The sequence below is a fragment of the Falco rusticolus genome, chromosome 1 (genome assembly GCF_015220075.1).
Source record: "Falco rusticolus isolate bFalRus1 chromosome 1, bFalRus1.pri, whole genome shotgun sequence".
NCBI lineage: Eukaryota > Metazoa > Chordata > Aves > Falconiformes > Falconidae > Falco > Falco rusticolus.
The window spans coordinates 44547710-44619798 of record NC_051187.1 but is presented as its reverse complement, the minus strand read 5'-3'; the positions used below and the strand labels follow the sequence as shown (position 1 = coordinate 44619798).

The following is a 72089-nucleotide window of genomic DNA, read 5'->3' as shown; positions in this document are numbered from 1 at the left end:
ACAGGCAAAGCATCTGCCAGCAGCATTGGAGTTGTCACCAAAGGACCGCAGTAAAAATCTTTAAACAAAGTGTATAAGGTAAGTCACAGGGGGAAAGTTCATGGGGTGGGAGCTTTAGGAGTTTATGTGCAAACTAAGAAGGGCCCATGTGAAGTGCAAATGAGTTTATAATACCCAGGGCAAGAGTACTCTTCTGTTCATGCATGCTAAGGTTGTAGTATATGAACTCCAGTTTGATCCAATTCTCCGATTTGATCCCACATACGTATACTGGATGGCTTTGGGCCCCAAAGGCATGCCCAGGCACAGCTACTGGAGGCAGCACAAACTCACCTCTCATTAGGTTTGTGTCCTGGGTGCTGCCTGTTGATGCAGAGTTGCCCTGCTGACTGAGCTGGGCACCCAAACAGAAGGGTGTCACTTGCTTCTTAGTCAGGAGCAGAGTCCATCATTCCCACATGATGGCATACAGCTTCAAGGAGGAACGAGAAGCCCTTTGGGGAAAATCTGTAGATTTTTAGCTCAGGAGGCTGTTTTGGAATAATATGACACAGAAGTGGTGTAAGCACAGACATGCCTCGGGGTTTTGTCATCTTAGAGTTAAATCAGAGAGGCAGATGAACACAAACTGGTTCCAAAGAGAAGGGTGAGGTTAGCTGTGGAGGGCAGAGCTGCTGGAGCAGTTTGTGTCCTGGTTTATAGTACTTTTTGTTATAGGGGGATGGAGCTGGAGTTTTCTGGGCTCTGGAGAAAAATTGGCAGGGCAGTTCAGAAGCAAATAATGTGCATAGTTGTCCTTACATCCCCAAAGCAGCTAAAACAGGGACAGTATGAAACAAAGAATTTTTAGAAAGAAAATACTGAGTGGGAAAAGGAGCAGATAAAAACAATGGATAATGGGGAAGCTGAGAGAGGTATGGAATATATGAAGATGGAAATTGTCTGAGAGGATGTAAAAAGAAGCAGAGACAAAAAGAAACTGAAAACAGAGATGTTTAAGGGCTACCTTTCCAGACAGCATTAAAAAAGATTTTTGAATTAATGGCTGAAATTATTTGCTGCAGAGAGAGTTATCTGGAGGAATATGTTTTACTACTGTTTATAATTTTGTATGACAGCCATATGAGTTCTTTCATGATTAATTAAATCACTGCACGCTTTAGTGGCACAGTAAGTTGTGAAATGAGGAGCATCTCCTAGTCCTGGCCTGGCATCTTGATACAGTTAGCATTTTGGAAATTAATATTAAAAACCAATTGAAATGTTCTCTCGGGAGATAATAGGAATAAATTATAGATGATCATACCTTTTAATACCTCCAATATTTTTCAATACCTTTGCCAAAAGCACCTATTAAAAGATTGGTGTATCTCCCTATTCTTTACAAAGCTAAGAAATTTGGAGCTCAAATATTTTGTTGGAGACTTAATTGCCACATTTTTAATTGGTTTGAAATAATATTTTAATCAATAAAATGAACTGAGGATAGCTCGCTTTCTGGCACTGGAGCTATCTATCTAATTTGTCAGTAAAAAATGATTCATACTGAAGTATTATATTATGCCTTAAAACTGTGAATCAAAACAGCTATCTAACATTGCAGACCTATGCCAAATTCTTTGAAACAAGTATGTATTTAGCTTTGTGTATGTAAATAAACTGGTGGACTTGTCCATTGGTGATATTAGGCATGTTCATAAGTCTGTGCAGATTTGGAGTTTAATCATTTCCCAGTTTTTGTCTTTGAGTTTAAGCTTGTTGTCTAGACAATACAAGTTCAGACAGCTCTAAATTGCTATAATCTTCTTACATTTATTTGACAAATATCTGAAGCAAACATTTTGAGAAAAAAATTTAAAAAGCTCCTTCTTAAGACTCTGCACTTCAAAGCAAATAATTAATGTTTTAACACAAAACCCAGAAAAAATTATGTATCTCATATCTTCCATTTTTAAAGCTCTGCAAAATGAGCTGTAAGGAACAATTTGCAAATGCTAGGTTTGTGTCTTTCAAATGCTTTATGCTTATGTTGACCTCATGCATATGAGTGTTTCTACAAATATGTGTAGAGTCAAGGTCATTGGTGAGAATGAAAAACTATTGGGCACTCTAGTGTCTGTGTAGTTGTTTCCTCAAAGCAGCTCCATGTTGTATGACCTTTTGCATAATGCCAGTACTGAAAGAGTTGTTTGCTTTGTTTTGAATACTAAAATGGTGTAGAAGTTTTCAAAATACCTTGTTGATTGACAAGGGAAAATTGTATCCTGTAAGCTAGGTGGATTTGCCTGGATCAGACTGGTAGTTATTTAAATCCATGTTTAATTCTAAAAAAACAACCAAACAAAACAACCAACCGACCAAACAAACAAAAAAACCCCCACAAACCCCCAAAAACAAGAAAACCTTGAAACTCAAACACACATTTTAAAAAAAAAACACAAACCCCAAAAAAACCACCACCAGTTAAATGCGTGGGTGAGATAGTATAAATGTTTTAAGTACTATTACGGAATACCCTTTTTGATAAACTGGGAACTACTTTTCATCATACATGGCACTATTGCATTTGGACTCCAGATGTTAAAAGTGCCATTTTTAAAAATGTCAGGTGAAATAGAAGCACAGCTTTGAAACTACTATGTGAAACTCTTACTTTGCTTCATACATGAAACTACTTTCCTGCCCACTAAAACTCAGCCAAACAAATATGTGAGCTTCAGATTGTTTTCAAAATTGTGTATCCACAAGTTATTGGATAGATAATTTTGCATAATTTCAATTAAGTAAGCTGGATAGCCAAAGCCTTTTTAGTCCATTTATGAGTCAAGCAGAAGCAGATACACAGAAGCAATTAATTTTGACAACAAACCCTAAGCCTTTTATCTCTGTGTTCTGCAATGCGTTCCAAGTACTAAACAGCTCAAATACAGAAATGTCAAGTAGCGAGTCTAGTTTGAAATACAAATATGAAGTTTGACTTGCCTTAAGCGGTTTGGCAGTGGATAACATGATGTGCAAATAGTTTCTCAGTAACAAATATATTCAAATGTGGTTTTTCATCATATGCACAATACATTTTTCATAGCAGTACATTTTGAAGGTATGCTCTGATCCTGCATGCCATGTGATAGATATATGGGCACCTTTTACCTGTCATTCAGTTAAATGTTTGTACATCTTGAACTCTTGCTTCCACAATGTCAGATGTCTCTACAGACATTCTTGAAGGAAAAGTAGTTCAGTTTTATGGTTAAAATGGGCAATGTTTTCCTGCTCCCCTGCTCACCCCACTTTAAGCAAGGAACATGTTAACTCTGAATTGCTGTCTGTAGTTCTCTAGCTCCATTTCCAAATGAGGAAACCTTTGGGGGTTTTTTTGTTTGTTTTTTGGGTTTGTTTTTTTTTTTCATTGCTTCTAATCCTTTTGACACTCTCCCTTTGGAGACAATCACAGAATGTTTTGGTGGATTTGATTGTTGTACATTCAGAGTTATTACATTGGCATTTTTTCCCTTGTGTGATGTCTGTACCCTTCCTTGCTTAATATTTTCTCTTGAACTTAGTGCAATCTTTGAAGCATAACTGTGAATCATCATGGTTAACAATGACTTGAGAGTATGCCATAATGTGAATTCTGACTTAAACAGAGAAAATGTTTATCTGCAGCAAACTTTTTTAGGAGAATGTCTATATGTTAAGACATAGCAAGCTTCTTTCTTAAGTAGATGATGGCACCATCTCTACAAAGTAACCTCTTAAAGCAGCAAAGGTCTATAACAAAGGCTAGTGAGACACAAACATTAAGGCCGCTTGGAAATCTAATCCTTTCTCTGTTTTGTTTTGGTTTGTTGTTTTTTTTGCTGTAGTTGATAGGAGAATCACGTAACATGATCATAGATGGGTTTGTGCATCTGTTGGCTTTTCTCAGCTTTTCAATGAATGAGATACCTTTATTTTAATCAGTTAGGTTCCTTATAGTCACTTTTGAAACCTTGACACCAGTGTAACTTTTTCTTCACTTATAAATTCATTCATTCCTTGTGAGATGAGGAATGTGTTTCCACAGAAGGTATTTCCAGAACAGAGTGAAAGAGCATTCCTCTGGTTAAAGAAAAGGTAGCAAAGAGGTGCCAGTTCGACTTCATGATGTCCCCCATAGTTGTCCAGGGGTTCTCTCACTCCTTACTTTCGTTTTATGCTCCTGCACAGATGCAGAATTTAAATCCCTATTTTCGCAAAAGAAGAGTTTTCTTCCAAAGCTCTGATATTGCTGAAGAATCACTAAGCTGCCACTGTCTCCCTGTAGATTTACCTTGAAGGTTACTTGGATGTTGCATGTTCAGGGACACAAAACTTGCTTTTTGTTATTTTTGTCAGTTGTAAAATAACTGTCAATATACACACAGAGTATTTAAGTCTCTCTCAGAAAGCACTGCCAGGTAAGAAAGTGCCTTTTGGCATGAAAAGTGCTGTATGCATCTCTAGGAATAGTTCAGCAGTGAAGTTACAGAACTCTTCAGATTTATTCAGCAACAACAAAGTTTACTTCTTCATACAGACTGTTTGCTTTCTTAAGAGTCTTATTTCTTGATTGCTTCATATTGCAAATGAGTAATTTTCAATATGAAGCTTGCTAGTCATTTACATCCTTGATGTTTTCCCATGATTTACTGACTAAATTACAGCTGAAGACTTTCAGTGTACATGACAAAGCTGTAGCCTTCAGCAAAAAGTTTCAACTCTGAATTTGTCAAGTAAGAGAAAACAACTTTGACACATTTAGACCCCCCTGACTTTTTATGGATGCAAATGAGCAAACACTCAACAGTCTGATGTAAAAGACTGCAGAGGGGAGCACTTGATAGGTCTCAGTTGTCAGTTTAGCCAAGGCACTTCTGGAATGAACAGAAGGAATGACAAAGCCATTTGCAGACATCTGCAACTCCAGTTTCCAAATTAGAGGACATACAGCAACTCTACAGATCGTCTTTGTGCTGGTGGAAGGAACACAGGAATTCATGCAGAAAACTACTAAACAGGAAAAGAGCAAACAGCCTAGCCAGGCCACATGGGATGGTAACAACCCATTCAGGATAATGTCTACTATGAAACAAAAACAAATTTTCTACATAAATTCCATAATACCCTATCAAGCCTTTACCTGCTGCTATCAAAAAACAGTTTCACCATTTCATAGTAATTAAAGGACAAATTATAGAATAAAAAAATGGCTTTTTCATTAGAACTAAAAGACGAATTATAGAATAATAATTAAAAAAGAACGGCTTTTTATCCTCTTCAAGGTACAAACTGGTATTCATATTAAGGTTTAAATCTGCCTATGTGGCAATCTAAATACAAAATCATGACAGAATTTGTGTCTGGCACCAAGTGAATTTCAAGGAGGACCACAACTGTCATGGTTTAACACCAGCTGGTAATCCAGTGCCACAGAACAGCTTGCTCACTCCTCCCTCACTCAGAGGGACAGAAGGGAGAATCAGAAAGGAATGTAAAACTTGAGGGTTTAGATAGGAACAATTTAATAGCTGAAATAAAATAAAAAATGAAAAAATAATAATAACAATAACAGTTATAATGAAAAACAGGGAGAGGAATGAAATCCAAAGGGAAGGGAAGAAAGAACAAGTGCTGCACAATACAGTTGCTCACCACCCACTGGTTGATGCCAAGCCAGCCCATGAGCAGTGACTGGCCCACTCCAGCAAACGCTCCCCGCCCCACCCCACCCCACCCCCCACCCTGCCCGTTTATATACAGAGTGTGACATCCCATGGTATGGAATACCTCTTTGGCTAGTTCAGGTCAGCTGATGTGACTGTGTCCCCTCCCAGTTCCTTGTGCCCCTGCAGCCTTCTCGCTGGTCAGGCCTGAAAAACTAAAAAGTACTTGATTTAGTTTAAACAGCATTCAGCAACAACCAAAGACATCAGTGTGCTATCAACATTGTTCTCACATAGCCAAAACACAGCACTGTGCCAGCTACTGAGAAGAAAATTAACTGTATCCCAATTGAAACCAGAACAGTATCTACTCTTTATTCCATGCCATTTACGTCATGATACATTTTCAAATACATAATCACCTCTCCTATCCTTTAACATAAATACATAGATACCATTCCCTTAGTCTATGAACCATTCCTCTGAAGTCTGTTGAGTCCATTTAGTCCATGATGTTGAGCTCTATCTGTTGTAACAGTTTTTCTAGGTGGGCAAGATGGTACAAGGTGTTGGATTGTTGCATGTTGAAGCTAGCTCTGATTCCATTATGGCTGCACTGATCTGGTTTCACCAAAGTCATTCTTCATTGATATGGAAGTTTGAAAAGGAGTCAGGTTCAGATCTTCAAATCCAAAGTGGTAGAGAGATGGGCGTCACAAGATGCCCGGTACTAATAGGCATATAGAAATGACAATATACAATACTATGTGACAATTAACATCACAGAACTCAATTCATTGGCTATTTTCACTTAAAATCAAACCCCCTTGAGGCACACGTTGAACTTCCGCATCTTCCTACATAGGCCAGGTCCTTGAGCAAAAGCAATGCCACAAATGGTTTTGCCTTTCCCTGAAGCAGGAATTGACCCAGGCTGTTTTGCCAAGCATATTTTTAAGGTGCTTTAATGCTTTCTACAGTATGTAAAAGCTTTGGTTGGGCAGGAGCAGCTAGGCTGGCAGATCCTCTGCTGTTGACTTACCAGGTTGCCTTGGTTAAATGTATATCCCAACGTCTGGAAGTTCTACCACCCATTACTTTCAGTGTAGTCTTTAACAGTCTTGTTACATCATTCAGTTTTCCCAGAGGCTGATGACAGGGAATGTGATCTGTCCACTCAGTGCCATGCTCTTTGGCCCGAGTGTCTATGAGATAGTTTCAGAAATTCTGTTTTCTGATTGAATTCTTTCTGGGCCACAAGACTTGTCTTTCAAGGTCTAGGATATTGTTTTGGGCTGTGGTATGGGGCGCAGGATATGTTTCCAGCCATTCAGTGGTTGCTTCCACCATTGTAAGCTCATGGCATTTGCTTTGGTGCGTCTGTTGGGAGTGTGATATAGTCAGTCTGCCAAGCCTCCAAATATTTATACTTTAGACATCGTCCTCCGTACCAAAGAGGCTTTAACTGCTTGGCTTGCTAAATTGCAGCACATGATTCACATTCATGAATTACCTGTGCAATAGTGTCCGTAGTTAAGTCCACCCCTCAATCTTGGGCCCATATATCTATATGTTGCATCTCTTCTTTGATGGCCTGAAGTGTCATGGACCCACCAAACTATAAATAATTCACCTTTAAGTTGCTAATCCAAATTTACCTGAGCCACTTCAATCTTGATTGTTTTATCTACCTGCTGGTTGTTTAGATAATCTTCAGTGGCCCGACTCTTGGGTACATCAGCATCTACATGACATACCTTTTCAACCAGGTTCTCCATCTGGGCAGCAGTATCTTGCCATAATGCAGCAGTGCAGATGGGTTTACCTCTGCGTTGCCAATTATTCTGCTTCAGAAAGCCTCTAGTCCTGTAAACGGAGATCACCAAGGTATTTTACCCTCAGGCCCCAAGTCTAGGAACCAATAACCTGGGATGTGCTCTGGCATACATCAACCCAGGTTCAGTTGTATTTAAATGACACCAAATAAAGTCATAATAACATCTGACTGTGCTAACTCAACTAATTTTAAAATAGCTTAAATAATAGGACTGGATGAAATGTTTACCATTGTTACCATGTGTACATCGGGAACACTATGCAAAACGGTCACTACTTTTGACAGTGGTTTAACAGCAGAGAAAGACACTAGTGTTTACAACAAAGCTGCCTCCCAGACAAAGGCCATGGCGTTAGCATTCGATAAAGAAAGTACCATGGATTCATTTAGGCAGACAGTAAGAGGTTGAGATGGGCATAGGTCAAAAGAGAAAATGGTACAGATGTGTGGTGTGCTGGAAGTGAGGACTTACTGTACAATTGTAACTCCTGTTGTGCCAAGTGCTCCTATTATTGCTATTGAATGCAGTGTGGTGGTGAGGCGGAAATCTATGCAAATGTGAGAGAAGGGCATTTGTTCAGAAATTTAGCTCCTAAAATGAAAGTCTCAGAGACCTCCCAGGAGCATTTGGGCCACACAAAGCTGATGTTTCATATTTACATCACAAGCTGTTTCACCCTGAGTTTTCTGTGTTGTTTTTAATGAAGAGAACAGACAAAGGCAGCACTGTAAGTCAAATTCCCCTGAAGACAATGTAACTAGGCCAGCTGACGTACTGAGGCCTTGCTGAATAGAGACAAGTGCTGTTCATTCCCCCTGCTGCACTAAAAGCTGTGTCAAATACCTAAAAGCTTTGTAATGCCCATGCAGTCTTAATTTAGCTCACTTCTGTGCATGCACTGTGCATGTATATTTGTGTTTGATGTGACAGAAACCTCAGAAGTTCCAGCCCCTGGAAGACACCATCTACTTCATTTGCAAACTGTGGTTAGTTTTCTCTGAAATCTCATAACTCCATGAAATTTGGTGTAATTTCAAAGAAATAACTAGAACCACTTTCTTCATACAAACTTCTCCATCTGATCCTGCCTGCAAAATATGCAGTACGTGGTCCTAACTCTAAAGCTAGTAGACCCCTTCCATGGAAAGTGGGAGCAAATGGGGAGAACTTGAGCACAGGCTGCTGAGGGTCTCCTGTCTGCATGCATGTGTATGTGTGCATATGTGCATTTCTATTTCAGCTGTTCAGAACTGGTTAATGAGTTTTCTCAGCTACCAGACAGGATTACCATCCCAGGACTAAAGCTGCTGATTCAGTTCTGTCAGGAACAGAATGTGTTATTGAGACTTACCAGAGAAAATGCAGTGGAGTAAGCAAGGAGTGCAGCCCACTGAGTTCACTCTAATCATTTGCTTAAAAGTACCTATTGTAGAAATATAAATGTACTTTCAGGTCTCCTGGGTTGTAGTTACATTCCTAAAGGGGAGAATTGTGTTCCTATTATGTTTTCCAGCAGCCTTCTTCAAGAACAGTCAATTCAGAGCAGGAATTCTGAAGCTAACTCCTTAGTTCAAAGTGTGCAGCTCTCAGAGGGCCCATGGCAACACCTGGCATATCCTTAGCTGTTCAATAGGTACGGACATGAGCAAGATGCCTGTTTACAATTGCGTTAGGTTTGGTATGAAATATACTGTGATCCTGAACGCTGAACTCTAGCTTTCATGGTCTGGCTTGTGCCAAGACATGTGATTACAAGTCCCTAGCTGACCCTAGGTCTGCATGGAGAAGTTTTGCTGAGAGCTACAGAATCTGGTATAAATGCCTTGGTTAGAACATAAGCAATGAAAGACAGTGAATATAACCAGTGTAAATGGAAAAAGTGATTTGGTGCTGTGGCACTGAACTGAAAGTGTGGCACAGAGATGAATCAGTACTAAAATTCCATGTATCTGTTTATGTACATAATATTACATAGAGGATATACTTTACCAACATTCCTGGAAGCAATGAGCAAGGGATTTAAACTGTAAAAGGGATCTATTCAAAAGGTATATACAAAATAGAAAAAAAGAAAGTTTCTCCTAAAGGCCTTGTAGCAGAGCTATAAATACAAATAACAGCAAAAAAATATAAATACAAATAACAGCAAACGGTTATATGAATTTTAGAATCTAGAGTCTTGCTCTGGTGTGCCATAACCAAGCAACTTTAAACACTGGGTTGTTCCCCCCTTCCCCCTTCTTTCTATATATCATAGAATAGTTTGTGTTGGAAGGGACCTTTAAAGGTCTAGACTTGTTACTGTTATTAAGAATTGCAAATTTTTTTAGAAAATGTAGGTACCTTTTTTATTTTTTTTCATACATAAGTGATCTATCAAGTTTACTGGGTTTCACAACATACCCTAAAGCTCCACTCTTTTTGTGTAAGCTACTAGTTATTTCCATTTTCATCAAGGTCTATTTTATAATCTTTGCTAATAGTCTCACAATTTTCTTCATTACCAGACTTTATTTGATATCATAGGGCTTGTGTTCAAATAAAGCAATTTAGCAGAGAAAAGCAGCATTATTAACCTCTGACCAATGTGTAACATTACAGTAACAAAGATATTTGTAGTTGTATTAGTCTAATTTATTTTTACGGTAATGGAATTCTTAATTTTTTTACTGACAGAGGGTAAGACCTATGTCAACATTTAATCTGAGATTTTTTCAAAATTGGGGGATAAATTTAGGCTCTGACATATCTTAGGACATTCCAATTCATACCCAATATTTACAGCTGTCAAAAATATCTCCCTTGGAGTATAACAGGGGGAGCTCCACAGCAGCTGTCAGTATTGCATAGCCTACATGGGCTTGCACAAGGTGACTGTCACCTATGGCTCTGCATGTGTTAAGACTCTGGCCATCGAAATGCATCTCATTTTGTCGGTGACAGCATGGTGTGTCAACAGAAAAACATAAGTATTATGCAGAGACCTTTCTGGGATTGGCATGGATTATATTTTGCACTAATAGGTATCTATAATTTTTAAAGAGATAAATTGCTGGAAATTACTCTTAGCAAAACAACTCAGAGTAGAAAAATAATTAAAGGACAATAATTTGATTAGAATAAGAAAAACTGAGAATTAGATGTTTTCCTTTGACAGAATAATCACTGGGGATTAGAATAATGTGGCACAGCAGTGTGAACTACCATGACTTCCAACAAGGTTGTGATAATTTCCTCTATCACAGTAGAAAAGCACAAGCATGAAATGACAATAGTGTTGAGCAGCAACACTGAAAGACCAGTTATCAAGAACAGCCTGACAAAACAGTGTGATACCTCAAGGGCAATGCACCAGGGGTACCTAGAGGCTCAGATTCTATTCAGAATACTGATTGGCAGCTTAAAATAGAGTATATAGCTATTTTAGCAATTAGGAAGCTTGTTGTGAAAACCTTGTCCTTGACCTCAAAATAAGATGAAATTCAGGAAGATTTTCAAAATTAAATGCTTAGATTAGGAAACTCACCTTCAGAAAGGCAAATCAGTGAAGCAGTAGTTTCACCACAGGTGAAAATTACGGTGGTATTTGCAGATAAATAATTAACATAATCCAGCAATGTCATATTATTGCACAAAAAGCAGATTTTATTCTAAGATGCACTAATAGAGCTGTCATATGAAATATATGTCTGAAAATACTGGGTATTAGGAAATATTCACCTTTTTATAACAACTTGGCCTTTGTTCAGTATTGCAGTTGAGGAACAGTGTCTTCTGGCTTGTGAAAACATTTTTTTTCCCCTCTTGTACAAAGGAAAAAACACTACGTGAAAAAATGTACAGTCACAATAATCTGAAGTTTTCCCAATAGGGAAATAGCTACTTTGTTAGGATATGACCACAGGAGGTCCACTGTATTTGTAAGGATGGACAATGTTTATTATTCAGGCAACAGCACTATTTTCATGAGAGAAGCCATTCTGCTTAACAAGGACTGTACTATAGTTCACAACAGTCACTTTCCCAGAGGGGTACAGAGCAGTGATGTTTTTAATACCATATAGATCATCATCACAATGCATTAAATAGCTAGTGACAGACTGTTTTGTCAATAGAGAGATTATTTGTAAATAGGACACAGGACAGCTGGAAGCTGACTGTTACTGAGTCAGGAATCACAGAACATTTCATAGTGAAAGGAAGAATTAGAGTCCTTGGCACTTAATTTAGTCCTTATTTGTGAATTTCATCCTAAATTGCCTTAAAAATGGAATTTAAAAATCAAATATAGTTGCCAATAGGCATCTCATTTCAAGCTGTAAATAAACTATATCAGAGTAAAACCAACAGGGTTGCAGTTTAGGTGCAGTGAAAAATAGGCCATGATACAGAAAGCCTGAAGTTTAACTTTAAATACTTTCAGATGACACAGAATGTTAATTGAATGAGCGTTTTGCTGCACATAATTGACAGGGCTCTTTCAGCATAATAAAAAGGAAGCATTGGAGACCCCCATGGAATGACCCCCTCAGGAGAACTGACCCAGCTTTTGGAAAATCTCTTTGGGGATTCTTGATAATCAATGGAGAGGAGCCTTTAGGGAATCATTTATCTCCTTTTAGCCACTGACAGTGTAAATGTCATGGATGCTTCACCAAAGTCTACAGCGAGTTATGCTAGTATCTACCAGGCTTTCCTAACAGGACCTAAGCACTGAATGTGGATTGTTTTGCTTTCTCAGTCCTAGGGAGAGTTATATTGCTTGCTTGCTGTTGCTTGCTGGTCAGAACATGATCTTAAACCTTACTTACTGCAAGTAACGACAACATAGCCATTATGACTAGCATCTCCATAAATGACAGTCAGACAAGCCTACTTTTGCATCAGATCAGTTGTCTTTCAACAGACACTCCAGCACTCACAGAATATCTGATATGTCACTACCTACAAAATGTGCATGAGCATTATTAATTATACAGCTAAACAGAAGATACTAGCTGAAGTAAGGGGCAGTGATAAATTAATTGAACTTGAGAGCTGGCTCCCCTCAACAGCTGTGCAACAGACAATGAAATCCCCCCAAAAATCTTATTAATCTTAATCAGGAGTAGGGGACACAGTTTTCATTGTTTTGCTCATTTTGCATGCAGTTGGAAAGGAGAAGGTGACTTCCTGAACAAGAGATTAGATGGAGATGAGATTTCTGACATGCTGTTTGCCCTCTGCATTTAACAGGATTAGGAATCCCAGTGCCTCAGTAGATCTTCTTCATTTTGTGTGTGGTTGCAGTAAACAGTGATGTGAGAAAAGGCTGAGGAATGTTGCAAAAGGAGTGGTTTAAGTCAGGTCGCTTAAAGAATTACCACCAGAGTTTGAGTGAAATACATTTCATACGAGTTTGTGGAAATGTGACTACACAAGATTTGATGGTAAGGTTCACTCTGTTACTTATTATATGGACTAAATGCACACAGATTTTCCTTTTCATAAAAAGTGAATATAGTGGACAGGCAATGATGGAAAATCCAGGTACATGTTTTCTCTAATATCCTAGAGTACCCATAAGATGTTGTAATTCTTTCTTAGATCATGGTATTTGCAATTGTTCTGTTTTTCCTAAGTTATCTGGGGGAATCATTGCATCCATCAAGTACCCAAAACCTTTACTTTACTTGGTCCCTGACACTTTGCAAGTGGGATGTCAACTTCTGCTTCATGTAGTTTCTGTTTTTATTGCTGTTATTGCTTCTCCTACTTCCTTAGGGGACTCTCCTGTAATTAAAATATCCTCTATATATTGGTATACTGTTACATTTGGAGGAAGCGAAACTATGTGTAAATGTTCAGCAAGTGCAGCAGGAGCAACTGTGGGTGAATATTTCTACCCTTGTGGGAGTCTGTTAAAAGTATATTGTACACCTTCCAATATAAAAGCAAATTTCCTTTTATCTTCTTGTAAGGGGACCATGAAAAACATGTTGTTTGCATATAGCGCTGCCATCCACTGGTGTGCAGCTGCTTGTAGTGTGGTTGTCAGGGTTGTAATATTAACTACTGCAGCAGCTAGTGGGGCTGTATTGGTGTTCAAGTGCCAGTAATCAATTTTGAGGCTCCATCTCCCATCTGGTTTTCAGACTGGCCAAACCAGTGAATTTTACAGGGAGTGGATTTTGGAAATAAGTAGTTGTTTTTCTAAGTCAGCTATGCCTTCAGAAATCCCTTTCTGTGCTGCAGCAGAAATCGGGTGTTGTGGTGTACTGGTGAGAGAAATCGGGTGTTGTGGTGTACTGGTGATAGAAATTGGGTGTTGTGGTGTAGTGGTGATTTTCAGAAGAGGGAGTGCAGGTGCTGTGTGGAGTATGCGACTGTAGCCTCCTGATAGCTGTGAGGGTGAGGGTTGGCGTTTGAACTGAGGGACCATACACTGCCATTGGGCAGACACCAGGTTTGGCTGTTCAAAACATCGAAACCTTAAAAGTTCTCATTGTCATCTCTAACTGCAAAGTGAGTAGCTGGCAAGCGCTCCTCGCCCAGGAGTCACAGATTAATTTTGGTGGTTTGACAAATACTGCTCCCTCCATTTACTCCAGTGTCTTCAACTCTGCCATCCAGGTTGCACACCCAGCTTCTCAGCATCCTGTTATAGTAATAATATTGAACTTTGTGCTCCCATATCTATTAGAAATTTCATTAATTTTTCTTGAGGACCAACTGGAATCAAAATATAAAAAAGAGTTACAGTTAAGGGGTGCTTAACCACCCCGCACATGGCTCAGGTCGCTGAGACCTAGTTGGCAGCTCCCAGCCCAGAGAGGGGGGAGAAGTGCACCACCACAAGGGATCCTTGTGGGACTTATGGAGCATGTCAAAAAATAGTTTAGGATTCCTGCCTAATATCCTCATAATGTCCACAAAACACAAGTACCATTTCAGAAGCTGTGCTTATTTCCTATACCCACATGTAATTCTGCTTCTCCTATAGTGTAGGTACTTTACCTCATCTGAAAGGATGGCTCACATATTTAAGGGAAGTTAGTCCCTTAAAAGTATTAACTTCGTAATCTCTACAGAGATTGTGCCAGAGCTACTTTTCTTTTAATTCCTTTTATTAAACTTATGGTTTCTTTAGTGATTGTAAGCACCTAGTACAGCTGGAACAACAAGTACCTAATTGAAAATACACTTCCTGATTAATGATTCTCATTAGCACACCGGAATCTTAAGTGTAGTGTATGCTGAAACCAAGCAAGGTTGTTGTGGTGGGTTTAATTTAAATATGTATTTTAAGTACATATTAAGTACAGCTGTCATAGGGTCTGGTTTCTCTAAGGATTGTGAACTGCATTCCTACAGTTCATTTGTCACAACACTGCCCATGGCTCGTGCCAAACGGATCCCAAGTAATCTATGCTGTGGATCCCAAGTAATCTATGCTGTATGTAACAGACTGCACGGTTGAGGCCATTCCCACTGCAGTAGCCAGTCTACTGCATACAGGTATCACAAATTATTTCGCACTTCGTTCACAGTGTTCTGTCAAAACACTTGTGGTACTGGATTGTTGCTTTTTTAAGCCTCACTTCATTAATTTACCGGTTTTGTTTTTACAAGATTATTATCCTCATAGCTGTAAAGACTGCAAATTCAGTACTACTCAGGATCTGCTGCAGGAACTGGGAGAAAGAACCCTAAAGTATAAAGCAATATATTTATTATTCAGTACAATTATTTTTGATAGGTGTGTACTGGTGACACCTTCAGATGGAATATACACACTCTCTAAAACCAAGTATACTATTTGCATATATTACTAATTCCTAATAGATGTCTGCAAGTTTGACAGAATGAAAGAATCAAGTGTATGTTTAGTTTGGAGTAAATGTAAAATATCTTTATATTCGTTTATACTTCAAACTGAACAGTGAGGCTTTTTTTGGTATTTGATAACAACCAGTAGTAGTTTGTACAGTAGTTTCTACAACCAGTAATGTTTGTAGATTTTTCCAATGCCTTACTCAGTTTTCTCATGAAAGAAGCCATCTGCTTTTGTGAGTGATATTTAGCTCTGTGTCTGCTGAGTGTGTGAAAGGGAGAGTGGAAGAGTCTCTTTTCCCCCTCCTCCCTCCCTCTTCTTTCTCTTCCTCTTTTGTACTGCTTCCCAGCACATCAACATTAGCAGTGGTGTGATGGCAGTCCATACTGGTTACCAAAGGAGGAGTAGTAGAGAGGTTGTGTCAGCACAGGAGCACAAGGATTTAAAACTTATTATGTTTACAATACAGTGGTAACTTCAAGAAAGCTGAAATTACAATGGGAGAAGGAAACAGCACTAAATATGATGGCTTGTCAACAATTTATCTATAAACTACCAATTGGTATGATCCATCTAATAAGATACTTAGCATAACACTCTCTCCCTCACAAATTTATATTATGTACCATCAGTTTTTAAAATTTACACTTTGTCCTTAATAAAAGGTGTGGTATGGCTATACAGCTCAGGAAGGGGGCCTGGGAAGCTGCTTTCTCTCCTGTAGGTCTTCACTGATACAATCTGAAGTAAAGTGTTGTGGGGAAAAGGGAGGCTGCTGTCTCCCAGTTAGGTCTGCCTGCAATGGTGGACATTCTTGCCAAGCTCCTGCACATCCCTTTCCCTAGCCAGACTGTGGCTTTGTTCAGCTTTGCAGCTATTTCATGCTCTGAGGAATGAGACATCAAGCCCATGGAATTGGTGTAAAAGCTATACATCTTATATGAAAAAATAACCCCAAACCTAGTCTTGATTTAACATCTAAGTGTGATGGGTAGTCTACTGTGTATGTTGTTCCGTTGATTAACTGCCTTTACTTTTGACTGTTAAACTGTTTGTATTTTATTTCTAACTTAAATTTGCTAGCTTCAGCTACCTTCTGTTTGATCTTTTTATACCTTTATTATTATTCTGTCTGTAAGTACACTAACCTTCCATTAACTATCTTCCCTTGTATGCACTGATTCATTGTGACCAAGTTATGACCTAAATGTCTTATGGTGAAATATATAAATGAAATCAATTAGTATTTATTGGACATATCACCCAGCAGACCTCAACTTACTTTTCTGAATCCTTTTAATCTTACCAAATCCTTTTGAAATTGGAGACCCCAGAACTGGACACACTAATTCTTTAATGGCTCCTGAAACCTTTCAAAAGTGTAATCTCATGGCTTCCTGATTAGACACCTAACGATCAAGGTTGTCCTTATAGTTTGGATGTGTGTGGTTTCTTAGTTTACAGTTTAAGTCATCCTGGCTTAGGGAAATACACTGCATCTACACTTTGATGTGACAATGTACACACAGTACATGCAGGGATAACCAACCTAGTCTTAGTCTAGGCTGGGTAACAGTGAATCTGTGAAAAGAGTTGCTTCTGCATAACTGTATTTATTTTGCTTTGGAAACCATGATGCAGCAGCTTCATAGTTTTTGGTAATCGAGCTGGGTAGATCATATTTGGCACTTACAATCTTACTTTATTTTGTACTTTATGTTAGAGAACTGCACCAGCTGTTAGAAAGGATATTGCCATCATCTAGTCTTTATGCACCACCAGTGAGGTGCTGGAATACAGTGTCTCTAATTACTCCGGCTCTGTAATTTAAGGGCAGGCAGCTGAAGGATTGTAGAGATGTTTTACCTACACCATAAAATAAGGCAAAAGTGACCATAAAACCTTAATGCTAACTGTAAAAATCACTTTCACAATCACAAAGTTTTAGTATGCACAAAAGAACTCCTCAGAAAGAGCCGAATCTTTCACCAAAGCTTTGACAAAATCAGTTGCTTAAATCAGTCAAACAATTCAATCACCATGTGAACTGTGTGATTACAATAGATGGTTGTCACAGGAACTTGAGCAACTACAAGTAAAGTTTTTTAGCTCTTCCCTTTCTTTAAGTTCACTTTTTTTTTTAATTCACTCGTTTTTGCCTTGTGTCCAATGGGTTTTTTGTCTTAGTATCTGTGCAATGTACAATTCTATTGCGTTTAGTATGAGAGATTTATAGCTGCTATATATGACAGCAAAATAAAAGCTACACAATAAAGCGCATTGGTACAAGGGATTTGGATTTCAAAACTAAATCATCAGTGGAGAGAGAAACATTAAGACCAATTATCTGATTGTTTGTTGATTGCTTATGAAATAGCTCTGGCCAAATCCCTTCTCAGACTCCTTCATCACAAATTCTAATTAGTGAGAAATTTAATGGCCTAATGAGAAAGACAATAAGATTTGGAGATGAAGCTATTAAGGGACATATGCCAGACTTACCTGTCTAACACAATTAATTTTTCCATATTTAAATGTTCTCCCCTCCCTACAATTCTGCTTCTTGGAAAGCTGAGGAAGATATCCATTCTTGACTGAGCTGAATAACTTAGTGACTACTTCCTGATTAAGTCCTGTCAGGCTCTGCAAAGTTTTGCTTATGTTTACATTATCACTTATGGTAAATATTTTGCTTTAAAATTCCAAAACTTGACCTTTGACTTGATGTGTGGGACATACCTGTGAGATATGAACTCAAGCTGGAGAAAGAATTGTGTACAAGTTTTATGCATCTCAATGGAATTTAAATTCCTTGCTCAGCTGTTGATGAGATGTTTTTGCTTTGTTTTGAAAGACAGAACAGAAAATGCCTTAGTTTGGGGTGGGGGGTGGGGGGGTGTTAGCTACTTTTTTTTTTTCTTTTAAATAACTTAGGTCTCCAACATTCAGATATGGGATGCTAGATATGGGGAGATATGCCACCCCTACATCCCAGGGTGAGGCTTTACAGTAAACTGCTATGCTAATATATATATATATAAATTTCCTAACTGCTTCTCTCCAGTTTAAATTCCTTCCATGGGGACTTAATTTTGAGCCATACAGGAATCTAGGGAACATAATTTAGTTTGAGAAACTAGACTATGACTATGTGACTAACAGGCACTTCAATAAGCCAAAATATGCAATAATGTGAACTTTGAGCACTGAGCACCTTGCTTGGCTCCAAATTTCATTTCTCGTTCTTTGAATGGCTATTTAATTATTGATATAAAGCTCAGCAGAGTACCATAGGATAGCTTTTTTCCTCCATGGTCCCACAGAAATTTAGTCCTTTTCTGTTCTATGAAATACTGTTTTCTGGAGCAGGAGAATTTTCTTCCTATTGCTCCTCTAAGTCTTGTAAACTGATGATTCTGAAAGAGTGGTGTTACTGAAAAGTATTCTAGGGAGTATTTTTATTGCATAATACGCTGTTTTCAAAGTTGACAGAAAAAGGAATTGAAATCTTGTGTTTATTGTAGTGATAAAGATAGGCATATAGTCTCTATTATTAATTGTATAGCACTAAACACACCTGGTTTTCAAAAAAAAAAAAAAAGAGCAAGCTAATTCACTTCTTGGGCAGTTGCAATAATTCTCATCAGTTTTACATTTTTTCTCTCTGCTTTCTATTTCTAAAACGAAGCTGAAACCTTGAATTTGACAAAAGTAAGAGAGTTTCATAAAATAGTCTCCTTTTCTAATATACAATGACCCTCAATGACTTAATGGATGTGATATCACTGCAACTTAATAATGCTGTTAAGTAGGTTTTTAATGGAACTGCATAGAACAGTATTACTGCCACAGACTTTGGCTGAAATAACTTCAAATTATGCTGACATTTAATTAATTATGTTATTCTTAGAATATTAAATAATTATGTAATTCAAAATGCTTAATTTATATAGTACTTGAATAAAACAACTCCTTCCCCATCCTTTTCAAACGAAGGGTGCTGCAAATACCAAGCAGCAAGTAAGAAAGATTCAGATATTAAAAAGTGCTGTATTTTGAGATCAAAGGTTTTAAAGCTGAACACCTCAAAAGTTTTCTACAGGGAACTGTAGATAACTTTGTATATGTCTCTTATCGTACTTATTGTCAGGAATAAATCAGATTTTGAGTCTTATATATCAAGAACTGTTAGTGAGTCAATTCTTAGAGATGAAAAAGGTCTTATGTTCTAACTGAGTGTACAAACTTTTGGAATTAAATGACCAAAAGTTTGGGTTTTTTACAAAGGAAAACTTTTAAACCTCGTATAAGCATGCCTCAGCAACTAAAAGTATTGATTTCTGGTTTCCCTCTCCAATTTTATATATGGTATATCTAAGATCAAAAACACTTGGCAAAACCGTCAAGGTCTTGTTGTGGGCTTGCAGCAGATGGGTAAAATCAAAGAGTAAAAGATTTCTCCAACACCACTGTCCACAGTTTACCAGGTCACCCTAGGACAGTCAAAAACTTCAGATATTTAGGTTGTGCTATGTTCAGAAGATAAAAGAGTAATGATTTTTTGCTTAGAGGCAAAGTATTACCTACGTTGGTCAACTGGTATGTTAGCTTTGCAGTTCTGTACACTTGGGTCAGCCTTGCCCCTGTTTTACTTTTGTTGCTCCCAGTTAGCAGCTGCCTAGGTCAGTGCAGATTACACAGGCTGTGCTGCCCTGACGAAGACAATGAAAGGGTTCCTCAGTAAGACAAAGAGTGGAGTAGCCCCCAACTCTATTCAGTATGGTACAAGTACTGGACCCCTTTGCTCACATCAAATAAGCATGCAGATACTGTTTAAAATCCAACTATTGAGCACAGTTGACTTAATGTGTGTTCTTTGAACTTCCTTCACTATCTGCATCACACACCCGTCAGCAAGTAGACAATGGGACTCAGAAGACCTGAAAGCCTGTAGTGGCCTTATATATGTAGGGGTCAAAGAAACTACTGAGCATGTCATGATAAATGTAATAGGTTTCCTTCATAGGAAAATGCAAATGTTTGCATTCTTTGCTAAGGACATTTTACATACTGCTATTTGTTTGTTTGTGACAGCTTACTTGCTTCAAAAGACATTGAAAGGAAACAAGCTGGTCTGAGCAAGGATCATTTCAACAAATAGCCAAACAGAGCCACCGCACTTTTAGCCATGGTTTTCCTGATTGCACAGAGAGTTTGCATGTGAAGGCATTGCTGCCCTTCTAAGGAAACCAGGGGAGACATACTCAGTGACACAGAGTTGGCTGCCTGGGAGACCAGGACCCCTGACCAGCAGGAGAAAAGGCATTAAATGAGGTCTGATTAGCAGGTTAAGATTCCTGACAAGCACGGGTAAGAGTGTATGCGTGTCCATGTCTGTTGCTTTTAATCAATTTATCGAAGAATTAAGCATGCTTTGGCCAAATAAATCAGACTTTACATTTGGTTTATTGCAAACAGGTTTTGCCAGCTGATATTTAAAAGGAAGGACTAGCAGTTAGTTGACTAGCTCATGAGGCCTGCTGGTGTCATGACAATTACTCAGGGAAGTCAGCTGAAGGTGTAACGGGAGATCAGTCTGATCCTTCAACTGCATCTCCAAAGCAAATGGATTTTTAGTATGCATGCTCCAAATGAAGCTTGAAAAAGGCTCAGTACACAACCTGTGAACTGTGCAAGCAGGATGTTACAGCAGCAAATCCTATAAACCTGCTGTGAACACAAAACCAGCTGTCACCACCTCTCCGCATGCTGCATGGGGATAAGATTTGGGCACTCATTTCTACCTGTAGCTCAGGAAACTGCATGTGATTGCACTGCAGCATTTATTGGCATTCGAAACATCCATTTGCAGTTCCCAAAACAGCTTTGAAAGTAGTTAAGAATAACTGTGAATATGGCATGTAAAAGTATTCTGAAAAGACTGATCCTTTTTTATGAACTCTGATCTATGCTACAGCTTAAAGGTAGACCTAGGGGAAAAGACAGCCCAAAGGAAGATAGGTGACACTGTGTGACCCTATGCTCTGAAGTTGTGCAGAATTTTCTTTAGATTTATGGCGGCTCATAGTTATTAGCCCAGTAAGCCCAAACATTGCAAAATGCTTGGAAAATTAACGGATTTGGGATTGAGCATCAGAGACACACAGCAAAAAAAATGTTTCTTCTTTTTTTTTTCTGTAGGAACAAAGGCATTTTGGAAAAAATCAGATTTTGCTTTTCAAAATAAAAGTGAGACATTTTGCAAGTACAGACTAATATAAGAACTACAGACAATATAAGTAATTCTTGTATGTCACTTTTCATTTTCTTTAGTGAAAGCCTATTTAAATTAGTTCACACTTTTTTCTTGTTTTAGCAGCAAATATCAAAAGGGACTTACTATTTTTAAAAAAGGTGAAATATGAAGGCTTCTCTACTTCAAATTAAAATAATTCCTTTTTTAGCTTCTGATTTTTATCTGCTAATAAAAATAAAACTCATACTACTTTTTAATGAAATTGCTTTTAATTTATTAGCAATGTTTCTGCATGTAATTAGTATTGCTGCAACTAGTTGATAGCTCTAAGATATAAGAATTGAATTCTATTCTATTCTATTCTATTAGAGTCAAGTTCTATTTCCTTTCCAGAGGATACAATATAGTCAGGTCAGTTTTATGTCCGGTCATCTTACGTTTAAGTCTGTTAATATTTGTGTGACATGTTGCTGCCTTCTTAATGTCAAAGGTTAGAGTTGTTCAGCTAACCTTCCTGTGGATATTTCAAATTGCAGAATTCAGAAACACTTCATGCAAACTAAAAGAGCCCATAGTCCCATATAAGTTCAACAGAGGAAATAGAAACCCCATGAAAGCGATTCCCTCAGAAAGTCTGAACTTTGCTTACAGAAAAGCCCTGCTTCTACCCCTTTTACGTGTTGTGCTTGGAATAAGCCTCATCGGTTGGAACAGCGTACAGTCTGAATCTAAGTCAAAGCATTCTGAGTTGGCTTGTTATAACCACACATCAATTAACGCCTTAGCTATGCAAACATTTGATGGATAACTTATTGATTTTAATAACGGATGACCAAAGTACACAAATTTATTTAATTATTTTTAAGAATTAGTTCTATTGTTTTGAAGTTAAAACACTAAAAAACCCCACAATACTCTTATTGTATGAATTTGCCAGAGAAAAATCTGTGGAAACAGGTATAATGAAATTATTTGGCTTGTCCTTTGTCCTGAAAGAAACAATGCAGCATTAGTTTTCATGACTGTTCTCTTCTGAATTCACCTGTGCTTAAATGCACCTTGGGGGCTTCTGAGAATGAGCCAATACCCTATTTAATGAAGTAACTGGTGTCTGCACCTAGGCAGAAATTTACCTCTAGGCAGAGTCAGCCAAAGGTCTCTCTACTGTTTAAATGGAATTAAGAGTTTATTCTGACCCTCTGCACTGTGTTAATCTTACCTTGGAAAAAACCTCTACACTGTCTTCACATTTCAGAAGTGGAATATATATTTTACTAAAAGAGCCTAAGGTGAACTCTTCTAAGATTGTATTTCAGGATTTTGATTTCCTTTTCAGATTAAAATAATTGGTGAAGCTAAATGAAAACAATCAGAAAATTCTTTTCTGTCCTGCAAAATATGCATTCAGTTAAATTTAAACAGATCAAAATAGTCATGTGAGTCACGTTTGTCAATATTTAGGAGCAGCTGCTCCATTACATGAGTGTCCAGTGATAACCGCATATAAGAATAGATAACATTGGATAGCAGCTTATTTTCTTTGTTGAATGTTCCTGTATTCACATGTTATAATGAGAAAAATCTTCCTTCATGGGTATATTTATGTCTATCAGATGTCCTTTAAACTGCACAGGAAGGAAAAACCAAAAAAGTCCCTTTTCCAGTCTGTAATAGAGGATTTCAAGTGATGGCTCCTTTCCATGTTGCTGAGACCTGCCAAAGCAACAACTGATGAAGAATGTCAATGGGTATTAATTGCATTTGCATTTGTTTGGTTTGTCTCTGTTTTCTAATACATGAGGGCCTTTGCTTATTGTGTTTAGCAATCCACCAAAAGCTGTGCTGTGGTACAGCTGTTTCAAAGTGCTGCTCTATGCAGCAGAGCTTTTCTTCTGTGGCCAAATGAGCAGGTCATCTTGGCTGTGGCCAACATCATGTTTGGCTGCTTGCTCAGCCCCTGGCTGAGGCATACATTTTCCATTAAGTTCCACTGACAGAACAGAAGGCGTAAACCCCCTTTTTTTCCCCTTCATCCACAGCCTAGCTGATGGCACGATACTGCTCAGTCAGCCATGTACACTCCAGCCTAGCATGGAATTGTCTCAGCTTGATGCCGTTTCTTTGCACTGGTAAATAAAAAGCCACATGGAGCCTGTAGCTTCAAAACCATACTTGTATATCTATAAATACCTTCAAATTCAGTATAAATTATATGTTTTATTTTAAAAAAAAAAGACTTATAAAATGTTCCTATATCTGACAGAAGAGATAATCACTACAGGCAAAATTTTGCATACTTACCTAAATAAAGTTTTAGTGACTTTCAGCAATATTTACAGTGCTACAGAGTAGAACTAGGAGTTAGTTTAGTGGCTTGGTCCAAAACCAATGGATTGCAAAAGCCATGAGCCATTATATATGTTTCACTTAGCCGTAAGGAAACGGGGAGAAAAAATTGGAGGTTAGGTGGTGGAAAGGAAGGAGAATCTGGAAGAAAATTATTTCACCATGAACTATAATAAAAGATTCTTTCGCAAAGCAAATAGTGTTGCTGTTGAAGTAATCTGCACACTTGCATTCAGTATTTATATTTAAGCAAGCTCCTGGAGATAAGCATCCTAAGAGGTAAAGAAATTTGCAAGTGAATAAAACGAAGATTCTTTGTGTCAGGAGCCTGCAACATTAAGGATATTGCAACTTTTTAGCCATCAGAGTAAATTTATTTAGTAAAATGGAGAGCAAGCAAAAGTGAGCATGGGGAAAAAACACCGGAACAACATGGCTTAAAGATTTGTTACTCTTAGAGATGTTGTAACTTTGAAATGTACATACATGAGCATGAGTAAAAAAGAGATGGTAACAGGAACCTTAAAGTGAACTGCAGTGGGTGTAAACATACACTGTAATCGTGACAAGTTCTTTGGTGATTTCAAAGGTAAGTATAAGAAAATAATGTATCTTGTACTTTATGTACTTTATATATGGAATCATTTCACTATGTAACAGATATAATGGGCATCTGGTGTGACAGTGTTTGATAGCAGCTGAAAACAAGATGATACTTGAACTAAAAGGCAAAATAATCAGCTTATCTTGCTGTTTGAGCTTGTAGAAGCATTTTTTATTATGTTATGGACTGAAAATTCTTATTTGCTTGTTTGTTTGGGTTTTTTTCAATGAGAAATAGAGTGTGAAAAAATAGGGTAGAAGCAATGCCAAGTGCACAGACTGTTCAGTTCTTGCAGTCACATCTCATGTGGTTTCCGTGATTAGCTATACTTGCAAAGAATGAAAGGCTACTAAGTGCCACTAGATCATAGCACAAGGTTGGCTGCCAGCTACCATAACACTTTTCAATAAACCAGTACTATTTACTTGTGACACTGTTTTTTGAAATTATTTCTTTGGAATCAGTAGAAAAACAGTGCCTTTAATGGGAGCACGATCAAATCTTACTGCAGTAGTTTTCATGACTAGCCCTGTATGTTTTGTATTTGAGAAGATGGGTGACATTGGGTAGCCTATGAAATGCTGAGACAGTTTGGGTAGACAAGTACCATGTCTCAGACCTGCCCAGTAAGTCATTTCCAGGAAGCACTTCCCCATTGAAATCCTCTAAGAATGAAACTCGAAGTAACCGATTTGGCCCCGTTTTTTGTTTAGCTTGGTGACAGAGCCAGTACCATTAAGACAGAGTATAAACTGGGTTTCTCCACATCCAGCTATGGAGACAAAACAAGTCCAATTTTTATTATTTTTTTTTTTACAGGAATAAAAATTGAAAAACTACACAGAAATAAAAGGGGTCACGGAAACATAAAATGTGTGTAAGGGAGAGGAGAATTAAAGCATTTAACCTTGATAAGGCACAGTTGCTTCTGCGTCTCCCCAGTCTACAAATTGAATGCACCTGCTGTATAACCAATTAAAAAGACAACACTATGTTCTTTTTTTGTTTGTTGTTTTTTTGTTTTTGTTTGTGTTTGGTTTTGTGTTGTTTTTTTTTTTCCTAGATGCCTCCTGGATATTTGTCTTCCTGAAGTTCTGCCATGCCACCTGTTACCCAAATGTTCATTGCCTTTCCCATCCACAACAGAAGGATTGCATTCGGCTATGGAGTAGTAAGCAGTCTCAGTTTTCAAGATGGTAAAAGCAATTGACTTGGTTCAGTCTCTAGAAAAGGTATGACAAAAGCATCTTTGTGCTTTTCATCTTTCTCTGTTAAAGAAATGGGAATCCTCAAACTGCTAGGAATTTGCTCTGTGTTCTGTAAATATTCCAAATGTTTTCTTCTGGTACATCTTGATATCTCATAAGAATAAATCTGTTTTATATACATATATATATAAATGAAGTATAGGTGCATATTCTGGATATGTTTTTTCTTGGATTTGGAAAAACCTTGTTTATTTATTCTTCATTTCTATTTTAATATCAAACAAATTATTTAATTACCTAATTTCATAATGTGTTTTCATTTGCTAAACACTGTGTTCATGATCTATTGCAAGCTTATTGCACAACCTGTCCAGTAGAAAGCCCTATATAGATAGCAACTGTAATGTTATTTAATTTTTATTTTTCTGTGAGATTTTCATTTTGTTAATACGAGTGAGAGTCTTTATTAAAAAAAATCCTGGATGCTTTTTATTCTTTATGGACAACACTGGGTAGTATCTTACAAGTAATTGCTAAGAATAATAAAAATACACAGGGAATTTTCTTCGCCTGAGATCTGCTGAAGTCTGAACAGATTTTGTTTATAATGAATGACATTTTTGTCTTTGTTAGACTGGTAGAACCCAATAGATTTTTGGAAGAGTTGTGTCAGTGTAACAAACTGGAGGATTGTTGGATTGCTTTATTATGTTACTGCAACAAAGATTTCCCTCATCTTTTTATTTTCTAGTTAGCTCTGCTGTTGTATAAATGAACTGCACTTATATAAGAGCCTGGCTGAGAGTCTGAATCAATTTTTTTACAATCATTCCTATGCTACTGCAGAGAAAACCACTCAGGGTGCCCAAATTGAAAACTGCTTATCCACATCTTAAACTGAACAGCACACACAGGGTTATGTGTTAAATATTGTTCCTTGTAAAGCATTAGCAAAACTTTTATGGAAACTGCTTCCTTTTATAGAAAACCAGGAAGATGCACTATTTTAACATTGAAAACTTTTTAAAATGTTACTGTGAAAAATGGCTGTTTCTCAGTCTATATAGTTATATATTCTTGGGCTACACACAAGCTCTTTATAATAACGGTATGTTCAATTCAATAGGTAACCTTCATAACTGGGGTGAGGAATACACACATGAAGAGACATTAAAAATTTCTACTACGTACATTATCATTATTAACTACTTTACATTATTGTTTACTCACGCTCCTTTCTCACAACAGTTCCTGGCATTCAGTAATGTAAAGATGTGATATATTTATTCTTTACTCTTCAGCATAAGGATAATACATCAATGATATTTGTGTTCTGAATGAACTGTTCTAGTTATCCAAATCTTCTATCAAAACGTATAGAGAACCAATATATTTCAATTTCCTGCAGAAAGGTTTCCCTGCATCTGAAGGCTGTTTATTTGGTACCGACTGAGAAATTGCATGTTCATTTGTGTACTTCATCTCAAAACCAAAAAACCTCAGACAGTGCTTCACTCAGTTGCATTCTCTAAACTGATGGCAGTCATCTTCAGTGTGTTTCCTTCCCCAAAAGAAAACAGTCGGTCCAGATGTCCCAGTTTTTGGGGAGGTGAGGCTGGGGTTGACTGCCTTTGAATGTGCGTCTGTCCCCCAGGAGCAGTGTCTAGGGGAATGTCTATTCAGCGGTACATTAAGCTGTGTTGTGTCCATTCACAATGAACAAGCATATTTTGCTGGATGCATTCTGCTTGGTCATTTAGCAGTTATGGACTTAACTGTGCTGGCATTTAAACTGGGAATGATCAAATGAACCTCAACTTTATTAAGGAAAAAAATGCATTTGCTAGATAGTACCTTACTCAATCAAATGCCAAACTGCAATTGAACAGTGTCCCCATTTCAGTCGTGCAATTTTTTCCTAACATGAGTGTATAACACCTATGCAAAATACTTGCTCCATTGTGAGCTTTAGAAAAATACTTGATTTATTTCTTTCTACTTTTTAATCTGATTTAATAGTGGTAATAATAAGGAATGGTAGTATAGATTAAGCAGCCAGATATCTATAATCCATGATTGGTAAAGAGGCCACAAACTGATAAACACTGCCCTGGGTTACTGTAATGCATTTTCAAGGGAATTGCAACAGGCTGTGATTATACTTTGATAATTCGTTTGAGAGAGAATGGTAGTCCTTGGGGCAGGTGTCCTGTCCTCACACTTGTCAGGGAGAGCAGCCTGGAGCCAGCCAGATTTCATTGTTCCTGGGCTAGGACTTCTGTGAGACCTTTTTCACTCTTGGACAATACATTTTCTCCGAGTGGAGGCTGTGGTTTGTTTCAGTTCAGAGTTCACCAGACGATGAGAAGGCAGGTCACAGCCGAACCATGGTGCTTTTATAGCCTGAGCGTGCAAGTATGTGCTTCACTTATGCATATGAGTGCAGTAGTAGGGAAGGTTGTGAGGATGCATTAATGTGGAGGTTTGTTGAATTTACTGGTGGAAGAATATCCCAGACAGAAGGAGCTTGAACAAGTTTATGCTATACTTATCCATATTGTTTCTCTGGAGAAGATCCTAGTGAGAAATCTTGAAGAAGGCAGAAAAAAGCCATTCACATAGTATGGGTGATCAGGAGACTGAGGTCCTGTTACAAAATAGGAAAGAAGCCAAGCTGTTACTATAAATGCATAAAGGTAGGTAATAAAGTAACAAAAGTTGTAATGTTTTGCTTAGTTTCTGCTCCATAAAAATCTGTGGTATACATTTCTTTCTGGACAGTTCTCTTGAAGCTAAAAAGGTACTATATTTTATTTAATGTAAGACAGGACAACAGGATAAGGTCCTTGGGAGTACATTTCAATCCATAAGGTGACCCAGAATACGTGCCCGTCACTTAACTAATTCTTACTATTATAGGAGATCTATACTTTCTGAAAGGTCTTTATGCATGCCTCTAAGATGTAAGCTCCATATCCTTTCAGAGGAGAGTCATAGCAATTCTCTAGCAAAAAAATCTCTAGGAAAAGGTGAAAAATTAACTGAATGGAGGCAGTTTTGATACAGCTTGAAGTGAAATTCTTATCAGCCAGGCTCACAAGGGTGAACTCAGAACTGTCACCATTCACTGTGATTTTCACCACCTCTCACAAAAAATAACCAGGCCCCCAAAAATGGTTACAGAAAGGATGATTGCCAAGAATCATAGAATGCTGTATGAAATTTGCTCATGGAGATGAGAAAGGTTTTTTCCAGAGTATCTGCTGCGCTCCTAAATAATAACTAAGAATAGAAAACTTCATTTGTTTAGGTGAAGCTGAAGTAAAAATGATGGCGAATTGCTGCTGCCATTTTTGCTTTGACAATTAACTGTGTAATAAGGACACCTTCTTGAAACACATCCAGCAAATCTAGACAAAGCTTTACTTGCCAAGGCAGCAACAGTTAGGTCTTAAAAACACAACCATCCAGATCCCTTTGGTTAACAGCAGCAGAAACTATGAATATGCATGACTATTGCATGCAAATATTTACTATATATTCCTCTCATGCACCCCTGCTTTTCATCTCACATGGATGAGTCAGGCTCCTTAAAGTTTTCTTATAGATTATTCTAATTTCTTAATGCAATTCTTGCACTGCTTGTCTGAAGCTATTTGCAATCATGATTGTACTTCTAAAAATGAATAAATGTGTGACAGAAAAAATCAGGCAAAAAATAAACATTAACTAAAGAAAAGTAATGTTTTGAAATTTTCACTGACTAGTGAATTTCACCTTTTGCATTAGCCTACAATACATGTATAAGATTCACATCCAATAGCTACCCTAGGTAACTGTGGGCCTTAAGAGGATCACATAGCAATGACAATTTCCTAGACGAGCTTCTAAGGTTTCTGGGAAGTCGTAAAAATCTTCTGTCAGTAATTTAATCTTGCAAATATATGAGGCAAGGCCTACAAACACCAATCCATGTCACATTTCATGTTAAGGTATGTACCAAAGCTGTTAAAATCTGTAAACTAAGGAAGTCTGAAATCTCATCTGAAGCACAGCCTCGTGAAATTCTGGTTCCAGATATGTTAAAAATGATGCAAAGTTAGCTTTCTTCATTGTACCTGGGCTCGTTCACAGACATAAAAAGATAGAAAAACTTCTTAAGATTGCTTTTAAAAATCTGGAAAAAGCAAATGCAAAGCTAGGACACTAAATTACTATTTTTACCATATATCACTCACTTTACCCATTTCTGAGATAACATTTTTAATTAAATTTCTAAGAGGTGCTTAAGTGGCAGCCTCAGTGACATTATTAATGTGTAGATGGACTTACTTTATCTCTGAAGAATAGGAAATCATGAAGAAATAACTAGAGCTGTAAAAAATAACATTTTCCTGAGCAAATCATAATTCTTCATAGTAAAAGACAAGTTATTTAAACTATGACATCACTAGTTGATACCAACAGTGAAAAAATGACAGAATGAGTGTTAGTAACTATTTTGTTTCTCTTTATCAAAGATGATGACAAAACACATCAACCACATATTATTTCCATGGTTCAGATACAAAATGTTAAGCAATTTATGGGGCAGAAAATTATGCAGTAAGATATTCTTAGAACTGTTGCTTTCTGCCTCCTGTGCTCAAATCTGGTGCCAAGTTTTAGCTTTTAAAAATCAATTAGGCTTGGAAACAGGCGTTACTCATATTGCTCCCATTGCTGTGTAGTTGATTTCTACAAGTTTCTTTTCAAGTAGTGTTGTTTTTACGTCTAGTCTGTTTAATGTTTTTGTTGTGCTTTGTTATGATGGTTCCATGGGTACCTGGCACCTTGATCATACTCCCAGGCTCTCTTCTAAGTTTTCTTTCCAAGCTGTAAGCCCAAAGTGACCTCCTCCACTAGCAGAAATAGTTTCTCATTCTGCATTTACTCCAGGTTGCCAGAAACAAAATTTCTATGAATTATTTTCCTCCCAGTGTTTCCATTTGGGTTTGGCCCCTTGTCTGGGTTAGATGGCAAAGCAGACTAAACAGAACAGCAACATTATGGCAGCATTAAAAACATCTTTTACCTATAGGACTCACTGGTCACTGGTGTCACCGTAGAACATAGTGAGGAAAAGGATGTAATTCACTGGTGTAATTTAAGACAATATGGTAAGGGAAATTCTCATCTCCCAAGAACTGCTATGATTACCACCTGGAATATGCAGCAAGGGTTGCAGTGCTGTTTTAGGGGGGAAAAATCAGCCGTTCTGTGTGGAACTTAGGTTGTTGACTTTTAAGCCCATAAGTAACTCTGTGCATCTGAGGAAGCAAGAGCAGTTCCCAAATAATGCAGAAACAGCAATTAATTTTTTTTTTTTTCTATTCCTCCACAAGATTTGGAAGACTGCTGGAAACCCAAGGGGACCAGAAGTTTTTTATACATTTTAAGCTATTTGGTCACCAACTTCATTATGGTTCAAATAAGACAGAGCTATAATTATAGTAATGTCATACCAGAAATACTTTACTGGCCAGCATGAAAGCAGAAATCCAATCTGTCCACTGCAGATTGCACTTCGCGCTTATTGCAAGTAAATAATTGCTTCCTCTTCTGCACTCTGATTCTTTAACATCCTCTGAGACTCAGCACTTTCCTGTAATTCTTCATTTCCTTGAATGAAGTGACATTCAAATGTAGTGCAGTACAGCATGCATATATGTTGAAGAAGTTGTTGTCAAATTGCTATATTCACCAAGGGAAAATGTCCACCATAAAATTGCTCCACGGGTTACTTTATTTGCAGTATTTCTCCCTCAAAACATAGTGCCCCAAGACATTGAGGCAGCAGGAGTTAATGAAATGTATTTTTCATGCTCTCACTTTTCATTTCAATATATCAAGCAGCTCTTTAAACTGCTAGTCTAAACTATAATGTCTTATTTTAGAAAGCCTTTATAATAATTGTGAATAATTAGAATCCAAAGTGCTTGCTATTTGTAAATGAAAATAAATGCTTAGCCCTTCTTGCAGAAGCCATTTAAAACATTCTTTTTAAAAAGCCATCAATTTTTTTTCATACTACTGGTTTCTTTGATTTTGCTAGAAATAAAGATATTCCCATAATTCCAAATGGTTAAATGCTTGAAACTACTACTGTGGTAGAATAGGTGTTATGCAAAAAGGGTTATGTCTGAGAGAATGAGAGTACAATTTTTCAACTTCACATTTTTTTCTTTCTTGTTAATAGCTGAGCAGAAAAATGAAGGCCCCAGTATAATTCTGTTCAGCCTTTAGCCCCTACTATCCTTAAGCTTACAGGCATTTGTAATGTCTTGGGATGTGAGAAGTGCTAAAGGTCATAGCCAGAAGTATTTTAAAAAATAAAATAAGAAAGGCAATAAAATGCTGAAGTGAAAATAGTCTTTAACAGGAAGGTCACCAGGAGACAAATTACCCATTTCTAGTTAAATAAATGTACGGAGACGTTAAAGAACAGGTCTAAATGTGCTGTAGGCATAGCTGACCAAATAAGCATAGATACTGTCACATCTAGTGGAAGGAGACTTGGCTCTAACTACCACGCTCAGCAATATGCCCGCAAGCAGCGTTATAAAGCTTCCAGCAGCATCGCTGGACACCATTACAGTCCAAGCGCTTGCCCTCTGTCCTTAGGCTCAGTGTGGCGAGTTCTGGACGCAGGCTTTCCCACACAGAGGACTGTGAGGGCCTTCCCAGACTCTCAATTCCTGCTTATTATGGGGCAGTCAAACAACTGACATTGTGACCAAGCACCTTGCTTTTATGAAGTAAAATTTTGAATATCTATATTTGTCTGGATGATTCTAGTAGCCTGTACTAGCACAGTCCTAACAACTCAGAGCTTCTAGCAAAGAGGAAAGAATCACATTGTAGTACTGAGAGCCTGACACGCACTGACCCATGTCTGAGCGAGCCCTTGCGTACAGGTGTGTTATCAGAAGGAAATGCTGAAGGCCGCCTTAATTTCCGAGGTCCTGTCTCACAGTCTTCCTGTGGCTGCATGAGGTATCTGTCATTCAGACTGGGCTACACCCACTCCTGCAAACTATTACCACTTATCAAGGTTACCTTTACAGCATTTTTAATGAAAAATGGTACTACCCGCACTGCAGTGTACAATTTGCTTCTCACCATCTGTACCAGGGGAATCAGTGCGTGAAAAGGACACAGGTCACACTTTTGCTGTTCTCAGTGTCTGACTGTAAACAATCTGGGGATATTCTACTCTTCAGCTTTTTTAAGGTGTGTTTTTTAGCATCATTTCTGTAATTGCCATCTCTGCAAGAAAAACCAGACCATATGTATAGTAATAGGAAGCAATGCCTAAGTGCTTGGTGTTGCCAGAGCACATCAGGCATAGAAAACAAAGGGAACGCTGTGTTACACCTTGTGCATCTGAACAGTGAAAATATATCCTAGGACATATAGGCAAAATCCTTAACCACTCACTAGGGTATTTTGGAATGTTTTTCATTTTTTTTATAGGCTTTTTTCCTCACTTATTTTTCTATTATTCCCAGTTCAAATGTTCCTTTTGAATGCAATCTTATGATACTTTAAACTGACAAGTGAGGATTTTACTTCATTCATTTTTTTAAATTAAGGAGCTTAAAACCACAGATGTTCTAACAGCTACAAATTTATCTGCTCTGGACATAACAATTAAAAATAATTGCAGCACCTTATGCCATTTAACATTTTGTTTATACGTCTAAATAACCCACAACTTTCTTTAGATTGGTAAGTCTCAATATAATGAAATATCACATAAATTTATTTTTATATTAATATAAATATATTTATTTTGAAAAGAGTGGTTTACTGAGACATAAAGAAATACAATATAAAATTATGGAAATGGTTGTAAGCTTTAATGCTAAACTCTTTATTGAGATAAGACTAATGTTACTCAATATATCCCCAAATTGGAGACATATTGTAACAAGCTTCTGGTTTTCACATATCCAACTGTTAGTTACTTTTCAGTTTCACCAGTTTTACATGGGCAGGGTAATTGATACCGACAACCAGGTACTAGTGAGACAGGGTGAATATTTGCCAAACTGTCGGGGACCTTTAGGCCTTTTAGCCTTGAATTCATTAACCAAATAACAACTGCTCATTCTTTTGTAATAATGATTATGGCCTAAATATATGCAAAGCTTTAAATGATCAATTATCAAAATGTCTTTTCAGTAAAACAGTTCTGCAGTCTATTGTGCAAATTTTATGAAAATGGGGTGCTTGGGTGCTGAACTAGTATTTTTTTTTAGCTACTTATCAGTAACATTAAGTAATGTAACTGTGACCTCTCTTTACTGTGCAGCTTTTAAAACCAAATATTCCACATAGGTATGTGAAACCTCTTTATAGCAAGGTATCAGCACAGTCTTCAAAGCTGTATGGGAACTAAATTAAATCATATGTTATTCATTGATAAGGACACCCACCCCACCTCCCACCCCCAATCCCTAAAATAAAATGGCATTTAATTAAGTACAAACCAAACAAAAATAGAGTAATAAACAGAGATAGCTAGCTATGTAATCTTTAAAGGTATGCACAAAATTAATTTTTTAACCTAAAAGCAGTTAATGTTCTGAAATCTAGACTCAAAAACTTGTGAAAGGTAAAAATCTGCATTTCACCTCACTCATATATTCCTCTTGTACAGAGCTACTACCCTGGTGTCATGCAACAAGTTATAAAGGATCGGAAAATAAAAATAAGATTTGCGTTCACAAAGAAAGTATTTTTAAGATATCTAGTGGAAAGCCATAGTGTGCAATAAGAGCATATGCAATTTATATGATACCTACAGGGAAATTGTAACACTACTGTTTTTCATTTTCCAAGTATTTTTGCTTTAGGAAGTTTGTAGTTGACGTGATCAGATCATTTCTGAAGCAGAAATTTTTTTCCAAGAAATAGTGTAAGAAATCTTACAGTACAGGAAAGAGTTACGGAGTAGTGTAGTAATGGTACAGTGGTAGAAATAAAGTTGTCACTGTAAGACTTATGGTTCTAATTTTAGAAGTTAAGGCTTGTATAACCCAAATTAAAATAAGCATTTGTGTCCAGTGCAGCATTAGACATCTAAGTCCTCCAGACCTAGAAAGGTAAAGCAGAATCCCTCTTCAGCAGCTGTTCCTTCAAGATATCTTTCCCTTCAGAATATTGGCTTCCGTGAATCCCCTTGCTCTTCTGCATTACCAGGAGGTTAAACGCTAAAAGCCTAGTTGTGAATTACTGTGGGCATTTCTGTGCCTGTGATTTGATGTGTCAGTGCCCAGTACGGCCATGCCTAAGTTCCACCGGTGACCCTTAGCACTTGCTTCTCGCTTTTGTTGGCTCATTTGTTTGTTCACACAGCTGCACAAAAATAATTCTAAATAAAATATATGGGCATATAATATATATAATGTGGTCTTCAAAACTCTTAAAGTAGCTGCTTATAAAGATTGTCTTAGTTATACTGTTTTCTTTTTAAAAAGGAATTCCCTGGATAGGTAGATAGATTTCAAAGGAGGAAAAAAGAAACCTAAAAACCATGGTAATTTGTAGTTCAATTCTGTTTTCTTAAGATGACAATGTTTTGCTAATGCAAAATAAGGGTGGGTTGGGGTTTTTCTCTAGATGTACCTTACTAAGTGGAGCTGTGAGGTAAAGAGATTTTTATGGGGTGATGAAGATGCACTCTATTTTCACAATGGTCTGACAGTGCTTTAACTAGACATTAAAAGCATACTTGTAGTAAGAAATCACTTCGGCTTTTATCATCCTAGTTATTTTTAAGGCACACAATACTTTAACTCTGCTAGTCTCCATAAAGAAAAGGAAAGAATATTAAGAAAATATATACGCAGCCCCATGAAAATATACAACAAAGACAAAATCAGCAATGCTAAAAATCAAAGTATACCTGGAAAAATTTCCAGCAGTCAGTTCTACAAAAAATGAGAGTTCTCAGTCATTTCTCAGAACTCTAATGCTTTAATTAAAAAAAAGTAGTTCTTTGTAGTAGTTCTTTGTACCATACAACATTTATGCATTATGCTGCTTCACTGGGCTGTTATCATGTACAAGTGCTATTTTGAAAGCATATTTTGATAATGGGCATTTTAAAGAATTTCCAAATCTGTTAAAGATTATGGGTTATAATTATGGTTGGAATTACTTGTGCATATGGAAGTAATTTTTCTGTGTCCTAGTCTCAGACACAGAGACTAGACACTCAGACACAATTTTACACATTCATAGTATGAAAAATGAAGTGAAAATTTTACAAAATAGAATAGCTCAATCCCCCTGCCCATAAATTATTGCCTTCTATATTTTCTATTCATGAAATTTATCACACACAATACATTACGTAGTGTTAAGTTGGGTAATTTTAATCTTTGAAAGTTAGAGGACAGTACAGATTTACATCAGCAAGCACTATATAAATTGCATATAAGTTTGCTTGCAGTTAAGTATTGACCTGATATAATTCAAATATTTTAGCATTGGTTTAGATAAACTGGGTTGAAATCCTGTGAATTTATACTTAAAATGTATTTAAACATGGTTTATACTTATTTAACATACTGGTATTTGTTTTTACAAATTTTAAGAAAACATCTAGAAACCTCAACTTTTATGTTAAATCTGTGTAAAGACTACGACAATGAGAACGCCTAACTGAAATAAGCAGGATGAGAAAGAGTAAGTTCTCCCTTTTGTGTCTGCTATTACTTTTCTGTAGGCAGATTTCTATAATGCAGCAAACTCGAAGTTACCTGGTAGTCAATATAGGTACGTACTTAAAAAAAAATACAATAACGTCCCATGACTGCTTGTAAAACTTTAGACTTGGTAAGGTTTTGGAAAACTGTACAAGTCTAAAATTAATTATTTCTAAAATTTCCTTAAATTAAGACCAATTTCTACCCTTATGGAATGATTTTTTTGCATTCTTGTATTTAAGTTTTGATTTGGGTCTTAATTACTGTTGATAGTTAAGGGGAAATGGCAGCTAAGTTGTTTCACTGTTTCAGCTTTCAGCCAGTGACAGTGTTACACTTAAAAACTCCACATAGAGAACATACTTATGTGTTTGATACCAATTTTTGGTATCGATACTACTAGCAATATACAGTTTTCACTCCTAAGACAGCATTACTATGTATTCCTCCATCTCAGAAATATAGACTGGGTCCAAGACAGACAAATCAATTGGACTGTAATTTAATAAGGACTTCAGGACCTGAACCCATTAAGATTGTTAAAAATGGAAATGTCTCATAACCTTGCTCTGACATTGTAATGACTGAAGCAGCTACACATCACTGTAATCAAACTTTTAAAGTCCTTTTTTCTTCTGTCATTGAATTTTCAACTATCTCATTTCAATGGATGGGACCTGCAGTAGCAATGTCAAGGGATTTTGAATAATGTCCAAATGGTATAATTTAAATGTCAAGAAGTAGGAAATTCAGAACTAATGTTACTATTCCCCCAGACATTTGCCAGCAAATGTCTCATGATAATTACATGACATTCTTCAGAAATCATTGAGGTAAAGAATAGGATCATCTGGTTTCCAGGCTTCTGAGATTTGGGCATATATGTTAGGTAGGAAACTGTTCTTTTGAAAACTTTTTCTATGTGTGTGTTGAAAAGTTACTTTAATACTTCTTTTAATTTAAGATAAATTTTGTTTTCTTTAATCTACAGGTTTGGAGAACACATTCTTTTATTGCTTAAGAGAATGAAATAGTACTTTATAAAGGAAAGATACTAATATAATATCATATCTATTAGAAATATAGGAAGAATGACTGATCACCTGCTTCATCTCTGCAAGAAAAAAGACTTTCTACTTCTGGCAAACTCTCCAATTACGTAAGTGCACGATCTTTATGAAAGGCATTGCTTTCTGAAAGGTGTTAACGATGGCTGGATAATCACCTTAACAACATTCCATTTTAATGTCGGGGGTAGGCAAGAAAACTCAATGCTCATTTTTTTCTGACATCATTTATGACTACACCTAGAAAGATCTATTTTCAAAGAACAGATTTGACAGCTGTTTCCCTTATCACTATCTACAGTTTTGTGCATCCACTTTAATTTATGGTTACTAGTCTCTGTTTCTGGAAGAACATTGCACATGAGCATATTACTAGGAACACACTGCTTTCACATTGCTTTTATCAAATAAACTAAATAATTTGCTAGTATTCTGTGCAAAAAATAGCAACAACTAAACCTGAAAGTTATAAATGTCATTAATGGGAACTGAAGTGAGAATGGCAGGATTTTGGCAGAGATTTAAGACAGCAGAAATGACACGAAAGAATCAAGACTAAATTCTCCCAAGCCTCCCCCATTTTTTTTTCCTAATTAGACACTAGTGAATACTGAAGTAAATTCTCTGCCACTGGTGACTTTTCATCCGTTTCAGGCAAGAAGACTCAACAAGGAGCAACAAATACAGCAGCAGCTGAAGCACACATAACATGATGGAAAAATACAAGCAGGGTGGGAGAATGAATTAAGCAGGCAACAGACCGTCTTCAGTACTGAGTAGCCAACAGGGTTATCCCACTCCTGCTGCTGTACTGCGACACCTTCTTGGTCATGCTTCTGTTTTGGGTTGGCATTGAAGATATAATCCTACTCTACAGCGTATCCTACCTTGGCGCTATTGGGCATCCCAAGAGAATGGACAAATCATTCAGTTCTTAAAGAGGGACAAAATGGAACATATTTACATGTGTAAGTAGCCACCTACAGTATTATTTAAAATTACTTATTAAAAAAATATGATTGCTCCTTGGGAGCTAGGACTAAGGCTACCATGAAATGAGAGGCCAAGGACAGGTATGTCACATTTAAGTGGCTGATGGTCTGGCCAGGCAATCATTTTCCATTTTGAGGGCTCTCATCCAATTTTGTGAAGTTAAAAGGTTGGGTTTTCCCAGTGCATGGGGAAAAAAGCATTCAAAACTTAGGAAGTAGTAGAGAAAGAGAGCTCCATCAATGCGTACTTGTCTGTCATTATGTTCACAGAGGAAACTGAGCATATATGTGCAGGGTATATTCTGTTCAGGAAAGAGATGTCCCAAGAAATACTGCCCTTTCCTCTCTTCCATCCTCCTCATTCCCAGCCCCCTTCACTCTCCTCACTGTGTCATTCTCATGAAACTGTTCTGTTTTGGGGCACTGCAAATCAGAGCACTCAGCTGATCTAAATTAGTATCTTTGATTATTATTTTTTTTAAAACAAGGATCATTTGATTTACATTTTATAGCACAATTCCCTGAACTGTTGTATTAGTACAACATACACAGCAACATATATGAACAACAGCAGTTGAGAGAAGCAATGATGGAACAAGTTGCTCAGAGGGGTGGTAGATGTCCCATTCCTAGAAACATTCAAGGTCAGGTTGGATGGGTCTTTGAGCAACCTGACCTATTTGAAGATGTCCCTGCTCATTGCAGAGAGATTGGACTAGATGACCTTTAAATGTCCCTTCCACCCCAAACTATTCTATGATTCTATGAATTTCAGTTCAAATCAGTAGCAAATGCAGTAAAGTTTTGTTTATTTATCTCAACCTACATGTTGTACTGTGAAGGTTTATGCAGTGTTTGGTTGGGGTTTTTTTGGCTCGTTGTGTTTTTTTAAACATTGAGATCTAGTAAGAACAGCTAGAAAAATACTCTTTGGAAAAACCAGGAACCATATGTGGTACTACAGAATGGGAGAGGGAGAAGAGAGAGAGGGAGTAGAAATAAAGTTCAGTCTTCCAAAACTTTCCACCCTGCCAAACTGCATTAGCTTAGTCTGTATCTCACACCCTGGAACCTTTGTTGAGCACTGCGCAGCCAATCCAATGAACTCCTTTCAGGAATTAACTGAACCCAAATTTTCTGCCCATGAATCCAGTATCCTAACTGGTATCTAAAGAGCAGGTGGGTCTACATTTGCTTTCTCCAGCAGAAATCCAAAAACGAGTGATCACAATTACACTAAATGCCTGTGATCTGAGAATTATCAAAATATTAAGCTCACTCAGAGAACATGATACCTAGATCATTGTTAGCCTTACCTGGAAAATGTAGGTAGAGCATACCTCTATATAGACCTAAGGCAGCACAGGTCAGTCCTGGATACACAGAAAATTGTAGCTGTTGGCTTCCAGGGAACCATGGAGCTGAACTGAATGCTGCCTAAGGAGTGCTGGTCCCTCGAGGGTTAACCTGTGACTTGATGAGGTCTTCAGAACAATGTTTTTCAACTTCATATGGCTGATGTAATCTCAACATTTTTAGGCCTCTATCACTGGGATGTGTTTTACAGCTTCAGAGAAACTTCCAGTCATATATATATTTTCCATTAATCCCTGAACTTCATAAACTCAGAATGATTTAAATAATTAGCAGAGAAAATAAGGTAAACAACTGTTCACTTCTGTAATAATAAAGCACAGAGACTCCCTGAGATTTTTGTCACTCATTCTGTGGAAGCTAAAGAGAATCAGTTGTAGACTTCTCAGACAGTATGACTAAGGTAAATCTGCTTCCCTCATGTCAAGGATTGTTCTGAGACTTGTTTAGCATCATGCCAAGAATGGTGTTTAGACATTTAACTCCCCTCTAGGGCTTTTCTTTGCTAGAATCTGTAGACACCTACATTTCTTCTCTTTATTATGAACTCTGAAATCTGCAGAAGAATGAAAAGGGCAAAAAGCTCTGTAGGGATGCCTGACCTTAGAAGTAGGATGCCTCCAGAAACTACAGAAACTATAGCAATTTATAAGTACTTAGACTATTATTAAAATCCAGAGATGTTTTTCATTATATGTGGGTGAAATGTCACTGAAATGTGGGCACATTTAAAGAACTCGCCAGATCATTGGAATGCTTTCTTCTCTGATTAGCTGGACTCCTTTCTGGTTTTTACTAAGAGATTTTAATTCAGTTTAAGTGAACTCTCAGGAGAGCATGGAAGTGTGCTGTTAACTTCTGGTCAAAAAAAGGAACAAAGCTAATAGTAATACCATGTTCAGAACTCAGGAACCCAGAAAAATAAAAATAACCCTATCACAAAATCCCAGGATTGTTGAGGCTAAAAGGGACCTCTGGAGATGGTCTGGTCCAACCTCCTGCTCAAGTAAGGCCAGCTGGAGTAGGTTTCCCAGGACCATGTGCAGTCACAGGTTGAACATCCTGAAGGATGAAGCTCTCTTCCAGGCTGAACACCACTAGCACTCTCAGTTTCCCCTTGTAGGACTGATGCTTCAGTCTCAATCATCCTCATGGTCCTTCACTGGACTTGTTGCAGTATGGCCGCATCTTTCTCAGACTGTATTTCTTGTACTAATACCGAAAAATATTTGTTAATTATTTCCTGAAAACTACAGTAGAAAGAAGATTTTTGTACATTGATTAAAAAACCCAAACAAATTGGTTTGCATTACATTCAGATGGAGCCTATTAATCACAACTTCCACAGCTTTTCATGGAGAACATCTGACTGCCTTATCTTCCTAAAGCACTAGAATATAAGAGCCAAAATATGCTCTTTAAAGTCTCAGTTGAAAGCAATAGCTTTTTATACTAACTTATGTGCCAATCCACTATACTTACTATAGTTTGTTCATAAATTTCTGAACAGATTAATGTAGGGGTAAAGGAAGATTCTTGTGTACAGAGAGACCTGTGCTGAGAGTATCAGCACAAAACACAGCATGAAAAAGAAGGCAAGGAAAAGGACATTTAAACTGTTGAAAAAAGGCATGGGTGCCCAAGACACAATTTAGGAACTGAAAACTCAGGGAAGTTTTAAAATAAAACAAATACTTAATAGTACTGTATAACACTGCAAATATTATATAGTCATAGAGTGAACTAAACAAACAAAGGAAAGACAGACACACAACTAGAAAAGGATCCTAAAAGCTCACTGGCTGTGAGGAAAGCTTTTACAAAGCAGTTCTCAGCAGACACATATACTTTATTCCTTGAGCTTGTAGATAATTTTCAGTCCACTGTTAGGTTAATTACAAAAGAATGTATTTAGATGATGAAGTTTCAGCATATGTCTATAGTATTGTTCAATAGCAAGAACTAGCATCCACTGTACAAATAATACTCATTCCCTTCTTTAAATGAAACATCTAGACTTTTCAGCGTGTCACTTTCAACTTTGTTTCAAGAAAACTAGTCTTCACCATAATCATCCTAATACTTTAAAAGACTTTATTAATGGACAGACTTTTGTACACTGGCAAGTGACAGTAAGTACCTATTTTCCTGGATGTCACTGATGATATTCAATGCGAATTAGATTTTTGGAAGAATATTTCAAAAAAGCGTGTAAATATAGACTGTCATTTACAAAAGAGATTCTCAAACTTTTCAGAAGTACCACCTCTTTTTGTCTTGTCTATCTTTTCTACCTCTGACTCGGAAGGTTGTCCAAAAACAAGGGCATGTTCATATTAACTTTATATTTCTATCTCCTGCTTGTAAGTGCAATGTTGCCAGCAGTTTAGATATCAACTCTATCGCTAAAGCAAACATCGTGACCACTGATTGCACACACAGTTGCAAACACTGCCTTAATGAATACACTTGCATGGGTGCTCCCATAAGGCAGTCCCAAATGCCTCTTTTGGGATCTTAACATTGCAAAAAAATATGGCATTTGACACACTCATTTCTTGAATGTGTATTATCTGGCTTACATGTGATCATACTTGTGTAATCATATAGAATCTAATTCTCAGACTGTGAATCAGCCCTGCCTTGGAGTCATATGCCTAGCTTGTAGAAGCAAAGCACTGCAGAGAATATGCATGGAATAGCTCATATCTTGAAGGTAAAAAATAGATAATTTTTTTTTAAAGTGGTATCTTTTTAAAAATTTCACACTATCAGAAATAGTACCAGAAACTTTTAACTTCTGCAGATGTTGTGGATAACTGGTAAGAAAACTGTTTCCTGTCTTCGTTTTGTGATCTTCTGAATTATAGAATCCTTTCTATGACTCAGCTGTATATAGATTGAGACTTCTGTCTCCAGAAACACACTTGCCTCTCCACATTTAAACAACACACTGTAATAACCACAAATTATTCTATGTAAGTGGTAGTTTTGGTTCACGTAACTCTTGGAGCCCAGTGATATTGTAAAAACACAACTTGCACAAACCCCATCAAAATTTTAGGCCAGAACCTGGCACTACAGTTTAATGCTTATCTAATCTTAGAAGCATAATAGTTACAGACAAGTAGGAACTGAGTTACAGGTGAGTAAGCCAATGAATTTATAGCTTTTCCACCCCACGGACCGCAGAGCCTCAAGAAATAATGATTTGTCAACCTTTCTGTCTCTCACTTGCAATGCCACAACAATTTGTTAGTAACCAGAGTAGTTGGAAGAATAATTTAAAAGAAATTACTGTAGTTTGACTGTGTTATAGGTAAGAACCTAGCTCTGCATTTGCTTGTACACTAAACTCAAATGCATTAAGCTAAAACCTGAAAGCAGCTTATTGGGTATTAGAGAATGAATAACCTGAGGATGGGTTGCCAGTAAAATAAAGACAGCAATATATCCAGGTTGCGTAAAGCTTTGTCAAACTGTAGATTCTTTCAAGTCTTTTCTTCTAGCACAGAGGCGGAAAAGGCATGGTGAAAGATACAAACAAAACCCTATTGCTTTGAAATGCGTGTGATCCCAGCGCAGTCAGCCTTGTGTATGATCTTGTTGAGTACTTTATATTTTCTCAGATGAAGCACTATTTCTTTTACTGTCACTTTTTAAATTCTGACTGCATCTCATAACATTTAGTTCACAGCTGAGGGAGTCTGTAAGATTACATACTTTCATACTTCAGGAATTCTGAAATAATTGTCATGAATCTCTACCCTGGCATCCAAAGCCTGTCCTTGTGCAGAAAGGAACTATGATCTTTATCCAAAGCATCCTTTCCAAACCATCTTCACCAAAGCCATGTGCAACATTGTTCTAAGACATAGGAGAAAATCATATGATCATAATAAAAGAAACCAATCACATCTTCATGCTTTCACGCAGTTCATAAGCAATATACACAACTACATAAAAAAGGAATTATGTATACATAGCATAGGCTATGAACACTTCTTTAGAAAAGGCAAGATTTGTAATAAATTACCTACTTTTTAGAAATACGAAATAGAAAGGTCTGATCTGACTATAACATTAACAATGTAGAAATCATTATTTGAAGGAGGTTTTTAGAAATAATAAAAGCAAAAGAAAGTTTATTTCCTCTTTGACAAGAATGTGATATATCAACACAATATAAACAGGCATAAGTAGGTAGAATTTACAACAAATGTTAACTCGTGTATATATGAAGAATTATCTAGAATACCATTCCACTTGCCCAGCATGTTCATATCTACATTGTTTCACACTGCAAGCACATAGATTTAAGTCATCATATTATTACATTACCTTAGTATTAAGCAGTGATTACACTACCTCACTTATTAGTCCCATATGTTCTGTTCAGCACTGTCAATTCTGTTTGAATCTTACCTGTGTTAGAGAACCACACAAAGGTTTCCTGATTGGGCTTTGAGGGAAGAAAGTGTCAGATGTCCTCAGGTTATCAGAAGGTTTTCCTCTACACTGATGACTGATTGCAATGGCATTTTAATGTGAAATTCTTTTGTAACACAAAGCCAAATAATCAATAAAGGGAAAACCCATGTAGGGTATTACTGAGGTGAAGAGCTAGATGAACACTTTAAATTATTAAGATTGCTCTTAATAGTTTTAGATTTACATATAAGTATATACTTAGATAGACCTGGCATTACAAAACACATTCTGAATTGAGATAAGCTGCAGCCATACCATCCTGCTGTTTCCCACCCCGTCTTCACACTGATACTCATGAGAAAGGACAGTTGTTAGGATCCTTCTAACAAGGCTGCAGCTACCTTGGCTGTGATCACATCGCCTGCTGCTGAGGCACCAGCGCAGAACCCAGTGCATGGTACGTCTGTATGTGCCCTTCAGTACCATGTTGCCGTATCAGAACTAGTTTTGAAGCAGTTGCTTGGGTCTAGTTAACAGCCGAGCCATGGCAACATGAAGCTCAATGCAGCTGTGATGGCAGTGTAGTCAAGGTAGATAAATTATTCATGCAGGGGTGTTATAATGTGGTGAGATGCATTTCTCTCATTCATAGAACACATTCTTTAATCTCCATAGCATGATTTCATTTTCTGATAATTCAGTCAAACAGTAAAAGCATGGGAACAATGAGTTGCTATGAAAAAATAATTAATTAGAATGAGCAGCATCCTCTGAAAAGTAACCCGGTAGAAAGATTTGGGAGTCAGCTATTTTGTAGTTGAGGGAAATATGTTTTTATTTCCTAGTTTGAATGGGATGTAAGAAATTATGTGTAACTTTTTTCATGAGCCTGTCCCCATGCCCATAAAATATAACTTTTAATATATAAAAATAAAATGTCAATTTAGGTGATTGTATAGCACAGATCAGACTGGTAGGTTAACATAGTCCTAAGAAACAGCTATGACTGTCAGCAAGATGATTGTGAGCTGAGCCTTCCCATTTATGGAGCCACATCCAGCCCTGGTACAGCTATCTAAATGTTAATTTCTCATTCTGTATATCAAGTATTGTCTATAACTCAGTTTTGATGGTATTGCTCTTCTCTACAGCACAGCATGGCTTCAGATCTCTTGCCACGTAGGACAGCTGACAATTCAACATGGAAAAAAAGAAAATTATAAAAGAAGTCATGTCATTCTGCCTTCCCACGGTCCATCTGTCCCTGCACCTGGTAGGAGTAGTCAGGAGTTGTCTTTGGCGTGAACACCATGTGTTCTTTGCTGAACTGAAAGTAAGTATTTCTGTGGCAAAGCATAAATGTGCTCTTAGGAGATACCCTTTCATTAATAAAAGTCTGTTTCATCTCCAAAATTTTGCAGCCATCCTCTTTGCCATCTTCCAAATACTAACAGCACTGATGAAATCATTTGGAGTTGGAACAAAAAGACCAATTTTTACTTTTCTTGAAAAAATCATAATCAAGTAACATGAAAGGTAAGAAGTTATTTTCCGATGAGGCTAAAATTTGATACAACTCAATGTTAGAGTTCTGTCAGTACACTTGAAAGACCAAGGCCCTGACAAAAAGTGATTGGGAAATAAGATAACTGTGTTCTTTCTCTAAGCATCTCAAATACTTATGTATTTCATATCCTACAGAAAAGCTTAGTCACTGCATTAAAGAAGATAAGAAATCCTCATCTCTTTTGATGATGATGTTATGCTTTTCAAGGAGTAATTAAATAGCCACCAAGAATAAAAAGCTCTAATTCACCTGAGGAGAAAAACCTGGATTCAGGTTTCTTCTTCATAAAATCGTTAAAATTTACACATACTTACAATATGAATTTGGGAACTTAAATGAGGATTTCTGACCCTCAAGTGCACTCCTTGATAAGTAGATCAAAAAGTCAGCCTCTCACTGGTCCCTTGAATCTTAAGTTATTCATATGCAATTATGGGGAATTGAGACTTTGCCCTAATGTCTCTGTAATCACACCAAACTATTGTGATTTAAGTAAAATGTTCAGAAGTGATGGCTATAGCTCTTACTCATCAGGCACTATTTAAATATATTAAGCTATATTTAAATATAGCTTAAACTATCCTAGACAACTAATCTAACCACTCAACTTCAGGGGAAAACACGTGACAAGGCAATTCTTCCTGCAGTACTTCATGAGAAAGAAACAACCTGGAGTCAATCAAGTTGTTTCATTCATTATCTGAAAAGACATTCCTAGTATAAGGGATTACTTAAAGAGCTTGCCTATAGAAAAGAGGGGATGTTTTCAGAGTTTACCATTTGGCTTTAAGGTTATTAATAATGATACCATGTTTCTGCCCCACAAAATAGTCACCATAGAAGAATAATAATTAAAACAAAGTTTAATAAGAGGTTTGCTTGGTATTATCTTCATTTTTTCCCCTCTGACATTCTTGAGTAGTGCAATTAGAATGCAAATTCTTTTTTTTTTTTTTAATTTTTAATGTTTTTCTTTTTTTTACAATATTGAAAAAAGATTCCATAATTTCCCTGTTTTTCATAGTGGTTCAACAGTTCAATTCAGCTGCCAGGATATTCATTTTACCTCAAGAATAAAATTAATACATAGGTTTATTTCTGGTCACTGGATTTTTTGGAGTATCTCTTCTTCGTTATGACCAACAATTGAATACCAAGAGCAATTTTGGGTAGGTGGGCAGACAGTAAATGGATATTTCAAAAATGTTACAGAATGCTTTATGTACAAAATAAGTACATAAACATGCATAATGTTTGATGTTATTTCCTATTGTAGCAGATGGTATAGAATATTATTGCTTTTTTTTAAGCAGATTCTAGGTGGCAATGTTTTTAAATACATATGGAATCATCATTAATGCATTAAATAAGAAAATAATAATTTAATAGCTATGTGGGCACAATTTGCAAATACATTCATATTTCATAAGTGAACCAAGGTGAATTCCTATCCATAGTTTCATAAAATAAATAGATATTTAACAAAAACAGAGCCAGTTGTGGCTTACAAAACTATATAATGAATATTTTGTATTGGTTTTATTCATAAATGGATTTAATTATTTATTAAGTGAAAAGTTGTTTGTATTCCGAGGTAAGTAAATATAAATTATTTCCCAAAAATTCATTAAAATGTAGGAAAAGGTTTACAGTACCTCCATTTAAACCTACAAAGAGTATTCAAACTCAGAGATTCAAATGGGTTAGGCACCGTAGACCACATCTTATATCCAGAGAGTGAGGTAATTGTATCTAATTGATTTGATTAAAGACTTATTATATCTGTATAGATATATTTTGATTGAAGTGGTTCTTCTGTATATGTACACATACAATCAAACTCCTTTTTCAATGTTTTCTCTGTTAAAGCAAATATCCTCATTTAGTTTTTAATTGTTTCTGCATTGTTTAGCATATTTTAAAGGAATTATTTCAGCTTCACATTTGCCTGAAAAAATACGCCTACTATTATGTTTTTTCTAACCAGTTAGTATAATACATTTTCAAAAGATTACAGAAACAGTATTTGTTCTGTTGGTTCATAAATAACTTTTAAGCGTGACCTTTGTATAGCGATCTTACTAAAGTATCCAAAATTGTTCATTCTATACTCCACCCTATTGCCTTGTAGATACTTTGTTTGCATTAATATGACATGTCCTAAAATTTTGCCATCACTATCATGCAGGATGCTTTTTTTAAAATCCAACAAGAAAGTAAAAACAAAGCTGAAATTGAAATTGGCAGCAGATAATCATGGACAGAAGTTTAGGTTTGCCAAAACATTTAACACACGTACTCCTGAGAGCTCCGCTTCGTAACCACGTTAACATTGTGAGAAATCTCGGCCTGAGGAAGGAAACGGGTCGGTTGAGTGCGTGATCTTGCTCTTCTTCATGTTCCCAAGCTAGACAGGCAAAATAAAGGCAAGTGAAATACAACAAACCCACTGTCCTGGGTGGGATGGGGGGAGGCTCATGCCCTGCGCTCTGGGTGTGCTGACCCCTGCGATTTCCCCAAAAGTGGGGAACTTGCTTGCATAACTTGTGATACTGGGAGATTGTGTGGTACTTAGTTGCAGGCTGGGGTTAAGCCATGACACCAACTAGCTTAAAAAGTAATTTAGAAGGGACTTAAAAATAGGACATGCTACTTAAAACATACTTTAAGACAAAGCTGATAAAAAGTCCAGACCTCTGGAATTGTCCTGGTTTCAGCTGGGACATGAGAAGCCGGGAGGGAGCAGAGCCAGGACAGCTGACCCGGACCAGCCAAAGGCATGTTCCCTGCCACAGACCGTCGTGCTCAGTGTATTAAATGGGGGGGTTCACCAGGGCTGGCCGATCACTGCTTGGGGAGGGCCTGGGCATCAGTCAGCGGGTAGTGAGCAACTCTATTGTGCATCACTTGTTTGTTTGTTTGTTTCCTTTTGGGTTATATTTCTCTCTCCCTTTCTCTCCCTTTCATTACTGCTACTACTACTATTACTTATCTATTATTAATAATTATTGGTTATTAATATTATATTTTATTTCCTTTAAATTATTAAATTGTTCTTATCTCAACCCACGAGTTTTACCTTTCCTCCCCATCGCACTGAGTGGGAAGGGGGAGTGGGTGAGCAGCTGCATGGTGCACGGTTGCCAGATAAGACCAACCGTGACAGGAATGAAATCATTAAAAAGACCCCCTAAAACTAAGTGCATATTAATTTAACTTCTTAAAATACTGTGAATAACCTAAATCTACAATAGAATGTATTCAGTGCACCCTCCATCTCATTTTTAATTTAACACAAGTCATTTGACACCCATATGATACCAAAAGTCTAAATTAACCTGACCCGAGGAATTTTTTTTCAGGGTTATTTTACTGGATCCAAATCACACTGCAGTGCCACAGGCTGTTGCATTCATTCCACTACTGATGGAGTGGCTTGTGGAGGTAAGGTGGTGGGATGAAAGGAAGGACATGTGGGTGGGCTAAGAAAGCGCAAGAACTTCTAAAGGTAATACTGCTGCTAAATTCCCAATGTGAACTTCAGCGTTATGGAATAGTGAACTGCTGGGTCCACACACACAAAAAAAAAAAAAAGGGGGGGGTGGGTGCGGGGTGGGGCGCGGATTTTCAGCAATTCAGTAAATTGATACTTCTTAAAATGTCACAGATGGATTCTGGGATATGTATCCTAGAAAGTCACCTTGGTGCTACATTATAGGGGGTTGGAGGAGGTGGGAGGGAAACTGCTGGACTTCTGGGTGCCACAGATACTGTGACTACATAGCATCATCCTTAGAAATTTTCAAAGCTGTAGAAGAGTTCTGAACCACCCAATTGTGATTTCAAAATTATCCCTGCTCTGAGCGGGGATCCAACCTAACTTTTTAATGCTGCTACAGCCCCTGGCTTTCTCTTTGTAGGTGGTGAATCCTCTACATAACCTTGTCCTGCAGCTGTGAACAGCTCAGCTTCTATTTGCATGTGGACTGAGGCTGAATTTGTGAGTACTTCTGTCCCTAAACAAATTCAGAAAAAAACTGGCAGTTGATAGCTTTTCCTTTGCCCTACACCATACCTGCTAATGCTGACATGGGCATAGCCAATTTGCAGAAAAGGCCCAGTACAAAGCTGTTTGGTCCTTGCTTGGCCGTTTGGGTACTTGAATAGCAGGTAATTGCAGTGCCCGCACACCATTTTATCTTCACACTGTTCTTTTATACATCTGTTTCAAGGGAAAACACTCATCATGTCCTGTTCCAAACGAGTTTCACCTAGTTAGCTTTGCAGCTGCAGTAGTAGGTATGTCACTATCTTATCTATCAGCTAAATATTGCCTCCTCATACAGCATGGCAGCTGTTTTCACTTATTTACTAACCTATTCTGACTCAGCAGGAAATACATTTTGTGATGGTCAGGGTGGTAGGCAGAGGACCTGGGTCAAAGGATCAGGTATCAGAACCCATAAACATTTGTCTCAAGTACACAGGGATTTCTGAAAAATAGATGTCTTTGAGACTATGTCCATCTCATTACGTTTAATGCAGAATATTGCAGTTTAATGTGGGCATATTTAGGACAAAAATCTATATACATCCTTAAAAGACATATTCTCAGACTACTGCTCATAAAAAGGTCTTGTTTGGAGGGAGAGTAAGAGGACAACTAAAGCATATTTTCAGCTCTTTGGCTCAATTACTTTTGGAAGTCGAAGAAAACATCAGTGAAGTATTTAAAACACTTTGATAAGGAAGGCCCGGATTGCAACCACAGGGTCAAGGAAAATTTTGATTATGTCATTTAGCTAATTATGTTCAGGTCTGAGCTGTTCTAAAATACATCCCTAAAACTTCAAAATCCTCAGAATAAACCTAAAAGCTGACTTCTATCAGCAGCTGCCTCCTCAAAGTAACAAGCGATTCAGTAGTTGAAGAGGGGGACCAAAATTTATTCTTCTCATTATAAAACTCCCATTTCTTTCAGTATAGAAGAAAAACTGTATGAAATGTCACCTTGTTACATCTTCTGTTTGCTACCGATATCTTCACAGGATGCCCATAAATCTGCCTACAGTGCATTTTGCATTCAGCCACAAGTATACACTTGATGTCTGGTGAGCCATTGAAGTCATTTAGGAAATACCCGCAATCACAGGTCTATGAGCACATAAAGCATAGCTATCAGACTGGAGAGAAAAAAAAAATCACAATTACGTTGAATCTTTATCATCAAGAAGTCAGTTGACTCTGTTTATGGGAGAGTAGGAAATAGGACCTTTCTCAATATTCCTCTTATGCAGAGTCTCACATATTTGTGATACATTGGGTGGCATTTCTGCTGTGAAACTCCCTCAGACAAGCTATATTGCAGCTGTAAATTTTAGATCTAGCCCACAACGTTGGGAAACATTCCCGAGCAGATGGTTTCATTCAATAAAACATCAAAGTACCATAGTAAATAATGCTGTTGAATTTTTTACCAGTCATTTTGCAGTGCCACATTAAACATTTCCAGAGGCAGCTGAAAGTGAAAGGGACAGGAACATTTGGCAGTGAACAGAGTGCCACAGGGCTGTTGTGACTGGTGATGTTGGGACCAGGGAAGGAAATGAGTGTCTGAGCGGAGTTTCAGGGATGGTCTTTGACTTGTAAAGAGCAGAGAGGTCTGGACAGTTAGAGGTCATCTGTCCTTTCCCTGCCTTGTCCCCACTGCAAAGAAGTTTAGTTCCCCCTGCTCCCCCACCCCACCCCACCCCCGCTGTTGGTTTTTTTCTTTGTGCCCAAGTCTGGGGAAGCTCACCTCACTTGGGTGTCTTCTCATTTTTGAGGCAGTGGATTCTAAAAGCATGCCTGCAGGCAGTAGCAGGAGAAAGATTTCTCCAAAATCAGTCAAAATCCTTTCCGATCAGAACAAAATATTACCAGTGTGGAAAGAGACTGTGGAATTAGGTGGCTTTGCCCACATACCAAAAATAGAACAGATACCAGCACTTTGAGGATTCACTGCCTGTAAGGACAAGGGCAGAGATGGAACAGAATTGTCTGGCCAGCCAGGCAAGCGATCTGCAGGATTCAGTGTCCTGGTACTAAAGTCAAAGGGTATGAAACAGTTCATTTGAATAAGCCTCAGGGAAATTCAACAGAAAAAAAATAAAATAAATCTGTGTTTGATATGTAGTATCCTGCTCTTCAAAGAACAGCTACTTTTACCTCTGAAAGCGCATTCTTGGAATGATCACAGGTTTCAAATAATTCTGTAAACTAAAGATCAGTATATATCTGTACATGAAAATATTTCTTCTTCTTTATATTCTTTGTAACAAACACAGTACTGCACGGATTTAACAGGCAAGCAATTTAGCATTCGTAAGACTTCAAGTGTAAAAACCAAATCACCTAATGCAAAAAGTAGTATCGCTCCCTTGGAATTTCCTGAAAGAGATTTGAAACATAAACCAGTTTCCCATTACTATACAAATTGAATGCACTATTCTTTTCCCCCGCCTCTCTCCTTTGTCTCAAGGCACAGAAAAAATTTTGTCAGTTGCCAACACAAGCTAGCCCTCCTGCAGCAGCATTCACAGCTCTGTCTAACGTTGTACCCATGACTGTCAGGTTTTTCGCTGGCATGTCCAGAAAGTGTAATTCAGATCAGCCCAGGCCACAGCACCCTGCCTCTGCCGGAGCTGGTTCCCAGCAGATCCTGCGGTGGATGGAGGATTCTCATTATGTAACCGGACCAACCGTGGGTCAAACAACTGCTTTTTGCCGAACAGCCTGTGTGTGAGTCAAAGCGAGAGGCAAACCTAGGTCGAAAACAGAGACAACGTGTCACTGCTGCTTGTCAGGGGATTCCCTAAAGCTCTCCACAGCGAGTGGCCTGGGAGCTGCAGCTCTACAGCAGTGCAGACCGCCTGCTGTCACAGGCCTCTCATGGGCTAAAGGCACAGAACAGTGACAAGTACAAGAACAAGAAGAGAGCAGGCAAATGAAGGAGAAGCACAAAAGTGAACTTAAAAGATGAAAACAATTTTTTAAGCATATGCATTCTGGCTAGATCTCTCTGGGGTGTGGGGTGTGGGGGTGGGGGGTGGGGGAGGGGAAAGAAAAAAGCTAAAAAAAGGGGGAGAATTAGGTATAAACAGGACTTTTTTCTTCCCTAGCATGACACATTTTAATGAGATTGGAAATGAGCACAGGAAGACAGAGCAAGATAACAAGGTTATCTCCAACTCTAAATCTTCACACTATTTATGATGCTAAATTTGCAGGCTATGCTGCTCACTTACATTTCCATAAAGTAGCATAATAAAAGGAAAAGAACAACTAGATGGTAGCAATTTTTCCTCTGAACTGTCCTTTCTGAAAAAAATCTATGCAGTCCTGTGGGTTCTGGTATTCTTTTTACCTCTGCAGAATAATCTCCCTTTTATGTTTTATCCCTTCTTTGTGCAAAGATAAAGAGAATGAATGTACATCCGGACTCCTGCTCCCCTAAGTGATATGACTCATTCACACAAGCATCTGTACCCCTTAAGGGACTGTCAGTGCCTTTTCCTCTTAATTCATTAATTTTACTTTTCTGTTATAGTGAAGAACTGCTAATGAAGTAACTTTTCTCAATTGATATTCAATCATCTCCTCTATGCCCCTGCAGGCACCTCTTCCTCTTCAGGACTAAAAATACCATGTGTTGAACTCTCCCCACAGATGCCATGACAGAGGCATATATCTTCTATCATTCATTCCATCTTCTTGAAATATCCTGTTTTGCAGGCTGCAAACAGCGACTAATGGCAGGCAGCAGTGACTGCAACAGTTAGAAAATTTAAATATTTCCCACTACCATCCAACGCACACACCTGCTTCTGCTAGAGTGCAGCTACAAACTGGCTAGCCATTTTCTAAGGAAATTTTTCCTTAAAGCCCTCAGCTGTATTTACAACATAAAATCTCATAGCTTCCTTTGTGTTCCTGAATTAATCTTAGGAGTGGCCTTTAAGCAATGGCAAACTAGAAAAATGTATTTCACCAATTCAGTGATAGCATTAACATATTTTAAAAAAGAAGGAAGACATACAAAGGAGACCATGCCTTTTTTCCAGACATTTTCTTTCTCTGCACTCTCACAAAGTCATTAACAATTAAGTCTTCTTCTGGTCTTTTAATGTGGGGTTGAATAAGTTAACAGCAGAATATGCAGTCCATCTTGTTTGAGGAAAGCTCTAGTATATTGTCCCAGTTTACACTGGTGTGAGTTGATATCCCAAAGTCTTTTCCTTTTTTATGAAAAATGACAGCATTTGCACAGGAGAGGAACAAGATAACTAACACAAATATTAGTTGATTTGACAGTAAATGGAGCTTCCAATCAGTAATGGGCGACACATTTCAGGAGCTCCCTTAGCGCTTTCAGAAGAGGTATAATGTTAGATAGTATTATATTACTCAAAAAATGACAGGTAATTGTAAGATTAATTGGAAACGTGAGTTATCTTATCTCTGCTGAATGGAAAACATCCCATTTGCCTTACCAGTCTTTGATCAGATTCTCAGATCATATAGTATGTCTGTGTTGCAGAGACTAATAGGACAACATAAAAGCAAGTAAAAGTTAATATTTAAAGTACTTTTGTTGGTGATTTTGACACTTACGAAACAAAGGGAGTACTAACTACTGATAACCATGTCATTTCAAAAAGAAATAGCCATTGTTTTCTCATGTATTACTTATCTCAATTAATCTGGAGAGTAGTGCAGCGTGCAGTGATTCTTTTCTATTTAAAGTCACTTAAAAGTTTAAATAGATCAAGGTTCAGAAACTATACATATAAATCCATGAATCATTGTAGAACAACTTTAAATTCCCACTTTCTTTGAAATCACTGCTTACATTAAATGTAAGGCTATAAACCACTTACAGAATGCTATGAAGCTACTTAAGGAATGCTATGGGTATATAAAAAATGTAAACTGTGCTAATGAGATGTATCTGATTAATGAAAACTAGGTGAATGTAGAGCAATAGCTCTGAGACAGTTAAGTGGCCATGCATGTCAGTGAAATATAAGGTCTGACACCACTTTTACATCTCAAGAGGTAACAAAAGGGGTGAGGATTAGCGAGATTTTTACAAAACAGTAAGAGTGTGTTTTGGTGAATTCATTCTGAATCCTTTTTCCTCCATTGTGTAGCAAGTGTGTACAGGAGTGTCCTAAACTCAAACTGGACCAAGAAAATTGCCTAAAGTATTCCGAATACTGGCACCGGTATTCTGTCTGGTCCTCTACATGTAGTACTGCCCCAAAATGACATCCCAACTGGAATATCTAAGACTGTGAAGTGAAATGCCAGTTCTGTTAGCCAAGACTGTACCAGCCTTACCCACATTTTTAGGTCTGTGCTCCTCTAAAGCCTTATATTGGGAATATATTTGGTACATAGTCACATGGTCAATCTGAGGGTTTGCAGATGAGTTCTCCAGGGCAAGTGCTTTCATCCAGCTATTTGCATCTTCTTTGAAGGAGCAGATATTGTTTCCACTTTCTCAACATCAGAACAGATATTATTGTGTCCACATAATATGACAGAATATAGACCCATTCGCGTGCAATGCCCGTGTACATCCATGACATATTTGGTGTCTGTTTTCCTCAGCTAAAGCAATACGGCCAGTCAGGGCTACATCACTGAGCAGGTAGCTCAGTGGGCAGTGTTTGTTGTTTGTGGGGAATTTAGAGGAGGACAAGAGCGTATCCAACATCAGATATAATTTTCAATTATTCCAAAACAGAACACCACGTACACGGCATGTCCAGTTAATGATAGTCTTTGAAGGCAAGCAGAATTGAATGTGTTGCTTTCCTAGAAGCTGGAGTCTCATGTTATTCGATGACCTTATCATCAAGCACTTGGATATCACCTAACGTCTAGTTCAGATGGTGAATGAGGGACATTTGTCCAGATATTGCAGTGATTGGTAATTCTTCATTGATGCCCAGAGGAAACAGCCATGGTAAAGACGGTAGCATGATCCCTAGAGGAAACCACAAACCATATTTCTCAAGTGAAGCTATACTCCATTACTGCAATCAAAACTGTATTAAAAGAAACTAAAAGACAGGGTAAGTTCTAAGAACAAAACGATGAAAATGAAATGCAATTGTGGTGGTTTGACCTTGGCTGAATGCCAGGTGCCCACCAAAGAAAGCTGCTTTATCACACCCCTCCTCAACCGGACAGGGGAGAGAAAATATAACGGAAGGTTCTTGGGTTGACATAAGGGCAGGGAGATCCCCCACCAGTTACTGTCACAGGCAAAACTGACTTGGGGAAAATTAGTTTAATTTAGTACCATCCAAATGAGAGAACACCTTCCCCCCACCCCTCCCTTCTTCCCAGGCTTAATTTAATTTCCAGTTTCTCTACCTCCTCCCCCCTAGCAGCACAGGGGGACGAGGAATGGGGCTTATGGTCAGTTCATCACAGGTTTCTGCTGCTCCTTCCTCCTCACTTTCTTCCCCTGCTCCATTGTGGAGTCCCTCCCACAGGAGACAGCTCCCCACAAACTTCTCCAATGTGAGTCCTTCCCACAGGCTGCAGCTCTTCACACACTGCTCCTGCGTGGGTCCCTTCCACAGGTGCATCCCTTCAGGAATGGACTGCTCCAGTGTGGATCCCCCGTGGGGTCACAGTTCCTGCCACCAAACCTGTTTCAGTGTGGGCTCTTCTCTCCATGGGTCCACAGCCCCTGCCAGCAAACCTGCTTCAGCACAGGCTTCCCACAGGGTCACGGCCTCCTTTGGGCATCCACCTGCTCTGGTGTGGGTTCCTCCATGGGCTGCAGGTGGGATCTGCTCCACCATTAACCTCCACGGGCTGCAGAGGGACAGGTGCCTCACTGTGGTCTTCACCACAGGCTGCAGGGGAATCTCTTCCTCTGTGCCTGGGGCACCCCCTGCCCCTCCTTCCTTACCAACCTCGGTTTCTCCAGAGTTGTTGCTCTCACATAGTCTCACTCCTCTCTCCTGCTGGTGCCAATTTTTTCTTAATAGCTATCACAGAGATTCCACCACCATTGCTTATTAGCTCAGCCTTGGCCAGCAGCGAGTCCATCTTAGAGCCAGCTGGCATTGGCTCCATCGGACATGGGGGAAGCTTCTGGCATCTTCTTACAGAAGCCACCTCTGTAGCCCCCTCCGCTACCAAAACCTTGCCATGCAAACCCACTACAAGAAACAAAATAGAAATCCAGGAGGCTTATCTGGCACAATGTAATTTGGTCCCATATGTTCTTTCTCTTTGGAACCAAGAATGGAAAAGATTACTGAAATTCATGAGCAACAAACGTCAGCTATCACACACTGAAACTCATGCTAAGGAACTAGATAAGGTGCTAAAATCCAGTGTTTTGTTTAGGTTTTTATTTTGCTATCCATGTTATAATGATTAATTATTGTACATCAATATGTAAAGAGCTATTAGAAGGGCAACAGAAACAAGTCATCTTGCAAAGCCTGTGGCCTTATTCCCCCTTTCATATATTCTTAACCTTTTTATAGAGTGCTGGACAGCATTTTCCATTAGCTAGTACTGCCTGTTGTGTCAAACAGATCATTTATATTATTTTATTCTACTTACATTCAGTTTCCCCTGATTTCTTTAATAGTGTTATATTAAGAATGAGTTTAATTTCATGATGTTTTCTAACTATGGCTAATCGATAACACTGCACTTAATGCATTATGTGAGTTTTGCATTTTGGTACCCCTCTGTTTACAATACAGCTTAAAATATTTGCCTTTCGAAATGAATACAGCAGTGTTTAGTAGCTGATATGCCCCTTCCTTATAAATTCTATTTGGGAAGAAAACAGCTGAGAATACACTTTCATCCTTGATAGAAGGAAATATCTTTAGCTGGTTTGGGCCCTACTGAGTTGTTAGATATTTATTGCCTGTGTTGTAACACATCCCTGGTGAAGGATGAGCATGGTAAGTGTCAATAATATTTGATTCATGGTTGTACATACATGTTACATCCTGGATCAGAGCTCCATTCTGCTTGGGGCTGTGGAAAGCATATGTGGTAGTATCTGTCTCATGAAGTGTTTTCAGACCACCTAAGAAAAGGATGCATTATTAAACTTCTGAGAAAAAGAAGCATTAGGAATTGAAGGCTAAAATTCGTAATTGGCCTCAGATCATATTTATGCTGAGCAAAGAATCGGGCAGAGATCCTTCCCTTATCACTAGTGGAGCTGGCTCCCAGCTACAACCATTAGGGTCAGGATAGGTGAAGTTAATTAGCATTCATTGATGTGGCTCTTCTGTTTTTGGAGTCTCAGTAGGGGACACTCATCCCTCTCCTGCTGAGCCTAGAGCTGGGTGATTTGGGCTGGCCAAGGTCTCTCAGGTCCTCAGGTATTTTAGTAGGCTAAGAAATGTGAGGGAACTCAAGGGACAGACAAGTCAGATTTGACCAAATCTTGTCTTACACAGACTACTGGTTGATGTCACCTCCTTCACTGGGTTTTTCATTGAGGCACAACATAAAATTCCCAGTAAGTTATTAAACGGGAACTTTCACACTTCTCCTAACTTTCTCAGTTATCCATCTATGCTATGTGTAACACTTATGATCTATACCACGGACTCAAAAGTCTTAATAAACCCACCATCACATAGCTCAGATGAGAGGAGTTAAGCTGAGCTGACAGTATACAGTACACTGAACCTCAAATTTTGTAAATGTAGACTACAGATGCTATCAGCACAGGTATGCTGAAGCTACTAATGCAAACTAAAGTTAAAGCCAGGTTTTTCCCTTTTTCTATTGGGAAGAATGACCAATTTTGAAGAAAAGCACTGGAGGGAAAGGAAAATTAAGAGCGTGCACATGTCTGTGTAAAAGACTCCCAAATTCTCAAACTCTCTAATGCCTTTGCAAAGCACTACAGTTATCAGCAATTTACCCTTGGAAAAGGACCTGTCAAATAAATGCCTCCCTGTTCACATCATGTGGTACATTCAGATCCTGAGCTGATCCATGCTTCATGATTGAGCAGATAGGTCTCTTCCCTGCAATCAATGTCCATTAAAAACTGTCTTTGTGGTGCCGACAATCTGATGGGACTAAAAATAAAGTCTCCTGGACCCTCTGGTAATGAAAAGTTATCTACATGAAAGGAAGAAAGAGTACAAAAAAGGATTTCAGACTCCTATTTATTACCTTTAAAGTTGTAAAAAGTGTTTTTTCCAGTAAGTAAACAATCCTTCTTTTTAATTTTGCTTTCATTAAGCACACTTTGATTGATTATGACCTGCTTTACCACAGTGGACCAGATTGCATCAAATCAGCTACTTCTGAACAATAAAAGAGCTTTGTCACTGGCATGTGGAACAGAAGAGACTCAAAGTGAAATCAGGTGAAAGCATAATTCACCTGATTGAATCAAGTGCTAACAGAAGATTGACAGTGTCAGATATCCTCTTCTATAACCCCTGACCTTTAAAGGTTACCCTCTTGGGAAAGAGAACTGGAAGCATCTGTATCTTCTGGGTAGCAAATATTCAGAGAGAGATATGCTATTAAGTGGTGGAGTGCCGGTATCTGCACAGAAAGGTAAGAGACATTTCTTCTTTCTTGCTTGTGCTTTGGCCAGGATACAGCTGTTAAGATTCATGATGCTATATTGTCCTTGGCCTAGTAGGGATATGGTACAAGCCTGGATAGCAAAAGTTAAGCAGTCAGGTAATTGTTTCATAAAGTAGCAGTTTCTAAATAATTTCACTGCATCAAGCTGTGAACAAAACATCAGCCAATTTCTTATAATCATCACCTTCCTTACATTTGTAGCTCTCTACTCTATTTTTCTGTTTCCATGTTTTAATCCTTTATTCTGAGGGCCTCTGCAACATGGAAGAGTTAAATGAATTTACATAACATCTCATCCCGTTTGCATTTCAAATTATTGATAATTAGTGCTAGACTTTCTCCTCCTAAAAAAGTGAAAGAACCATGGTTCCTGAAAAGTATAATGAACTTCAAAAGGGAAAGAAAAAAAAAAAAAAAAAAGAAAAAAAAAGGAAAACCCTCTTTCTAATCCCTATATGGAGTTCTTTAAGATGAAATCAGTAGTTTCCCTCCAACTTGTAGTATAAGTGCTGGAGGAGATGGAAATAAGTGTCCTTCTGCTTTCAGTGACCAGAGATTTCTATTTGGAGGTAGCTCATTCAGAATAATTGTATAATGAAAATGTAGAAGCAAGTTGCTTGCAATCTGTACAGAAACAAAACTGGGGCAAATTTTTAAGAACACAGAGATTTTTTTCATCTTCTGTGAAGATCAGGCACAAACCTGTGTGTTTTGTGGCCAGAGGCAGGGGAGGCAGAAATCACATTGTGGTTCCCATGGCCTGTACACCTCAGGGTTACAAACCTAAGGTATGAGCTGAGAGTAAACAGGCAGTTTGAATTTTAGCAAGTGATCTGGCTCATGAGGCTAAACCAGAGATAGTGGAAAGCACAATCAATTTGTTTTTCAGGAAATATCCAGTCTCTGTAAATTGATTCATGGGATGAATCTTCCAGCAGCCAGTGCATCAGTCCGTGCAGGAAGTCAGGAACATGCTGAGAATATGTGAAACAAGGAAGTTTCAGCAACTGCAGAAATTCCTCCGGGCCTAGAAGGGCCTTACAAATTTGTTTCCAAAAAGAAATTGCCGAGAGACACACTGAAGAAGAGTTTAAACTTCCTGAACAAAGGCACCCAGAGGCGCCTATCTGGCAACATCTGGTCCAAATCTGAAGGAAGGGAAGGCCGTGTTTTCTTAGCTGAGATGTCTGTGCTATTTCACTTTGTGGTCAAGGCAGCTGATGTTAGGCAGAGTGGGCTGTAATTCAGAAAACACTGCAGAGATCATTTACATCCATACTCCCACTGTTCTTCACAAATCTGACGCCTCTGAAGCTTGAAAAATCGTGGTCCTTGTAGATTAAAAAAAAATACAGGTGACAAATAGAAATCTCATTAAACTAGTATGATCAATACAGTAAATAAATGTTAACAAGTAAGGAAAACATCTGCCTGGTAAAACAAACAAACAAACACCAAAACCAAGCAGTGAAATATTTAAATTGCAGACCCTTTGACTACCTTTGTCTAGTTCTGTAATTCTGTGTGCCATATGACCTTCAATTTTATTTTAAAAATAACATGTAATCACCCAAAGTATCTTTTACATTATCAGTGTAAATCACTGTTACAGCATTTTTTATCGTTTCCTCTAGAAGACAGGAAATGTTGGCCGATTATCTCAAAAGTTTTTCCACATAAAATCTCATAATAAGTAACTCTAAATTCGAAGCCTGTATTACTTTAAATTCTTTTGTACATTTCTCACTGAGGAAAAATGAACACATTTATTGCTTTAAAACAAATGTCTTTAAAGTATGTATCACTAGAATTAGAAGAATATGTCAAAATCCGTAAAATGTCACATATTCAGACTTATATAACTAAATATCTTATTAATAGCAGCCTTTTAAAAAAATTATGGAAAATTTCAGGCAAAACTGTTTTTAAAAGCAAGTTAGAGGTGGAAAGGATATAATTTTTTATACAATATAAAGTGGGAGGACTTTTTTCTTATTATCATCATAAAATACTTCTTTTGAAGTACCAGCTTCTCAAGAAAGATGAAGAAAGGCAAATAGGTAAAGTTTTCCTGTTATGAAAATTAGGCTCTTAGTCAAACATTTGAAGCACAAGAAAACCTTGAAATTCAAAGACTGTTCTGTTCTCCCCATATTAGCAACAATTGTGTATAAAAGAACTACTTCTGGTCATGGTTTTTTTTTCCCTAAATCCTGAGAATTTTAGTCTGAAAACTAATCACACTAATATAATAAAACTTGTTGGTTTATAGCAGGAGGTTCTTAGTTAAGTGCAGTTGTGGTCCCATTCAAAAAGAGAAAATTCTGGAGGGACTCTGGGCGCTTTTGAAAGATTGCTTCATATCTTGCAGTACTGCTGGTCAAGTGGCTGGCCAAGGTGCACCAGACAAAGCAACCATTTCTTTTCAGATGTTTAGAAGCTAGGCTCTTCCAAGCTCCTCTTCCTTTCTGAGCCATCATCAATTCACTGCCTTGTTTCTAAATAGGCACCCACCAGCTTAAACATTGAAATATGCAGTTGCAGATGGTCCAGAGACCAACTTTTAATCTACTGTAAGAAAGCTGAGCTGATTTAATAATGACCACTATGAAATATCAGTACAACCCACACTGAGTGGATTAACGAATGGCCAACTGACAGCCCTCAAAAGCATCTGTCACTGAGAAAACTGTCACAGAACAAGGATGTTTTTTCTAGTAGGTACACACATACTTTTCAATACAACTCTTACCAATACAAAAAAAAATATAAAATAAATCACTCCTGGTAGTATTTGTACATGTCTTAAAACTGAAATCTACACCTGATGAAGGTCTAAGGTACAACTGAAATGTTAAGTCCCACGTTATAATACAAAACCCTAACCTTGCTAAGGTAAAGAAGATCTGACCTTGGAGCTTTGCAAGGGACATTTTAACTTTAAAATTTCCAAGATGTGAAAGGTCTACCTTTTTCCAAAATGGCCCCTTTCTAACTACCCTGATTTATTTTTTTTCTACTTCAGACTATGCAAGGTCTAGAAATCAGCAAAGCTAAGACAGAGTGGTTGCAAAAGTCCGCTCACAAAATTTAGTTACTGCTACCCATCTTATGCAAAACGGATTAAAAACTGTCTAATGCTATATATCAGAGTTGCTTAACACTAAATTAAATTAAAAAACCAACGTTTTAGTATGATAAATACCTGAGAGATTTGTATGATATTAGTCTATCTCAATGACTGCTTGTAGCATGGCTGGTTTAGAGGTTTAGTTTAAGTAAGGTGACATTTTAGCATGACATGCTGGTCTTTATTGTTGATAGCTATGCAGTTCTGTTTCACTTGTCCTAACTGGAATCAAGCATATGTGATTTCTCATGCTATTTGCATATTTTTTTTTACTTCATATAGTCTCTCATACCTACATACGTAAAAGGTTGCAAACTAATACTATCTAATTCCACCGTAGTGAGACTTCAGATTTATCTGATTTTTTTTCAAATAAAACTTGCTTGACTGTTCTCCCTCGTACAGGACAAATGGCATCAGAAACAAACTATTTCTTGGTACATTTTGTTATTATACCACTGACATTCAGAACTGGATGTTTGGTTTCATGTACTTATTATACAGGTTTTTTCCTATGATTATAATGGAGTTTTATCTGAAGTATCTGAATGTAAGGCATTAACAGAACACATTCTTCATAATGGTATTTTCTTTTTCAGTAAGATTTTATCTTCCCAATTTATTTTTTTTTTGTCTGTTATCTTCCTTAAATAAGGAAAGACTAACCAGTTATTGATATGTCTTTGTGCCTTTCATAGGAAAGAACATATGTATAACATCTAATTTTTATTTTCATTTCAAAAGCTGTGAAGTTCTTCATCCAGGATGCAATAGAGACTTCAAAAGTTTTATCTACTGCCTATCATAAACCTAGGGATCATAGGCACTTGTGATGTTCCTCAAAAATTATGAAACTGTAGTTCATAAATCTTGCATCTTTCCAACCTTTTAAGTACGATTTTGTCATGATGAGCAAAATTAAATAAAAACACCCCCAATCAGGCTTGGAAGAAGCCTTTTCCTTTTTAACTACAGAAATTAAGGCAGTATTATTACTTAGAGCAGGGAGGAAAAAAGCCCCTACTTACAGTGACAAAATCAGACACAAGAAATGTGTATAACTTACTAGTAGTAGTCATTGTGATGCCAGTGGCCTGGTGTCACACACAGTTGTCTATGACAGAAACATCTTTCTGGCACACATTTTCAAGTAAAGCGTAATGTTTATTACACATTTCACGAATACAGCTGTTCCACTCGATCAAGAAATATCTATATATCCTACCAAAATGGTTGAATGCACTTTATATTGCATATATTTTAAGCTTTTACTGGATGAATGAATGATAAAAATGTCTGTCTTCAGAATTTATAGAATTCCCTTTACAGATTTCTCATTAGGTCGAGATAAACAGAGGGGCTGATAAAGTCAGTATCAGTCACCAAAGTCTCCCCAGAGCAGCAGGGAGATCCTGCCCTTCTCCAGGGAACGGCTATCTGAGGCAGCAGAACTTTCCATTGAGCAGCAGTGGAGGGTATGTAAAGGGCTGTTCAGATTCTTCCACAGACAGGGGAGCAAATGTAACAGCTTGCTGCTGCTGAAAGGAAGAGGTTTCACTCCCTCCTTCCTCCTGCCTGTTTCTCCTTTTCCATCCTTCCCCACTTTCCTCCTCTTCATTGTCCTATTGCTGAAAGCCAGCATGTCCTGCCCTCTCCCTTGTCCTGCCTTTAGAGCACTTCAGAATCCTTCACTGGCTCAATTTACTTTATTGACCTGGCAGAAAACCACCTGGGTTTTGCAGTGTTGTATGTCCTCTGTTTGAATGAGTTACATAGGCACAGAAATTCAGTAGGTTGTTAGAGCTGGCACAAAATAAACTGTGGGACCACATGGCCAGGAGTAGGGAAGGAGTATAGGCAAAGGGATTTTCTTTCTAACAAAAGTGTGGATGTGAAACCAGCTCAGCTCCTGCCCCAGCCAGGGATGGGCTTCTCATAGGTACTGTGTCATGAAAACTTAGTGTATTTCTTGCATACTGTACGGTATGAAAAACAGCATGAACTGCTCAAACAGCTTCTTTCATCCCATTTCATAAAAACAAAGCCCATGAGTTAATTGGTAACTCTGTATACGTAATTGTAATTTAATCAGATGAGACTGAATTATATGGGTAACATCACTGAAATACATGCTCTAGGTTGTCTCTTTCAGCACTCCAGTTATCTCTTCAAAATCAGCTATGTATCTTGTAGAGATACCAAAGATAAACAGGAATAGTACACAAATGCCTAATGACCATGAAGTAGTATGGTGCTGTAGCAGTATGATTGTAACGGTGTAAGGATATTAGTTACATGGGACTGTAAGAAGATGAATTGTTTGTCCTTAGATCAATTACTATTGGTGAATTAATACAGTCCTTTTCTAAGGTGTCACCCAGAATACCTTGAAAAGGGAACAGGAGGTATCCACCAGCAATGTGTGTGTTCAGCTGGAGAGAATAAACCCATCTATTTTGCCTGTGTTGCAAAGGTAAGTCAGAAACACTCTGTAATTCACTGTGTTAAAAGCAGCACAGACAGCAATACTTTGAGCAAGGTTCTTACCGTGGCCAGGATCTTGCAAGTAGGTCACAGTGTAATACCACTAATGTAATCTCTTTTCTGTGCCTGAGGCTGGACTCTGATTGTTGATTTAACATCTTATTCAAACTTGATGCTTCCTGCTTACTACTCGGGAAATGGAAGCCTGAGATGGGACCAGAGCTGAAAGTCTTTTGGCATCTTCTACTAGTTTCCTCAGGATTCAGTGAAGAAATCTACTTCCTAATCAGATTTCTTCTAATTTGAAATGGCAATGTTTGTCATATATTGCCAGAAATAGCATTGTTTAGTTTCAAAAATACTGACAAATATTTGTCATGAATTCTTATCTTGGAGAAAATTGAAAAGGAGACAATGAGAGCAATAAAATGTTTATTTTGCATCTGGTTCAATATGTGATGAGATGATTTTATAGTTCACCTACACTTGTGAGCATTCAGTGCTTAGTTTCAGTGGCTGATCCGTGTTATTTATGCAAAAGAGCTCTGCCATACATGATTTTGCCATTCTTGCAGGCGAAGAGTAGGAAACAATCTAGTCCTGTAAATCACAGTGATCATTTATTATGGTGGGTTTATTCTGACCACACGTCAGAACTTGCAATTCTTCTCCAAATCCTCGTCCTCTTTTGGCCTTGGTGTTGGAATAGGCTGTCTGTAGCCATTAGTGATAGTGAACTACAGATGATTCTACGGTTATTTCTAACTTGCAAACATTTCAGTGATGCATTTGGATACACAATATCTCAGCTTCTATGACAGACAAGCCAAGGATAGAGATGAGAGAGACTCAGCTTCACAGCAGGGAGTCCCAAAGCTCTGAAATATTGTCTGTAATGCTATCAATATTAAGGCCTGTACTTTAATCACATAGGCTGTGAATGTGGCTCTCTAGGCTATGCTCCAGGGAAGTACAGCCAAGCCCCAATCTAGGAATAGTGCGCATTCGTCAGACTAAAATATTTTTGCTGAGCGTTTTTTTTTTGTTTGTTTCTCAACAGCATCTAAAAATAAAGGGTGGGGATTCAGTTCACAGAGAATGATATATAAACAGAGATGATTGTGATGTGTGCAGTGTCTAAACTCCAGTTAGAAGGAAGACCTACTCAGTATATCACCAGTGGAAAAAAACCTAGCATTTACTTCAGGATGAACAGAACTGTTCTCATGGCCGTCTTTCCTAGATCTCGATCTCTTACCAATGGAGTGTAGACACTTACAGGTAGATAGCTAAAAACTTAGGTGTTCTAATCCTCCCCCACCTGATATAACCTCATGAAAGAGAGAGGAAACAGGTATAAGGAAATGACATAAAATTACTGCAAGCCAGTTTGATGTCTCTGAGTCAAGCTACTGTCAACAGCAATAAAACTGCAGACCCCATCTCTGCCCAGTCAGCAAGCCTCATCTGCAGCCCTAATCTGGAGGGACTGACTCTGAGCTGAGGAAGCAGTATTGTTTCCTTGCTATACTTTCTTAGAGACTGCCAAACCCAGCCCAACTGTGAAGGTGCCTTTATGATTCAGACAATCTTCAACAAAAGGGACCACAATTTATTATGCTCGTTTGGTCATTGTTGTCTTAAAAAAAAAAAGAAGGATAAAATGAACCACATCCAGCCCTGGCATGAGTAAGTACAGCCTGTGCAAAAATAGCTACTTGCCATCTCTCTGCAATTCAGTATGCTTCCATTCATCAGTAGGCTTTGTCTTGTAGCCCGTTTGGAGCTCATGGGCTAGTGCTACAGTCCAAACCAATTTTAATTTGTTGTTTGGTTGGTGTTTTTCTTTCAAATCAGTTGCTGTGAGACAATATGAAGTAATTTACTGAAGTCCCAATGTTATACATATACTTTGGTTATACCCCAGTCACTAATCCTACAACCTTATTAAAAATCATAATAGAAAAGAAAAAAACAACAAAACCATAGACTGCTTAGAAAAAGGGTGTTCTTTATTTTTTTGCAATCAAACACTCCTGAAAATTCAGTGGTCAGATTTTATTTTTAATACTTTGCCATTATTTGAACCTGATAGAAGGAAGATCTGTAAAATTTAATAACCAGGAGCATTCTTTCTTGTCTTTAAAAGGAAGACTTGCTTTTGTGTGTGTGCATGAATTTATAGTTTTCTATGAATTTCCAAAAAAGAAGCTTCATTAGTCCAGTAATAGCACTCCTCTTGCTATAAAACCTGGATATTAACATTCTCTTGGAATATTAGAATAATTAGAATTAGATCAAAATAATGTTCAAAAGGAAATATTTATTCTCTGACTTTACAGTGTTCATAGAATACATCCATTTTCATTTCAGAAACTACAGCTCTTTAGTCAATCCATTTTTTCTGCTTGAATCTGAACCTAAAACTATTACCTCCCCTCACCCAAAAAAGGTTTGACATTAATCACTGTTGCCAGTCTCAGAGCTGGCTTCTGCAAATTTGTCCTTGATTTCCCTGTAAGAGGACTAGCACCCTTAGACACGTGTATATCTATATGTTTTGTTAAATATATAACTTCATAAGTGTCATGGTTTAACCCTGGCCAGCAACCAAGCCCCACACATCTGCTTGCTCACTCCTCCCACAGTGGGACAGGGGTGAGGATTGGAAGAGTAAGGGTGAGAAAACTCATGGGTTGAGATAAAGACAGTTTAATAGGTAAAGCAAAAGCTGCGAACACAAGCAAAACGAGGAATTCATTCACCACTTCCCATGGGCAGGCAGATGTTTGGCCACCTCCAGGACAGCAGGGCTCCATCTCATGCAGCGGTTACTTGGGAAGACAGACGCCATAATGCCAAATGTCCTCCCTTTCTTTCTTCTTCCCCTGGCTTATATGATGTTATGTTTGAGATATATGGTATGGAATACCTCTTTGGTTAGTTTGGGTCAGCTATCCTGCCTGTGCCTCCCCCCAATTTCCCATACCCCTTCAGCCTTCATGCTGGCAAGCCCTGAAAAAATGAAAAGTCCTTGATTTAATATAAACACTTCCTAGCAACAACTAACAGCGTCTATGTATTATCAACATTGTTCTCACACCAAATCCAAAACACAGCACTGTACCAGCTACTCTATCCCAGCTGAAACCAGGACAGTAAGTTACAAGTGTTAGAAACAAGACTAGAATTTTCTTGTATTTCCCTTCATTATTGATGTCTTCTTTCTGATTTGCCTTTTTCTGTATTCACAAAACTTCTATTGCTAAAGAAACATTTCTGCCTCTCTTAAACACGAGTTCATTGTTGGTGTTAAGCATGTATTCTCTAGTAACACGTTAATTTCACACATTAAGTTAATGTGCACGCTCTGCCTTGGAGACCACCACAGATCTAAGCCTTGATTATCCTTCTGTTGGTGATAGAGACTGCACTCATCAACCTAAGTGCTGACTTACACGATACCTTGGGTAGGTACGGTATTAGTAGTCATTACACTTGTTCTGTTAAACCAATGACTTTGGCAGACAGGCTGTTTGCAGGTACATCGTGAAGGTGAAAGGGTAGCAGCAAAAGTCTCCACCATGGTAACAAAAACTTTCAGGAAGACAGGATTTTCGACCATTCTGTAAATGAAATGGAAGCTGAGTTTCCCTGGGAGAATATAAAGAAACCATCCCCAAAATATATTTGTAGATTAGTACTTCAGAATAATTTACTAGATTAAGTGTTTCTTTATTGTGTTTTCTGAAGTGTAGTCTATTGTTAGTTTCCTGTTTCCTTTAAATACAAACAATGTTACATTTATATTTTGGACAAACAACATTTTATCAATTAATACAATAAAAGAGCAAATTATTTAAATTCTCTCCAGTTCTAATCTGCATCTATCTGTCCAGACATGGTTCAAGTATGAGTTCAAGAACTAAACCAGAGTGTTTCAGAAATTATAATAGTCTATGGGCTGAACTTCAGCTTCCTGGTCCTTGAGACTGAACCCACAGAGGTGTATGAAGGATTCAGATTCAGAAGGTTGATTAAGAGCAATGGTCTGGAGTTAGCTAGCAGTAAACGCTGAGAGTAGGGGAGGACACGTGAAATCTCGTGCCTTTTATTTTACTTCAGTACCTACATGGCTGAAGGATCCATTAACTCTGTCTAGAAGCATTTTTTCAAGTATCTGGGAGGAAGAAACATTTTTACATACACAGTTTGATCATATGAGCTTCATGCCCTGCATGTATACTCACAACAGTAATATGGTACCATTCATTACACCTATAAATGCATAAATGCAAATACACAGCCATATGTTGAATACAACTTCTTAAATAAAGCTTACTTTCTTTTGGAAAGTAAGTGCACTGTACTCATTTTCTATAATACTAACCTTGGAAATGCTTGGGCCTTCAACCATGTCTTTCCTTGAGATTACACACTGAAGGATTCTGATTTTTTTAAAATGTTTTTGAAAATATAAACTAGAAAAAATCAGACTTTTACTGGTGTGGAAGCTCACAGTTGCATATGGTGGCCATTAACAGTGCCCCTCTTTGTTGTCACAGATATCAATTGTCCCTTTGTGGAACATAGATTGGGTCCCAGTAGCTTATTTATTCCACACATATACCTACCACACCAAGGATCAATGTATTTCATGACTTAGTAATGATTAAATGCAGTCCCCAAAATCTGGAGATCAGAAATGTACATTTCATTAATTTTTTAATAAGCTGATATTTTGATAATGGTTGTGCTAAAAAGTATTGCAGACATACATGAGTGTTGAATATTAGATGATACAATACATAAAAAAAGAATTCATATAATTTAAACTCTATTGATAACCGAGTTATGATAAGAACAAATCCATGAACAGTAATCATCTTACGTTTATCTATTAGTCTGTCCAAGTATCTGTATGGCGCTCAGGTTGCCTTTGATTTCACTGCACAGGACATTTCTCATTCATGAAGGAGTACAATCTTCTTAAAAATTAATTTAAAAGCATATTTAAAATTTAAACATGTTTATGAATCAGGGCTGCAATGATACATAATTTAGAGGAAAGTTTTGCTAAGATATAAAAAACAGTTGAACGTGAAGAACACTGCTTCTACCTGTTCAGCTGTACATATTTCTGGTGACACTATCAGCAGACTAGCAGATCTCTTGAATTGAACGAATTAATCCTCTGCTGTTGCTCCTGCTGTGTTTTTCATGAACCACCTGTGCAGCAAAGAATGACTTTTTGCCACTTTCTCCTGAAGACTTCAGGATTAGCTGTATTCTAAAAGTTATTTCTTTGGTATTAGTATAAACAGATAAGGAAAAAAACCTTCCAACCCTTATTCCCTCTCCCAGAGGGATTTTATCTTTTCCTCCACCAGAAACCAGAGTGCTGAACAGAAGCCAGAACAATGTCAAATCAACCTGAAAAACTTACAGTTTTTTGTCATCCTGTGAACAGATGATTTTCAAGTTTAGCTTGGTTTGGTAAGAATGGCCCACAACAACAGAAGGGGTTGGTTGTGCCAAGCTATTTCACCTACAATTAGCTTGAAACAGCTGCTTAGACAAAACCAAGTTTTGTTTTTGTATTTATATTACCTGCCATAGGACTTTACATAATGTGACTTACATGGAGCACCAAGCAGAATGAAAAATGATACAGATTTTAACCAGCTGAAAGCTATGCCAAAATTTTAAATTATAACTGTGATACACAAATTTAACTGAAGTGCGTATAGATAACACAACTACTTCAGGAATCTCAGAGTCATATGTAAATTTTAGGTTTGCTTACTTCAGCAGCATAACACAAAGAGGTGGGGAACAAGAACTGGTATACTGGTGATGCTTATGCAAATTAAATGGTTTCTTCTCATGAAAAAGCATAGAGTTAATACCATTCCAAACTGGAGATTTGGGGCTGGATTTTTTTCATTTTGTGTGTGTTAAGAATGACATTAACTCATGAGATGCATTCTGTGTGTCTACATGTGGACCCTTTACAATACATTTTCAAAAGCATTCAAGCAAAATCATTATATGAAATCTGCCTAATACCCATGTAAATGCAGATGCTGTGAGATTTTTGTTGCTTTCCATGGCAGGCTAGGATACAGCAAGAATCACCTGTTGGGTTTTTTCTTAACATAATTCTGATTCCCATCCTTTCCAAAAATTGTCAGGTTAAAAAAGATTTGGGGAGAGCGGGCAAGTGAGAACAAAATCATCAGGACAAGTCTTATACTGGAATACTCAACATTTAACTATCTGAAAGAGCAAATAGTATCTTAAAATCATGGGAAACAAGAATGAAATGCCTATTTTAGCTCCTTACAAGAATATTGGGAAAGAGACGCACAGTGTCTTGCTACTGGGAGGCATATGCTAGTGATTAGAGTAGAATCTTCTCTAATTTAATCAAGCTTTTTTCCCCGAAAGAAGTATAACTCTTTCTAACGAAGGGTGGAACCTACAGCATTGTGACACATATTGGCTTAACTTAACCATAACATACTTTAAAATGATCTTCTAAATATTTCCAAATGAGAAATATTACAAATTGAGTTTTTTCTCCCCAGTGTCTTCCTACAATTGCCTTTTTTTTTTTTTTTTTTTTAAGCTAGAGAGAGTCTGTCCTGAACATAATGATCTCAGGTGACACTATGCCAAATCCTTTCCCATTGTATTTGAGATGACATGACAGTACATTACACAGTGAAGTAAAAGTTACCACCTTTGTGACCTGATGAAACCTATAAAGAATGTTTGGGCTTTTATATTATAGGGTTTTTTGACTTTTAGCCGTCTTCTAGATAAAAGTAGAATACTTTGATGCAGCATTTTCATTTGTTGCTATCCAGAGAACAATAGGAT

General features: G+C 37.7%; 1 long non-coding RNA gene and 1 pseudogene across 1 annotated transcript; both read left to right on the top strand.

The window, feature by feature from the left end:
- Positions 1 to 38249: 38249 nt before the first annotated feature.
- LOC119149982 lies at positions 38250 to 45895 on the top strand. The gene is made up of 3 exons (XR_005104907.1): positions 38250 to 38541; positions 45522 to 45703; positions 45792 to 45895. It is a non-coding gene; the product is annotated as an uncharacterized LOC119149982 (long non-coding RNA).
- Positions 45896 to 48383: 2488 nt separating this feature from the next.
- Positions 48384 to 48517, top strand: LOC119142567 (annotated as a pseudogene).
- Positions 48518 to 72089: the final 23572 nt, after the last annotated feature.